The 72,089-nt window shown below is 36.7% G+C and overlaps 2 long non-coding RNA genes across 3 annotated transcripts; one reads left to right on the plus strand and one right to left on the minus strand.

Annotated features, from left to right (window-relative positions):
• Positions 1-13,957: 13,957 nt before the first annotated feature.
• Positions 13,958-26,035, minus strand: LOC119698032. The gene is made up of 4 exons (XR_005256038.1): positions 26,006-26,035; positions 25,794-25,928; positions 24,379-24,690; positions 13,958-15,274 (listed from the first exon to the last, which is right to left on the minus strand). It is a non-coding gene; the product is annotated as an uncharacterized LOC119698032 (long non-coding RNA).
• LOC119698033 lies at positions 25,893-38,172 on the plus strand. 2 transcript variants are annotated; one of them, XR_005256040.1, is made up of 4 exons: positions 25,895-26,027; positions 27,164-27,225; positions 32,262-32,326; positions 37,686-38,172. It is a non-coding gene; the product is annotated as an uncharacterized LOC119698033 (long non-coding RNA). The 2 variants fall into 2 exon arrangements; XR_005256039.1 differs by lacking the exon at positions 27,164-27,225 and having other exon boundaries at positions 25,893-26,027.
• The last annotated feature ends 33,917 nt before the right edge of the window (positions 38,173-72,089 follow it).

The following is a 72,089-nucleotide window of genomic DNA, read 5'->3' on the forward strand; positions in this document are numbered from 1 at the left end:
AAAACCTGGACTTTAACAATTAGAAGGTGCAGCAAGAAGTCAAGGAATAATCCCAAGAGGCTCAGAAAGATCACAAGAAACTTTTTCAGAGCTTCTGTGGCCACAGGCCATAACACAGAATGAGACTGGTTCTTGCTCATTGGTGACTGACAGAACTGATGCAGATTTTGACCACATCAAATAGGAATAATGAAATATATTGCTAGTGCTTCCAGGCTCAGGCCAATCACCCTCCTCATCCTTTGAATATGACCTTATGGAAAAGGTGAATATTCAGGGCAGAGGAGGAGATGAAACTCCCATATAAGCTCTTTGTCTATCCCAGTTTTCTGGATGACTCTAATGAAGATTGTTCTAACACTCCAGGGGAAAGAGCAAGTGTATGAAGCCACACTTATCCAGCAAAATGGAAACAGAGACATTAATCTGTTTTTTTGTGTGGTGATCACAAATGACAGATCTGACCTTTCATGAACTGCAGTTATGGGCAGGTCTGCAGATCCTAAAATTGGATTGGACAGGATGTCTGCTAGAGCTAATAATGCTGCTGGTACTTGTCAGTGGCCATGTCACTACTGCTCTTGTAAACTGTGAGCATAAACTTTGGTCTGGGGAAACTTAGTGACCCTCAGAGAGACAAATTCATAAATCCTTACCAATGTAAGATGTTCAGTGGTGAATTTTGATCTGTTGAGATCCCTTGAGGCAATCCTGTCTGGTTGAGAATGCTGTGATGTGAAGTCTTTGATAGAGATAGGTAGCTGAGGAGTAACTTTACTGAAGAGGGACCTGAGTCTCTGTAGAAAGATCAGTACCTCGAAGAAGTGCTTAGAACAGAGGGCTGTTTCTATATTTGAAAATTCAAGTTTTACCTGTAACAGAAAGAAGCGGGAACTGATGCAATATCAAAAGGTTGAAGTATAGACATCCCATATTGTACATGAAACTGAAGTTATTTCTGCCAAAAGGGAAAAAAAAAGCCAAGCAAACCTTCAAGGAAAGGTGTTGGAGGGAGAAAGAAAAACAAGCAAGTTATTTTGAGAAAATACCTGGAAGGAAATATGGAACTTTGAGATTATTTTCTGGTCAGCAGTAGGTTTCCACTTTTCAATTAGTCCCACTTTTCATTACAAGGCAGTACCTTTCCCTACAATGCTCCAATTCACAGTCCAAAATGTATCTCTCAATGTAGGCTATTTTTCCATTGTTGCAGTCTTTGAAATTGCCTTCAGCTTCCTGTGGGTTATACATGGTGGGTTCCAAACTGCCAGACTGGGTTTGAAGAAGCTCTTAAAAATTCAGTAACTCATAGCTAAAATGGCAGAGGGCCTCTCAGTGGAGCTTGTATGCATTCATCTACTGACAGAACAGTGTCAGTAGTCAATGACTGCTTCTAAGAAACTTGTTCAGTCATTAGAGAAAACAATGAAGGGCAAGTTGTTCAGAGACTAGATTCCTATACATACTTCTAAGAACTATGTAGAACCGTAAACGTAATCATTGATCCCTACTGAAGATGTGGTTTTGCGTTTTTGCAGCTGTCATGTAAAAAAAAAAAAACCAAAAAAACCCACAAACAAACAAAAAAAACCAAAAAAGCATGTCAGGTGTAGTTGTCTCCAATGTTGTCTCCAGTTGTCTCCATTGTCAAGTCTGATTTAGGTTGGAAAATACCTTCAAGAAGTATTAAGTCCAGCCTTTAACCCAGCACTGCCAAGTCCAGCACTAAACCATGTCACTAAGTGACACATCTATATGTCTCACAAATCCCTCCAGGGATGGTGACTCAACTTCCTGGGCAGCCTGTTCTAGTCCTTGAAAACACTTCCTCTGAAGATTCAATCTAAATCTTTCATGACCCAGCTGTAGGCCATTTCCTCTTGTCCTTACATTTACTGCTAGTGAAGAGTAGTCTCATCCAATCCATTAGCAGTTTCTCTACGAGGTTGCTGTGGGAAATGATGTCAGAGTTTTTACTGAAGTCTAGATAGGCAACATCCACAGCCTTTTTCTTCTCCACTGAGTGGGTCACACTGTCATACAAGGAGGTTTGTCAAGCAGGACCTGCCTTCCATGAGGCCATTTTGTCAGGGCCTGACCCCCCTTGTTGTCCTGTACATGCCAGGCAATGGCACTCAAGATGATCTGCACCATGATCTCCACTGGCACTGAGGTCAGTCTGGGGGGCCTGTACTTCCCCAGATCCTCTCTCCAGTCCTTCTTGTAGTTACCACAATGGTTAGCCTCAAGCTAGCTTGGACCTCTCTGGTTATCTAGGACTGTTACAAATGATGAAAAGTGGCTCGATGAGCACTTCTGTCAGCTCTCTGATTCAACAATACAGGACTACCTCACTGCTTCTCCTTCTTTGCCTCTCCCTTCCCTGGTGTCTTTAGCCATCCACTAAAGCTGCACTCAGTTGTGCAAGTCATCCTACAGTTCTGTGAAGGTAACTGTGTCATAGTTCAATTGCTGCACCATGACTTCTAGCTCCTCTTGTTTGTTGCTGCATGAATTGGTGTAGATTACACGATTTATACTTTTTGTTACCATGAGAAAAGAAATAAAAATCAAACACAAGGTATTTATATACCCCAATTAAAAATGTTGCTTGACTTAACTTTCTCAACATTGCTGCTAGTGTTGTGAATATCTCTTCCCCAGGCTGGCATCACTACAGTAGCAAAACCATTATGAGATGCAGTTTTGCCAAAGTAAATTTGTTTTTTCTGGCTTTGCTTATCATGTTTGAAAGCCATATTTTTTGAAAAAACAAACAAGCAAAAACTAGCTATTGGTGGATGCCATGTTTTTTGCTAGAGCTAGAAGAATGTAGATGAACTTTTGAAAGAAATTGTGCAAAAAAAGTGTATGAATGTGTTTTCACTCTGGAACAGAAAGCAATACTCCCATCCATTTTAATCCTGCAAAAGTATAATGCTGCAGGAGAAGAGGTTCAAAAAATTATTTTCCTTGTGTGAGAAAATTTAGGCCTAAACAACTTTCTGATAATAAAGTATTTTGAATTTATATGGGATTTTTATAATACATAATTTAAAATATCTGTTTTCATTAAGCAGTCAGTCCTAATATATGCTCCCCTGAAAGATAAGTATCTTCATTCCCTTGCTCCTTCCTGACCCCTGCTTCTGTGTGGATTCACCTACACCATGCTAATTTTCCCTGCATCCACGCATTTGTTTGGAAAGCTTCTCATTTTTTATCCTTCCTCCTAACCATCCCACCCAAAAGTAAATTTGTATCATTTACAAAGAGACCTACATGCCATACAGCTCAATACAAATGTGACAAGGAGTTGATCTGCTTGCAACAGGTAAGAATGTCCTAATTTTTCTGGCTGTCCTCTGCATTTCCATTAAATGATTAAAGACTGTATTTTAGTCCTAAATTTCTAAATAAGTATCTTATTTATGTTTTCCCATTAGAGATAAAAGTTCCACCTATTTGTCATTAGAAATTTGTCAGCCAGCCAATTTGTGATGGCTGTAGAGAGCTGAAATCAGCAAAATTAAACCCCTTTTATTTGTGTCTTTTTAATACATTTCTACAGGAAGAGAAGTAGCATGCAACTACTTATGACTGCAAGAAGAGAAGTAGCATGCAACTACTACTTAATGCAATTAAGTATTAAGTAGGAGTTTTATCTTTGCAACATTTTTTTTTCCTCATTATCAATTTAGTGGTCAATTTTATGAATTTAAATTTATCTTCCTTGAGTTTATCTGCCACAAGCAAAATGAATGCCCCAGGTATTGTTAATTTTTTTTGGCATGGTCTTGGTGTACACTTTATGGACTAATATGCTAATTTTTATTGTTTTGGATGAAAGAAGAAAGTTTGGCATGTGGCCTCTGTAGTTCAAAGTGAAGTTACTTTAAGAGAAGACAAAAATTTTGTTTCATTTTTATATAAGTCCAGTCATTTTGTAGCATTATGGCTCTAAACGGGGTGAATGCAGAATATGTACCCCTGAGATATCTGGGAAAGAAAGTCTGAATTTTGGATAACTGGTCTACTACTGCTAAAACTCATATTTGAATTGGCACTGGGTAAGAAATACTGTATTTCCTCATGAGTATTTTCAAGATGGGGAGAAATTGCGGACAACAAATTATGACGAAAAGAATTGTCTCCAAAACAAAAATTCTGACTTGTGAAGTAATGTGTGATAGCTTGAGTCAATGACATAATTTAGTTTTGACAATTTCAACCTGTTTCAATTTGATTCTCCAGAAGCATTTCACTGTTTCTACTCTAAGTTATATTTTGAACTGAAAAATAATTTGACCTGAAATAGGACCAGTTTATGAAGAGGAAAACAACATGTCATATTTTAATATATATTTTGCACTAGAAATGTTGCTTGATTGGAATGAGTATTATTCTGTAGTTTTTCAGGTTGGAAAAAACTCAACGAAGAACAGCAATTCCCAATTCCTTGTATTATCCTCTATTCCTTATATTATGAGGGAGCCAAAGGCAGTTGCTAGGAAAAAAGATCTGCCTGCCTAATTTTTAAATGTTGCAACAGATACTTTTGCGTTAAGTTGAGCTATGATGAAGTCTTACTTTTCCTTCTGAGATGATCCTTGCTGTGCCATCTGTAACTGAAGTTAAGAAAATGCAGCAAGTGGAGATAGAGTTCCTTCACTTCTTGGGCACATTACCCTTTCTGTATCATCTAAACGTTGTCATTCTGTGCTGTCTGACAGCACCATCTGGTTCAGAATATAATATCTCAGATCTGGCCATTTCTAGAGCTAGATGTGCTGCCGCCATGTAGAATGTGAGTCACTTTGCCTTTGTATTACATCATCTGAAATTATAATGCTGAGGTAGCATCTTCAGATGATCCAAAACCCCAGACTGTTTAAACAAAAGCAATGAATAATTCACATCAGAAACAGAAAACAAACAAAAGTCAATGGGCAAGTCCTGGTTAGCTGGGAAAGAAGGGGATGCAAAGTGTGCTCTGCTGTCATCGTCAGGGAGTCCAGAATAACCTTTGCCTTGTGAGGAGAACTCTCTGGAGCTCTGCTAGCAGTGGCAGATCATTTAGAGGATCACTGGTTCCATATCACCCTTCCCTAATATGTCACCCAGGAATGAGCTATAGCACACAAAGCTCTCTCCGTACAGGTACTGCCTTCTGGGAGTCATAACCGCTAGATATAAAGCCAGCAGTTTTGTGTAGAATTGCACAGTGTATTTTGGACTGGGGCAACCTTATCCAGCTTCTTAATTAGGAAAAAAAAATACTCATAATAGTGGTTCTTCCATTAACAGGCAGGAAAAGTTTACTCTGGAAGATGAATGGAGAAATTCAGTGGAACACTCAAACAGCTTTGCACCACTTTCTGACAAAAAGCATCAATAAATCTGATTTTATGTGGCGGTAGCAATAAGCTTCTGACTGCTTTGTCTCATTAGAGTTGTGGGAAGAAATTGGAATATGTCTCTAGCCTGGCAAACTAGGCCCTCTACCTGTAAATTATTAAACCTTATGTGTGTCAGGTGTGCTTAGAAGGGAATGAGCTGGGAAACAGAGAGAAATAGAGATTGCATTGTTAGGTGCAGAAGCCAGGAAAGAGATCAGAGGAAGACAATAATTTTTTGTTTTGCTTTAGCTTTATCTGCTTATTAGGAAGCATGGAATAACAAAGCTACCTTTTAGAGGTCATGGTAGCACAGGGAAAAAATGCATTGAGTGCACAGGCAGCTGAGTGAAATGTAGAATGTGTGCTGACTAATATGGGCATTGGTTTCTGAGAAATATACATAGGGAGTCATGCTCAGTCCTAAGATATTATTTTTTTTAATTGTATTGGAAATTTAAAAAAAGATGCACACCAGAAACAGCAAATACAGGGATTTGGATCAAATGATCCAGATTTTTGTGCATAAATACTGGTTCTGCTGATACAGCAGATGCGCAGCATCAATAAGATTTTCCATAGTATTGCTGAATCCTAATGGCTCCACCTACAACACATTTCTTCACAAGTATCATGTGCTACCATGAGTTACAGGGTCTCTAACCCACATCTGATTTTTTGGAGGTACCTCACTGACCTGGCACCTCCATGCATCATGGAACACTGTGAACAACTCTCCCATGGGTTTTATTTGGAATTATTTTAGGCAACCAAAATCTGACTCCAGACTGCACCTTTCATTGTATTTTTTTAAAAATTTGAGCACATGCTTTAGTACACTTTAAGTGAGGAGAAAAATAATAATTAAACAGTTAAGCAAAAATATAAGCAGTTAAATGTTAAAGATCTGAATAACTGCAGTGTCTGAGAAAAAGGAAACAAATGTAGCCATTCGATATAAAATTGAATTGCAAGCACTGGACAGTGAAGGGCCTGGATTGTGACTGTCTCATATTAGAAGTCTGAAAAAGTATGTGCCCTCACATTGTTATTTTAAAAGTACTCCAGAACAAGGGCAGTCATCTACGAAGATATTAGTCTCTATAGCATAATATCAGAGATTTAGCCATTAAGTGCCATTGGGAGCGGTACTGTTACTCCCAGGAAAGGTGTCATTACTGCCCATAGATAAAAGAGTAAAAATCCCAATTTATCTTTTTCATGGTGCTATTCAGCAATCAGTTTCTTTTCTACTTCAAAATCTGGATTAAATGAGGCACAGCTGGAGGACAGAATGAAGCAACTGGCTGCTCTGAAGCTTTTCGGAAGAGGCATGGAAGAGGTAGCTTGGGACTCACACTGCCCCAGAGGATACAGCTAGATGGCCTAGTTTCTGGCAGAAAATGGAGAGTATCTGTATTACATATACATCACCACAATGTGTCAGCTCAAGTTTGAAGCTCTATGGTCTGACCAAGAATTTGTTTGCTACAGTTTCACATCCTTGTTGCTCACTGAAACAATAAAAACCCAACGAACTCTTGCCATTATAAAATTTTCATTGATACAACAAATACAGAAATATTCCTTTAATATACCAGCGTGCAATGATTTACAACAATATGTGAGCATAGAAAAGATGACTGACCAGTGGCAGAGTGAACTCTAGCAGTGTGATTAATTCCAGACATTAAATCCTTATAGCTCTCCTGTATCCTCAAATCAAACCCCCATGTTTTCCACATTGCTCACTAGACACAGAGAATAACATGATCATTTTGGAAGTTCAGTCTCGCCTGCAGGCAAGAACTTGTCCCGTCATAGCAGAAACAAAAGTAGCACAGCAGGACCTTCACTATCAGGAACAGCAACAGAAATCGTCCTCCTGAAACAACAGCTCTTTATGCGTGAGCTTAAAAGTGGATATTTCATTTCTGTGAATGCCATTCTCAACTGTGTGTATACCAACCTAGATATATAATGAGCATAATCATTCCTTGCAAGTAATGAGACATATAGTTCCAGAGAAAATATTCCCAATTTGGAAATGTTTTACGTAGTCACTATGAATAACAGGGAACAAAAAGAGGAAGTTGCATTGATTTTTCCCAAATCAACCTTTTGATTACTTAACTAACACTTCTAAAATGTATAACATGTAAAGGAGTTCCTTGTATGATAGCAGACGCTGCTGCTTAGGCAAGGATCTGGGACTCTTCACCTGTACTATCCTTCCCTGTGCTCCCCACCCCAGCTATTACTTGCAAAGATAAATACTCCAGTCCAAATAAAAATACTATAATTGGCCAGAATGTGAAAGAACATAAAGTCCTATAAAATACATAAACACAGTGATTACATGTCTTAAAACACTTATTTCCTTAATGACAGAACTGTATCTGTCATCAACAACTTCCCCCACACCCTGCCATTTGTCAATAAACTACATTTGCACTGGTGGCATCTGGCTACCAGTGACTGGATGCTTTATAAATATATAGAGAGATGAATTAACTGGATTAAATAGATAGATGTAGGATGTTTGGGCTGAAGAGTCATGAACCCTTACTTAAGGGATTTGTCCTATAAATTCGTCTGAACCAGATTACTTTGTAATAATGGTTTATAGCTGTCCAGGCTCTAAATCAAAGAACTATTGGCTTGCACAAAGGATGAGGCATGAATCATATTGTGTTATAAAGAAACACATAATACCCAGTTGTTCATTTTTTAATTTTCTACATGAGGAAAAATCCTTCGCTCTTTGACTTCAACTCTGCAATGAATTGCAAAATGGCAGAAAGAAATATAAAGATCTTTAGTCTTTGGCATTAAATAGGCTTCAAGGTCTTCTTGATGAACCATTAGTACCTGCAGGCTACATGCTGCCTCAGTGGGATTCTGGTGCACTCATTTGCTATATTACACTCAAGTACAGTAACCCTTACGTAGCTTCAGTGCAGCAGCCACACAGGAGGCAGGGCATGAGCTGATCTGAGCTCAGTTGTATAGGAAAAAGATAATATCAGAGGATTCAGCTCAGAAATCACATTATTATGTATAGCAAAAGCCCATGTGCTGCTTGAAGCAACCACCTTCCTGAATTTAAAACTGGTAACATTCTAAACATGAAGAGTAGGGAAACAACCCACTTGTGGAGCAGTAACGACAAAGCCCAGGCATGAGATCTTTGCATGGAATGCTGTGAACTTGTGGCACTTAAGGACATTGTTTAGAGGTAGACTTGACAATGCTGAGTTAATGGACCCAATGGTCTTAGAGGTCCTTTCCAACCTGAATGGTGCTGTGATTCTCTGGTTCTCTGAATACTTGTTTAACGTTATGGAATATTTGATGTTCATTCCTCCTTCCTCCTTCTTGTGACAAGCATAGATTTTGCAGGTTTTAGGCTTCTGCATTCTATCTTTGGGGGTAGGATGTTGTGAATCTTTGGTGATTCACAATCTGCTGCTGTACACTTGTGTGAGGGTGAGGACAGGCTTGCCCGTGAGGACAGGGATGGCCCATGTCACCATAATGTCATGTCACCAGCATTCTGCTGCTGTGCTCAGTCTCTAGACCTTGTCCAATTGCCAGATTGTATCCATCCCTCTTTTTGCTGTCACGTAGGCAAGTTTTGCCCTCAATTTATGCTCATAATCTGACTCAGATGTTTTGATATTAATTGTATTTTGTACTTACCCAGACAGAAACAATGTTTAAGGAAGTATCTCAATTGTGGAACCCAAAGTTTCCCTTGACCCAGTGCTTTTGCAGCCCTCAGGTAAGGATTTCCCTTAAATGATTCTCTGTAATATAGGCATAACTAGCTGGAACTGCTAGGACATAATGTGTGCATGATGTGCATTTTAGTTTATTATATAGGGTCTACAAGGTTTGCCCCATAAAATTGCTATATTTTTAAATTAATATTTTCAATGGAATGGATCTCTCTCTTTGAAGTAGACTTTATTATTTTTTCCTCCATTATTCTCAGATAAAAAGAATGCTGACTATTTAATAAATGAATTTAATAAATAAATTTTCTTACATCAAATTATTAAGTATTTTTGCTTCTCTTCTTATCATATAGCTAACCTTCATATATGGGATCATAGTTTTTAGAATAAGCTTTTAATTTGTGAATTTGTGTTATTTTCATTGATATATTTTGGACATGCAATCCTTTATTCAATAAAGCCTCTTAAAGAACATTGCAAACAGTTGCTAATTAAGCACCATAATAATCTTAAACCCACAAAATTAGCAATATGCAATTAATAGGATGAGCTGTCACTCATTATTGAAAGCTTAATATGTAGCAAAGCAGCCAAATAAAAGGATATGATGGTGTTAAATTGTTGACACTATTCTGGTAACCTAGGTGATAGAGTTAGGCACAAAACCTGCACTTTACAAGGATGCTGGGGATGACTTCACCAATTGCTTTGTAGACCCACATTTTGTCTAAAAGACAGTAAACTGGCTTCTATTCCCTTTACTCATGTGTTAACTTGGAGTGATATTATGTGAATGTTTTAATGGTGTTGATAAATGTATTTTCCACATGCTTCAAGAACACTCACTTACTGTTGCAATTAGTTGGCCACAATAAATAGACTGGGAGTCATCTTCAAAAATCAGTGAGATGAAATTATCTAACTGAAAAATACTGCTAAAATTTGAAATGGCTGACATAATTGCCATATTTTCAGGGGTATAAATTTCACCCAATTTGCTTAGACTGGTGGAATTTATTGTGCTTTTATTCCTCACCTCGCTTTCCTTTTAATATATGCATAATCAGTCTGGATGTTCAAAACACTGTTGCTCTGGAAGATTAGTCAAAGCATACGGTAGAGTAACGTATTAGATATACATAGGTTAGAAATGTGTTCCTCCTTGAGGGAAAACATTTTCATCAGTTCTTTTGCATTTCTCTTATATTTCTCATTGACTTTAAAAGCTTGAAGAATGTGTCGCATAATACATTACATATTTTCTCTGTTCAGTTATCAAGATTTTGATATGTTACTTACTGCTTTTCTTTTTAAATTTTATTTTAAATATGGCATTAAAATTCACAAATTATATTTCAAAAGGAACATAAATTCCACAGAAAGGACAGATTTACAGAATTTTAAAGCAAATTTCAACAGCTCAGCTGTCATCATACCATCCTTTGCAATGAGTATAAATAACTTCCTTTTAATACATGAAGCACTGGGAGGAGAAAAGAAAAAGATACATGCTTAGCAGGAAAACTCCAGGTGCTCCTAGAGTTATTTGGGACATTTTCCAGTTGAAAATATGGAAATACTGTCACTCAGGCCAGAAAGCTTGTTGCTATGGGGACACAATAACAGAATCATTTGACAACTTGGCAGTTGTTAGAGTTGGCAGGGAGAACTCTGGGAGAGGGGCTGTTGGATGATTTCAGGTGGGTGTGCACTGGGGATGGATGGGTGGCTAGGAGGAAAAAAGACTGAGAAATTCTTTCAATCCTTCAATTTCTCCTTTATGTTGGAGTGGTTTTTTTCATCTGTTTTCCTTTTTTTTTTTTGAATTTTTTGATTTTTTTTGTTTGTTTTTGGTTTTTCTTTTTACAGAGTTCCTACTTAGAAGCTTAAAATCTTTGAAAAAGGAACAAGAGATGACCTATATTCAGACATCATCTAGCTATGCATTCACCCTAGAATGAATATATATTGAAGTGCAACAAAATTATGCAAGAGCTGGCAAAGAGATAAGGCTGCATAAAAAGCCAATATGATTTTGGCTGTTCCCTCTGAGGAGTCATATCATAAACCAAGAAGATTATAGTTCCTCTGTAGTTCAGATGTGATGGTAGTTAGAATATTATAGTAGCTGCAGTACACAGAGAGTCAGAGATTAACTAGGAAGAATTTAAAACCAGGTAGCAGTAATTATCCAAAACTGGAGGCTGGTTTATAAAGATGAAAGAACTAACACTGTTTAAGTTGGCTGAATGTCAGATAAGATGCATGTCACTAGTTCGCTAATATTTCAAGAGTCTGAACATCAAAGCAGTCAAGGAAATATTTAGTTGAATAATAGTATTCTTGGAAGAAATTGGGGTGGAACTGAGGAAAATAAAAACCACACTAGATACAAGGAAAGGAATCCTACTGCCGAGTCTATTACATTAAAGAGTGATCACAGTTTCTGAGAAACAATATTATACACTTGGAAAGTCCCAATTGGCATTGGGCAATGCATGGAAAAATGTACATTAGGCAGAGGTTTTAGTGTTGTATTGCAGCTGAAAAATATATAAATCCTTCTATTTCTTTTACTGGGAGGAAGTGAGAAAAATCTGGTAACTGCTTTGGGGTGCTTTTCTAGATGAAGTTAAAGACAACAAGGATTGAAAAGTCATTCTGTGGCAGTGCATGAAGAATTGGTAATGTGTCATATTTGAGTGATGAGTAAAAATCCTCAGGGTTTCAATGCTGCAAGAGAATCTAGGGAGAGAAACAATGTCCTAATTCAGTCATAGATAAGGAACAGTAAAGTTTACCAAACTGCATTGTGGTCTAACTATATTGAAGATTGTGTAATTATATCATTTAGGGTATTTGGGAATGTTTTTTGTTCTGCAACAGTTTTTCAGGGGAATACTGTCTCCACTGTCTCCACTAGAAGAAAGTGATGAATGTTTTCTATGTTTTACGGCACAATATAAATATCAGATGTGTTCATAGATTTTTATCCTTTCCTACAGGCAAACTGCCTCTGTTTCTCTTTTGTTCTCTTATGATCACGCACCCAGACTGTTCCCTTTCCCTGCGCAAATCAAAATCAATTAAAAATATCCCCACAGGACTCAATTTTCACAGAACCTACATATCCACACCTCTAATGGAAGTCAATGATAGCTGCAGGCATGTGGCATCTCTGAAACTCAGGCTCTATAGAGCTAAGTAAAGAAAAACATATGGATTTTTTAGGTAATATACCATGGGAGAAATCTCTAAATAGGCCCTGAAATAATGAAGCTACATGTTTTATACTATAGTCCGACTCACAATCACTAGGCCATCTCACCACAGGGGAAAAAGAGGATATTGAGAGTTATTGAACATTGCCAATTTTTGCTGTGGATCAGCTTGAAGTTATTTAGCACAGATGTTTCTGTAATTGTGACACACTGGGAAAATCCACATGCTCAATAGCCCTCAAACTTGCACTTCCATCTGTGCAGTATGATGGTCTACAGTTACTGCACACAGCTGCAATATAAAGCACACAGAGTTCTGTCTGGCTTAAGATCTGCTGAAAGATTTTTCTTTGCACCATCTGCACTTTTTATCTACTTGTCTCCCTATGGTTCTCTCTTTAGATGCAGTACAGTTATAAGACAGTAAAATATAAGCCTAGTGAAAATAATAATGTGTAAAGAACTGTATAAAATTTAACAGTGTGGTTAGAAACCTCTCATGATGTGAAAGAATGATAGGAATTTAACAGTAAACTGTGAAATCCATCAGTATTTCTATTTATATTCTTAAGTCAGTTTTGAACTGTATTAGCAACAACTGAAAGAGAGGATTCTTATACTAGAAAAAGAGTGTGATTTAACCCACAGTGGTTAAAATTATGCTTCTGGAAACTGCTTCCTCATCCTAATACCTTCTTAGACTTTGATCACATTCCAAAAAGTACAGGGAAAAAACTCCACCTCTGCTGATTTAACAAACATTTTGGAATCAAAACAGTGTGTACCAATCTAGAAAATTAGAGAGGAAGACTTCCACTACCTTTGAAATTTAAATAGGCTTGAGTGTTAATTATTTATAACTTATTTGTTCAGTTCAAGCTCAGGATACAAAGAAAAAAGAAGGTAATCTTTCAAAATTTAGGCATATACAGCTCAGTGTGGAGAGACAGAGGCTGTTGCTGGTATTATCAAGGCAGGGAGAAAAGCTTTGCTGTCATATTATTTTTTCCCCATGTTGCTGCAGCTGTGAGTCCATTATGTATCCCTGTCTAAGGAGAAAGTGGGGCTGCTACCTAAGCCCTTGAGTTTATAGCCCCAATAGGAGGGTGGACTTGTCATTTAACTTTTTCTTGGCAATGAGCTGCTGCTTTTGTTCTGCAACTCTTTCTTGCAATATCCTGATCCAAGTCACTTCTATAGCTGGTTGCTGCACTGGGAAGCGTAGCAATTCCAACAAGAGGACACTGTAAAATGTTTCCCATCATGCAGCCATGCTAAATAATGCAAAAGAACTTCTGCATTCTCACATTTAACAAGAACTCTTCAGACCTTGAGAGATTAAAGAAAATCATCTCACTTCTAAGCCAGACTGTAATCTCATATGATAGTCTGTGATGCTCATGGAATTCAGTCCTGTAAAAACCTGGAATATTAATGACAGAATTTTGACTCCTGCTAGAAATATCTTGGGATCTGGAACTGTCAGAACCTCTTTTTTATGTCTTCCTTTTTCCCTTCTTGACTTCTGCTCTGGGAGCTCAACTTCATCATGTTCTGAAAGAAATAGCTAACTGTACATGAGTGTTGCAGGACCAGCTTGTTACTGGGATATGTTTTATCCAGGCCTTCAATCAAATTATTTTTGTTTCTTTAGATTTTTAGATAGTAGAGTCACATATAGATGCACAATGTGTAGTCATCCAGCACTACTGCACATCTGTTACTGTATTTATGTAACATTTTCTTTCTCTCAAAAATAGAAAAGAGCTTGTGTTGTAGCACATAATATTAAAACACTGCTTCCCTGGCTGCAAAAGTAAGTTTCTGCCTGGAGTGTGCCAGGACAATCCAATACATAGACATGTTGGGGAATCCCCTGTGACAGGAAAGACTAAATTTTGTATGCTAATTCCAAAATCTCCACAAAATCTATGTTGATGAAGAATGCTATGCCCTCCATTTTCATATCCTTTCCTTTATGTTATTTTCAAGGTTGAATTCATTATGCCAAAATTTCCTTTTCTTCTTTTTTCTTTTTATTTTTCAATTTTTTTTTTCTTTTTTCCTTCTTACTTTGCCTCTTTGGAATGACTTTGGGGAGCCCTTAACAATACATGTCAAAATGTAAGGGCTGCACTGCATTGTGAACTGTTTCTCTGCTGACTCATCTGCCACAGCTAATCAAGACTTTTTGGTCTACATACTGCAGCATTTTAAACCTTTTAGCAGTAAAGCAGTGCTTTTTTGCTCAAAAGCTTTTAAATTATAGCGCATGGTGGGTGGCTGATAAGATTTTTTTTTCTAAAGTGAAAACTCTTTTCTTGTTATTGCTACCTAGTGTCATGTTCCATTTATCAAGTCACAAAGTTTTTGGTGTCCAGTACCTTTTTTTTTTTCTGAACTAGGGAATTGTTTTCCTATTTAGACAGCCCCATATCTTTTCAGTTTGGTCTCAATGGCACCATTGAGACCAAACAGGAAAGATTTCAGGGAATTTTCGGGGTACAACTTTTTCAGTTCATTGTAGCTCCTTGAGTGAGGAGACAAGCAACCACAACTTCCAAGATTTTCTAGTTTTATGCTCTCCCTGCTGAGTTGTCTGTATTGTCCTCTTTTGTCTGGAAGTCTTAGCAAGTACTGTCCAGCTCAGTACCTTCACAGGGGACTCACATGACGAACTAAATGATTTTCCTTACCACTTTGGCAGCTGAGAAAAAAAAAAAAAAACAGGGGGAAAAAACTGTTTGCAAAGGAGCAATATATGCAGCTTGATGAATGGTGCAATCTCTGTATGTTGCTTCTATAGAACATCTCAAACATTGTGTCAGTGCTTTGTGTTCTCAGCAGTCTTCCTTTTAGGCAGCTCCTTCCTCCAGGATGAAAAGATGAATATTGTTTCCTTTGGGATTCACAGAACCTGTATTCACAGTAGAAGTAAGAATTAACTGTATTCAGGACCTATATTGTGTAAGCTGCTCATTTTGCAGTGATTTTTACCACCACATTTCCCATTACTTAATTCTGAAACTTCCTCACCAGTTCACTTTTTCCAGTTGGGGAGTATAACAAAGAGCTGATTTAAGGATTTTATAAAGATATCTGCATTGAGAAGTACAGCACATAGTCACTCAAAACTTTTTTTAGAGGACCTAATATTTACTTCTGATTTTATGCATACAAAAAAAAGCTCCAAAGTGGTTATTTTACAGACATAGATATTTAAATTCCTGTACTATCTAATATATCTCTTTTACTATTATACTTGAATAGAAGCTATACCTTGAATTACTTTTAGTTTGATTGCAAAATGATTATGAAAATCCGAAGACATTTTTGCAATGGTGGGGAAGTGGTGGATGTCCCATCCCTGGATGTGTTCAATGCCTGGTTGGATGGAGCTCTGGACAACTTGGTCTAGTGAAAGGTGTCCCTGTCCATGGCAGGGAGGTGGAACACATTTGTGAACTGTTTCTTTAAGGTCCTTTCCAACCAAAACCATTCTATGATTAATTCTATGAATTTTGGAGTGGGAATAAGTTAGAGATGGCAGGGTACAAATAGACCTTAAGTTCTTATCCAGTGAATTACACAGACTCTTTGCTGCTACTTAACAATGATGTATTTTTCTGATGCAGCTACTATCTTTTCTCTCTCCAAGTTCCTATAATAAGAGTTTGAGAAATTTAAAGCTACTTCTAGTTTTATTTTGGAGGTATTATGTATTTCTGGCTGGTGTCTCTGCTCCACAAAACTATAGTTCTATTTACTTCAGCAGTCAGGAATCATGAAACTCTAGGACGAGAAAAGAACTTCAAGAAATCATCTCATCCTTTTGTTTGTTTAACTGTTATTTAAAGCAAATGCCACTCTTTGGTCTTCTCTACTCTGAATAAAACTACTCATTTCCTTTAGTCTTTACCCATAGGCCATATTTTTAAACCTCTGATCTTTTTTTTTTTTTTTTTTTGCTAGACTCTCTGCATTGATCTATGAGTTTATTGAAGTATACTGCCCAGGACTAGACACAATATTCTGTCTAAGGTCATAGCATTGAATAAAACATTGAACAAAGCAGAGGGATTACTTCACATTTCCTTCCAGTCACAGTCTTTCTTATACATCCTGCTGTACAGATTCTGAGGCATTTGCTTTTTTTCAACAGCATGACACTGTTGACTCATGTTCACTTTGTGACCCTTTACAATCCTTCATTTATTTTTTCATAGAACTGTCTATAGACTATTATTCCTCATCCTGTATTTATATAGTGAATTAATCATGACTAAGTATGGGATCTTGCTTTTACTCCTACTAAATCCTGTAATGTTTTCTGTCCATATCTCTGAATTTTTAAGATCATCTTGAATTCTGTCCTTGTCCTCTAACATTCTTTTGGTCCCTCCCAGGAAATGGTATCTGTTAACTTAATAAGCCTGCTCTCTGTTCCTTTTAGATCATTAATGAAAATATTTAATTGTATCAAACCCAGAGGAGACAGACCATTAGAATGTATCCTGTTAGATATGTATTTCTGATGAAAAACAAATTGAAGACATAATTACACTCTCCTAATATATGCATATAATGGTTGACTGAGAACTGACAATATGGTTTTATTGTATCAGTTAACAGATATTGTAATTTGGGTTTAAAACATGGATAATAATAACTATTCTTCCAAAAATGTACATGCATTTTTGTAGTGAAAATATTAGTTTTCTAATATTTCTTCCTGTCTATATATGCCTTTTAGGGTTGCCACAGATTTCATCCATGACCTTGAAAAGCATGCCATCAAAACTGATGTTGAAATCTATACAATTTTGTGAAACATTTTGGTATCAATTAACTCCTATTAAAAACCAAAAAAAAAGGTGAATTTTGAAAGGTTCCAAGCAGCTCTAATATTTGTTGCTGGGCTTCTGATTAAAAAAAATCCTAGGTTACAGAAAGTGCACTGTTATCCAACAAAATAAGATGAAATTGAAAAGAGGAAAAATGGAATAATTTCAAGGAAATCTTTCTGACAATAACATCAATGTCTGACATTTATATCAATGGTTCTGAGCTCTCACGGGAAGATATGGAAAATTCTTTGTGTTTCTGCCCATGGCAAGGAGGCTGGACAAAACTTCAGGGCCCAGACTTTTTTAGACTTAAGCGGTCAAGTATCCAACAGGGACCAGCTGTGCCATGACAGGCAAATGAGCCCATCTAAGGTCACACAGAGAATTAATGCAGATACTTCACAAGTCTGTAGCTGCTGGAACCAAGGAGCACAAGACCTCCATTAGACACTGAAAAGAAGGGAGTCAATTCTCCTGGGATCAATATAGTTCAGTGCCTGAAATTGTCCACAAGGTTTAGTACATGGTAGATTATGTTCTAATTTTTTTACTGGTTTCCCATTGTTAGGAGTTTAAAGCAATGGTCCTTTTTTGTTTGTTTGAGGTAGTCTAATTTATATAATAGCATGCTTATTATAAACCTTCACACTGAGAGAAAAATCTTCACTATTTAAATTTAAAAAACCATAATTCCTCTTTGAGGAGAAGGAAAGAGTAATGAACACTGTACCAGTGACTGTAGCTTGAAGAATCTTCTTTGAGTATGTGAAAAAATAAAAAACAGAAAAGGCTTTTTTCATAAATGTCTGTTACAGGTTGCTGTCAATTTTTCACTTTATTTGCTGTTTGCAGCCAACAACCCTACTCTTCCAACTCTTTATCTGTTATTTTATATTGAAAGTAGTAAGAACAAGAGAGAGAACAAGCCACAGGTGACAACACACTTAATGTGCTATTAGGAAAAGTATTGCAGAAATGAGGACTATTCAGGACCATACAATGGAAAGTAGTACATTACACATAGGAGGACAAAGCTTTTCTGATTTGAGGAAGTGTGAATTTAGCCTAGCTCCAGATTAACCATGGTCCCAGAGTCACAGATGTGCGTTAGTACTGTGCTGATTTCTAGAGGAAGGTCTTGAAGGGTTAGGGATCTGCAGCTAGAGGCTGGAAAGAAGGTGGTGATCTATGAGAAATATGTGCCACTGACCTATTTTGTAGCCTGCTCACTGCCTAACTGCAGAAATTCTGGCTCTCAGATATATTCATCAGTTTTGGCACAGTTCCTCCTGAAACCTCAGGATTCACCTTTAAGGAGGGAGACTGAGATTTCTGCCAGCTAAAGACATCTATTCTGGGTAAGGTTGAGGCTGCTGACAACCTATAGAGATGGTTTTCTTTGGTGCGTGGGTGTCTATTCCTGTGCTACTTGTCTTTCATCTAATTTTTGTGCTTGAGCTGTCTGTGTCTGAATATCCCCTGTAGTTGTGTAAGGAAAACTCAGCTCTGACTATGATTTTTGTAATTAAACTTGATTTGGATGATGAAGAAAATGAGAATTTAGGTAGAAAACCAAAAGTTTCTAAGGAAAGTTTTTGTCAGGAGCAGTTAGTATATGGGGTCTTTTCTTTGTATTTAGTTTTCCTAACATGCACATTAATAAATTTCCATTGTTTGGAGTAATTAAATGGCAATTTTATTTAATTTTATTTGATGTACATTTTTTTTAAGTTATAAGGGAAATTCACACAAATTGAATCAGAATTTGTCTTCCTTCCTGAACTTTGCCTGCTTTCATGGTAAGCTTGTCAGAAAAAAGACTGTATTTTCCTAAGTATTTACATACAGTATGACAGAGTAGGTCTGATTTCAAGTTGGACCCTAGACAGTACTGTAATGCAAATAATAAGAAAAGATTTTGCCAAGAGACCCTATGTATATATTTATATATCAGGATCTCCCATTTTTATTCTTTCCTTCAGATGTTTAGAGGGTTCTTTACTAGTCATTCAAGTACTAAATATTTAGCATCAATTCATATGAAAGTTGCTTTGATCTTTGTGTAAATAAACAGGCTCTGTTTCTCCCATAGGACTCTTTCTTGAAAATGATTTCTTTCATCAAGTAGTTTGTTGCATCTCTGTGAACATCAGTACTGCTTCCTTCAGAACTTCAAACAAATATTTCCTGCACATTTACAGGAAACATATTAAACACTATAAATGGCAACCTGCCTTGCACCTGATTCAATAGTTAAAGTGAGGTGTGAGCAACTGAGTGACACAGTGGTCTTCTGGCATCATGGTAGGTAAGTGTGATATTTGGGATGTCTTCTATAACAATGTGAAAAGTACACTTACAGACATAAGAATCTTTTCTTTATGCAACCTGAATATTTAGACATTGATGGTACAAACCTTGCAATTATAGTTTGCCTTTGGTTACTGATAAACCTCCTGGAAAGTCCAAAAGAACAGTAACATAAACTTAGATGATAATTCAAGGGCACATCTCTTATAAGTGGGAAGGTAAGCAAAAATAAATGTAACAAACTGGGAAGAGAGGGAGAATAGAAATCCCATCATGATGCAAGTTTACCTTTGCAAAATTTTCAGCAGAGTATTTGTTCAGTCTCCAAAGTAGGTTGTAATCTCAGAGGACTCATCTTTATTTACTTTTTTATCTGCATAAACACGTGGCCAGAATATGGTCTTCAGTATCTTAAATGTGATATATTTACATAGTAGGAAGATATGGATGACTCTATCCCTAGAAGACATAGCTGCAAAATGCGAGTGTTTTCTGCAGAAGAACTAATTTGTTGAGTCTACGACAAAAAAAAGTGGTTTTAATGAGGTAACTCTTTTCCCAAGCCATTTTCCTGGAACTAATTTGTATGATTGTCCTCCTCACCTTGATATCAACTCTTCAAATTTTGACTTGTCAGGAGGATATTTTGAAAGTTTCCAGTAGACCTGCTGCTTTCTTATAGAACAAACCAGCCATCTGTGAAGCCAATTTTCATAGCTTTACTGGCTTTGAGTGCTCTTCTTTGCACTTAGAATGCTCTGAAATTATTTTAATTGAATCAAAGTCATAAAGTATAATGTCTGGGAGACACTGCCATGTAATTGTTTCTCTTTGTAATATTTACACTCTAACTCAGTCATTCTCTCCAGTGTCCTGCTTTGGAATTCCATTTTGACCATGTAATTCATTCACTTCACAATCAGTCAAGGCTCTGCTATATAATTCTAATTTTGTTAAGTGATATGAATATTGAACAGCTGAGGTTTATTATCTTTGAGTGAAGGCACTCTTTATTCTTCCTGTCTTAAGACTCAGTTAATATTCTGAATAAATACACAGCTTCCAAATATGCACACAATTGGCCTTTAGTTAATCTTCAACCAAGAGATTAGGGACTCAAGCCTGTTTGAACCTGTAGATCATTTGAATCTACAAACAATTTTGGTGCTTTCCAGTTTCTCTTCACCAGAAGCAGCTTTTCATTTGTCACTGTCCAAAAGGGGAATTTTTCTATTTACTGGATGAGCCAACACACACAGAGAATATGCATGATTTTACAAAATTTACATACTTAACAAACACAACTTATAAACTTGCACTCTTTCTGTTTCTGTGCTGTGTAGAAAATGCTTATATGTCATGATTACCATTAATTCTTAGTTTGATTTCAGTGTTCAGGTACTTTATATTACTTGGATAATGAATGACTAATGGATTTTTAGAGCCTTAACAAATAGACTAAATTCTCAAAAGACTGGAAAGCCATGGAGACAGGGCCAGTATTGGCTCCTAGTCTTCAGTCTGGGAATAAGAGTTACATAAGGTTGAAGAATTTTTGAAAAGGGTTGTACCAGACGGCTAAATGTGCTATTCCCAGAATACTAAAAGAGAGTAGAGGCTTACATTTTTTGGATAGCCTGTCTTTAAAGCAGACATATGCATTCATCATTATTTGAATAACCAGTAAACTGAGGTAGAAGTGAGGTATAAGCAGCACTGCTGGAGGAGTACAGTGGGGGTATTACAGCTGAGCAATAAATGAGATGTTGCACTATGCAAACACACTGTTGAAAATCTGAAGAGTTGTTAGCACATGTGTAAGAGATTTAATTGCCCCAAATGCTGTTAAGATCAAAGAAGGACTTTGCCCACTGCAGCAAACAGTGCAAAGAAACAACTGCTGATCTGCTCCCTCTGCCTACCCCCTCCCTGAAAATGCCTCCTGGATTCCGTAAATTTGGATGTGAGTTAAGCACCTTGGCTTGACATAAGATAAAGGTGGTACTATTTTCCAATTATCTTGGGTTTTAGGACAATTAGACAAGACTGGAGGAGAAGAATGTACCCACAAGGAAAGGCAGCTCCGCAGCTGTGCTGAAAATTAGCCCACTGACTGAAGATTTGAGGCCCAACTCAAAAGAGGAAGATTGAGCATGGGACTGATTAGCATTGGAAGGAGGGATTCATTTAAATGATAGGATAAGAGAACTGTTAGCTGGTGAGCAGTGATACCTTTGTTTGCTAAAATGTATAAATCGTGAGTTTTGAGTGACCTTGGGATCCCTGCCACTGAGAAGACCAGAAGAGGACCAACAGGATGCCATCTGGACCAAAGGGTGGTGGATTTTTTTCTCTTAATCTTACTCTCTGACACTCTATTTCTTTCCCTGCTCTCTTTTTTCTATTTGTTTCTGTCTCTCTCTCTACCTCACGTTAATTGTTAAATAAAATCCATACTATTGATTTCAGCATATAGTCTTGTTTGCCCCTTAATTCAGGCAAAAGCATCTTTCTAATAATTGTAAAATCGAATTTTAACAGTGTGTTAAAAAGACCCTTTCCCTAGAACAATTAGAATAAATAAAATAGAATTTATAAATGTTGTCTCACTGAAACACTTGGAAATGTAGACTATTATGTCTCTTAACAGTCTTGTGATTCATAAAATCTTGAGTTTTATCAGGAGCAGGACATAGCTCTAGAAGAGATCATGGATTGATCCAGGAAAATAATCCCAGTCTTCCTACAACAGCATATTTTAGGGCCTTGATATCATCCTGTAGTCTGTCTCCTGAGTTTTGGTGATAGCAAAAGTAAACATGACCTCACTTTCTGGAGTTGTGGAAAATGTAATAATGAAAGCACATATCTATTAACTTGTCAGTTCACAATCTCTCGTTTTAGAAACAATCGTGTTAGGAAGTTGACATACTGATATATTTGACATTAGGTTGAATGTTTGGAGTTATTTCATTTTCCCTCTGATGATTACTTTTTAAAAGCTGTGTTTGCTATTTGCTCATGTTGAAGTCTGTGACTGAAAATGTGTGTCACTGATGGTATAACATGTAATCAAAGGCATTGTCATGGTTTGGATTATGCCTGGGAGAGTTCCAGGGAGAGTTTTGCAAGTACTATCACTATACTGTGCAATATCATTCATCAAGAAAACATTGTTTATACACTTATTAAATACAAATATGATATGACTATAAAGTTTCATGAATTTTTGTCTTGTATTTTTTAATGTCCACTGTTTTCTTTCTTCTTCTACAGTATTGTCCCAGCTGCTTCTGCTGACCTCTGAGTATGAAAACAGTTTCAGGCAGGTCAGCAAAACGCAGAAATGGTTTATTTTTCAGAAGGACAGAGGGGTTGGGTTTATTGGTTGAAAGTCTTCAACTGAAGGACTAGTCTCTTTAATTTTTCAAACTCTTCTTTGCAAAAAACCTGTTTGTTACACAGTAAATCTCCAGTTAACATGGTTTCTGAGGCTACTTAACCCACAGCAATTACACTGATGGGCCAATGCTATCCCTGGATAACTCTATTAGGAGCAGTTGGATTACACTGTTTTTGGATTACATTGTAGTGGTTTAATATATAGCAGGGGAAATAATTCCTCAGTATACTTCTGAAAAGTTGCAACTTTCTCAACACACTGGATTCAGCGAGTCTGAAATGGCAACAGTTTCAAAAATACATGGTGGTAGATGGAAAGAACCCCCCCCTTTTCAGCCTCCTACGTCCCTGCTGGTCCCTCCTTCTCCTAGTGACTTCTCAGTGCCCTCCTTCCTCCTTCTCCTCTGCTGCTGTCAGCACTAAGAAGTAAATGGGTCAAGCCAGTAGGTCACTGACAGAGCAGAATGCACCTCACCATGTGTTGCCATGAGCCCTACAGGATTAGGTGCTTAAGTTTCTCAAAGCCTATTTTATAGGCCCTATTAAAAATATGCTCTTGATAAGACAGTGGAAAGAGGGATCCAGAAACAATGTGCATATTTTAAAGATGAAGATGGTTTTCAGCTAGTAGATGTAAAGAAAATATTAGCAAAATTTCTGATGGCAGATCTTATGAAAGGACTTTCAAACACAGTGTTCCTTTGTTCCTTCTCTTTAAAGAGGAAAAAAAGACCCTCCAAAGTCCAGCCACTCACAGCTCAGGGTATTCGTACTAAATGGGGAAGAGATCAAACCTTTCACATGCTATTTGGTATCAGCCCCATCATGTTATGTAACATGACTGTCTTGTCACAACATAATGCACTGGGGAGGAATGACAAAAGGCGTTTTTCACAGCTACATTTGAAGAAGCCACAGCACTTCAAACACAGGCAACTTAATATATTTTCTTGTTAAAGAACTTGCTCTAAGGACAGATTGAAAATGTGCTCTTTTCCCAAGTGCATCTGTAGAAATACACACTTTTTTCAAACATAGCTGCATTGTATGTATGGGCATCATAATACATTATGTCTTTACACAGGAAAGAATGGCTGGCTGTAGGTACATATGTCTTTTAGTTTCTACGGGTTCATGTAACAATCAGGATGGTATGTGCAACATACAGAGTTGCACATGCCTAATAACTATGGATTAACTTTTGGGATTACTTTGAGTATAGTGATCCCTAGTGCAATAACTGGTTTAATAGTTCTAGCACAAACATTGAAGTTTCAGTAAATTATATTTTAATTTCAGTCATCACCAAAGTGAGAGCATTTGTGCCAGTGACAACTTGATCTGTCCCACAGTTCTTGTCATAATGGTGGCAACTTTTCTTCTTGATCCATCAGCAGCCCCCTTCTGACTGTTCTTTTCTGAGCCACTTTGCGCTCCCTTTTTTCTCACCTGTTTTACCCACCTGTTCCCTATGCTGTTCTCAGCAGTCACTCTGGATGACTTTCATCAGGTTTAAAGGCTTCAGTAACAGCTTTTGGGTTAATTCCATGCAGTCCATATCACAGAAATCAGATGCGAGCATTAGCAATGGAGGTTGACTTGAATCTCCATCAAGATTACAACACTTGAACTTGGTTACATCTAGTGCTGACGTGAGGTTACCAAAGAGATCCTGTTCCTTGGCAGCTGCATGGTCTTGTCACCTTTCACTTATCTTCCCAGCAGTGTTGTGTCCTTTGTCACGCTGAACTGCCATTTCTGGAAATGTCACCTCCTCAAGCAGAACAATTATGGATATAATGTATCAGTGCCAAGAATGAGTGATTCAGTAATTCACTGGTGCTTGAAAATGTCAGTTCTAGAAATACTCATGCTTTCCTTAAGCTCGATTGTGGCTCAGGCATGTTAGTCCAAAAAGAAGGGACTTGAAAAGTGAGAGAAATACAGAAAATTCTCTATCCTTGATTTCTATAGGTATCTAAGCCTGAAAAATACAAAATCCTAGAATACTTGCAGAACATTTCACTTTTGCTTTTGAACTTGAAGAGTGAAAGTGAGCTAAGCTTGAATTTTTAGCTTTTTTATCACAAAGGTCATTTGATTGCAGGCAGGTTCCTTATGAGACTGAAGCTCATTGCTATTGAAGTAAGTGATTCCAATAATGTTATATCAAATCTGCTTGTTTATTTTACATTTCAATTTCTTTAGATTCAATGTTAATTTTCTTTCCTTGAAACATATTAAAATCCTTTTGCATTAAGAAATTAAATTTTAGAGGGAAGATATAGTTGGTGGTCCATATTTTCGCTTTCAATATGACTGGTAAAAAAATGTAGTGATAAAAAATGCCTCTGTATTTTCTTTCTAACTAGAGGGGAGGGAAGGGAAAGAAAAGTCAATACTTGGCTGGAATCGTGAGCAGCTTGTTGGCTGAGTAAATCAGTCAGGAGCCCTGCAGCTGGTCAGCTTCACCTCACCGATAAATGTCACAACTCACTGCTGTCAATATGAATTACCAGAAAAGGTTTCCTAGGAACTAAGGATGAGGGAGCTCTTTTCCTTTGAATGAATTATGTGGGCCAAAATAATAATGATAGATGATTAGAATAGGTTACTCTGACTAGGAAATTATTTAAATGCACCCCCAAAAGCAAGACAAACCGTGGAATATATTGCAGGCCAGGTCAGAGAATGCAGAAAATTTGTGACTTTAGCTGTGGCTTGAGAGGTTAGAATGTTTTAAATTGCAAAGCAGGTTTGCTTTAGTTTTCAGTGCTAGGAAAGGTATGTGAGAAAGCATGAGCTTTCTATACAAAATTAAGGAAGGCAAGCAGTGCTTAAAGTTATTCCAGAAAGATTTCTTCCCAAGTCACTCACAAGGTGCTTTGTGCAGCTCTGGCAGACTTCCTCGTGGGAGGGCGTATGGGCAGCTCCCCTAGAATAGCCTGGTCCCACCACCTGCACTCCAGAGAAGGAGGCACCCACCGAATGCAGACATTTTTTGTTGTCCTTCTGAAATGAAAGGGGGATTGTGAAAACAGACAATGATCCCAAATTAGTTTCAGTCACAGAGAACAAGGAGCACCCACCAATCTCTGAGCCGGCTGGGCGGTAAGCGCTTCTGACATTTGTTACCAGAAATAACAGCATGTGGGTAGCTGCCTCAAAACAGAATAACGCAGATTTTAATCTCTTCTTCTACACCTTGTCCTCATGTATTGTGTGTTATGCTGCAACCAGTTGTAGCCATTGGACCTGACAGTATGTTGACATGGCAACATGTTATTTGGGACAAAACAATAAAATGGTAACAAATGAAAAATGTTATTTTTATGTATCTACAAAGCATATGTCCAGCATATACTACCAGCTGTTACTATGCTGGTCAAAAAATTGAATTCTCTTTTCACAGAAAATATGGACATAGAAACTAAAAAAGATGTTACCATCACAGATAAATAAGAAAACCCATAAAAAACCAAAAAAAACCTTCTTGCAAAGAGAAAAACTTTCTGAAAACTGAAATGGGACATTTATTTTTATTAAAATCCTTAATTTAGCAATGATGAATTATTTTCATTTCAATAGTATCTGTTATTTTTATTCAGTGAGACAGAAAAAAGAACAGAACACAGTAAAAAAATATTAAAAAGGTCCTAATATGAGTATTTTTTTTGTTCTGAACAGAACCTGAAAAAACTCATAACTAAACATAATGTTCACTCACTTTGGATGTTTTATTTTTAACACAGTTTAAGAAATGCTACTGTATTATTAAGGATACAAAAACCAGTAAGAATCAGATGCATGATTTGTAAATGAGCACTGTCAAATGCCTCAATGCAGATATGTAAAAATGAAACATTACAACATCATTGCAAATTTTCTGAAAAGAATCCTTGGTGGCATCAAGAATATTTCTTTGGGAAGCATTTGATTTTGAGTGCCTTAAACAACAGAAAATTGTCCTATCAAGTTTTTCAAGCAACTCTCTATATCCTTATGTAAAATATGGTAATGCACTTAACATTTGATGCAGCACACCTACTGAAGCCACACATTTCCCTACAATATTCAAACCAAAATCCAAGTCAGAAAGCATATTTCCACTTCATTAAAATAACGCTTTTTGACTTTATTCAAATGAATCAAAGAAATAATGAAGTTTTAGGCTTTCTTCCCAATTGCTTTGAGCACCAAAGTGGACAAGTACATTATTTTGATTATAGTAAAATTGCATTTCTCAGTGGAAATAAATGTTCCAGCACTGCATGGAAGAAGATGGCAAAGGATGCAAAAATAATGACTGGTAAGGCAATTTGCTTGACACTACATCAGGTTCTGGTACACTTAGGCCATTTCCTTAATTATCTGTTAAAACTATCTGAATACCACCTTTGATATCACATGGAAATAAGCAAGATAAATTATAGACTAGAAATGAGCACAGCTTTTGCTTGGTGTCCTGCAGCTTTTCTCTGCCCACAATATTGCTACCAATTCACTGCTTTCATCTATGATTTCTAGGAATTTAACTGTCCAGTCAGAGGCATAGAACCAATTGCTTGAGGCGGCCCCCCTGAGCTCCTGGATTATGGCACATGGGTGTTTCTGCAGAGAAACACGGACACTGACATTACCCAGCAGGTGTCAGGTTCTTTGTGGTCCTGCAATAGAGCATGCTGATATACCAGAGATGCTGAAGAACAACAGTCAGAGCTCATACCTGCTCAACAGAACCAATGTGCATGCTCCTTAGGATGTCAAAACCTTTATCTTCACCTATTTATGCAGACAGAAATGCAAAAGAACTCTGTCTGCACTGGCCCATTAGGTGGTAGCAGCTATTCAGCACCTCCTTTTCAATTAAATTTGCATCTACCCATATCTGATAATGCAAAGTATTTAGGAAGGGATTGGCAAAACTAGAGTAAGCAAGTATTATGCTTCTGTTGTGCTGCAAGGTAACTAGAGCATACCTGTTAAGCTTACTCAGTATTTTGACATGTCTATAAATCACACTACAGAACTCTTAGGCTGGACAAGCTGTACAGCTGAGTAGATAACACCAGATACTCATTATTGGAGAGCTGTAATTGAAATACAGTACTTTACTCAGTTTCATTTAGCTTTTTTTTTGAAACTAGGAATATCTAATCTTAGTAGGAGACCAGGAATATGTAGTATTTTGCAGCTTTGGTTAGCACTTGATGTGATGCTACACCAAGAAAAAGTAGGAATAATCCATAGCTGAAAGAAATGTTTTCATTTACATGCTTCATTTTTCTTCCTTCAGCTTCTTTTTGCCTTCATTCTGCTCTTTCTCCAAAAAAACCTCTTATTCCTGCATGTGCATTGGTACAATAACTGTCTTGAGAAATTCTTACTCCAGTAATTAACTCGTTGGGAAATTAGTTTCATGGGAGTCAAGGACACTTCCCGGCATTCTAGATGGCAAGGATACTTTTCCATGTCAGATATGTCTACAAGCCATGCGCAGGACAGGCATGCATGTCCTGACACTGTAAACCATCTCTGTGGAACCACACCAAAAAACACCTATGGGAAAAGTGTTTATGAACTCAGAATGTACACTGACATGCTTTAGTGGTCAGAAGAGGAATTTGTAAGGACAGGTATTACTGATATTCCATTCTATATTTCCTTTTTTTTTTTAAAGTAAGGTACATTCACTTAGTTATGTAATAATAATGGAAGTTGGTTCAGGATCCATCCCTTGTCTTTACTTTTTTGTTCTACTCTTGGGAAATGCATTCTCCAAAGATCTTTTCCCTGTATTCTGGACAGGAGAGGAGAGGAGAGGAGAGGAGAGGAGAGGAGAGGAGAGGAGAGGAGAGGAGAGGAGAGGAGAGGAGAGGAGAGGAGAGGAGAGGAGAGGAGAGGAGAGGAGAGGAGAGGAGAGGAGAGGAGAGGAGAGGAGAGGAGAGGAGAGGAGAGGAGAGGAGAGGAGAGGAGAGGAGAGGAATGCTTTTAGCTCCTTCCAATAATCTCATTACTAAAGACAATTGTATAGAAGAAAAAGTTAAAGGCAGAAGAATCCGCTTCCGAAACATGAACACACTTGAAAACACATTATCATATTATCATTACTCTTATTAGGTGTGTGTGAGTGATAATAACTGATTTGATGGATGTGATCCATATTTCTGTTTGTAAATTGCTTGTGGCTGGTAAAACTCCTTAGTGTACGTTCTGGTTTCCTCTAGTATAGAGCTATTTTTTTTCTTCATAGCTGGTACACTGCTGTGCTTTGGATTCAGTATGAGAATAATATTTATAACAGACTGATGTTTTTGCAGTTGCTAACCCTAAGTCCAGGACTTTTCAGTTTCCCAGGCTCAGCTAGGGAAGAACTGTATAAGAAGCTTTGAGGGACCATGGCCAGGACAACTGACCCGAACTGGCAAATAGGATATTCCATACCACAGAATGTTGTGGCCAGTATACAACCTGGGCCAGCTTTGTTGGGAGATGTCAATTTCTACTGGGGGACAGGCTGGCCATTGATCAGCAAGCAGTGACCAATTATATTGTGTATCAATTTTATTTTCTTGGGTTTAATTACTGTCTCTAACTCCTTTTCTTTACTATTATTATTATTATTATTATTATTATTATTATTATTATTATTATTATTATTGGTATTATTAGTACTATTATTAATATAATTGTTATATTTTGCTTTTTTTCAATTTTTAGACATTTTATTTCAGACCACGGATCGATTCTTCTCCCTACAGGAGGATGGTGAGCAAGTGGCTCCAAGGTGCTTAGCTACTGGAAAGAATTAAAAGACAACAATTTTCCAAAATATTGTAAATGTCTTAAGGATTTAAGTCAATGTTTTCAAATAAGTCCAAATTAATATCTTGCAAACACTTAAGTGGATTGTGTAAACTACAATGTGTGGATTACAATGTTGATTGTAGGAAGTCCAGTTTCAGAAACACTTGCAATACATTTTGGTTATCACTCATACTTTACAATTAAATCCCATTTTTTGTGGGAAAATATTTGTTCTAATTAGATGAGATTCAAATTGCCTACAAACTGAATATTTTTTTTAAAGTACCCCTTTACCTCTCTTCATGCACCCATATAGAATAAAAAGTAAAGAGGAAGAAAAGTGTAAAAACATAAAACTTTCTTAATGAGACATAACCACAAAGATAAATGATGGCAATATGACTTTCTGGCTCAATGGAAATAACTGTGTGCTTATTGCAGAGTTTTTCTCATTTTTGATTAGAGGATTATAAAATGGCTATCACCAAGGCAGAATTCAGATTTAATGGGCTAACATTGAATTAGATATGCAATTTCAGACAAGAAAGAAAGACTCTTCTCCCTCTCTGAGCCTGGCTAGTGTCATTAAGACTGTGGAGAATGAAGAAACATAGCAGAGACAGACAGGAGCCAAGCAGTAAATTGACCCACTCATCTCCCTTCTGGAACTCTCCCAAAGAGCTTTTATTTTATGTGACAAACACTTCCATTGCTCACTTGAAGGTCAAGTGACTGATGATGTCTCACCAGTTTCCAGCTCCACAATACTTAAGAATTTCCATGTTACATTATCTGTTCCTTTTCCCTCCACATTATCACTCTTTTAGAAGTGGCCAGCAGAAAACTATGGCTACAAATAACAGTCTATAAAAGTCCATAGATACTCCATTCTTACAAATTTCAATCTCACACCGCAGACAATAAATCAATGACTCACCCTTATGTAGAATCATTTATCAGCAATGTCAAAGTTCCTTGGCAACATTATCCACCTTTAAAGAGGAGTCTGAACCCTTAGGGACACTCCTGGGAGATTGCAAGGACAACATTCATGGAATTGATGTTACATGAAATAAAAAGCAAACTTCAATTTTCACCTTCTAACGTTCCTCTTTCAGAGTGACATGCACCTCTCTCAGAACAGAAAGGGAACAACCGTCACGTATTTTCAGTAGAAAAAAAATATTTCCTTATGTTTGTCTTTACAGGAAAGCCAAGTAGCAGCCAGAACGATCACAACTTTTGAGAGTCCTTGAGAAATGCAAAAAGATATTTCTGTGTAAATTACCAAGATAATGCCTGGACCCAAAGACTAGAAGTCACAAACTCTAATCTTTGGACAGTAGTTATATCCTATTTGCTAGTTATCCTCTCCTATCACATATTTTGTCTAATATAAAGAAGTATCAAGGTCTGATAAAAAGGAAGTGTAGTTTTCATCTAGCTGCTCTAAAGACGTGGGTAAAACCTCTGAGTATATTGTCAGAACAATGAGAAATACACAGATAAAGTGTGGCAACTTTCTTCCAGGGACCACTGTAAAAACAGATTACCAACCACAGAGGAAGAGGGATGGTTTGCTGAAAGCCATACAAGAATCACAGCACTCATTCGAGGATAAAGCAATGGGACTGTACTGCCTTCCACATTGCATTACCACTATGTTCACCAAAACATACAGATGTTCTAAGTAGTAAAGATACAAATTTATGAGAACTACAACTGCATTAACACAGTAAGAGATCCCTAGACTCATAAATACTAAATACCAATCATTGCTCTGCACATGTGCAAAATGAGAAGATGCTTAAATAAATACCTCCTGTTAGTTATCTCTGACACTTCCAAATGAATAGCCATTTATTTACTGTAGAATGGAAAATATGAATGTCACAAAAAACAATCCCGGATTCATGCTTCATAAATTTCACTTATTCATTATAACTTATTAAACTTTCATAGAATATTATCACTATGGCACTATGAAGGCTAGGTTAGATTTGAATAATGAGTAAAAATATATGCTCCTTACAACTACCTTTGATCCTCACAGTAAGTGGTCCATTAACATCAAGCCAAGCTGACAGTGCTTCTGATTTTGCCACATGAAAATACAGAAGTTGGTGATGATTCCCAAGTGACACAGCAGAAGAAATCAGAGAGGAGGAATACAAGGAGTACCTATTTGCGTGTTTGTCCGTGCTCCTTTTTTTCAGCAGCCGTTCCTTCACAAATCATGCACCTCTAGAAGAGGAGCCTGATAAAGAACACCTCCCTCAACCTTGTAATCTTAAAGATCTGCATACTGAGCAGACAACACTGGAGATATGTTTGGCTGCTACAGAACAGGTTCCCCTTCCTCTCCACCTCCCACCAACACTGCAATAGGTTAGCTGATGCTGCCATCTCCTAATCTTATTTAGCCTCTCACCTGCCTGCTTGCTATTCTGAGTTACAGGGTTAAACATATAACCTGGGTGTGTTTGCTGTATGCAGTTTTAGAAAGCTGGCCTGAATTTCTTGTAATTCTTCCTTCAGCAGGAAACACACTTGGCCTTCCAGACAAGTCAGAAGAAATCAGTGAAGGATCAATCTACGCCAAGGTATTTTGAGATGCTGCTAATACAAAGGAACTCACTAGCATTCTAATAACTCTTTAAATATTCCAGAAAATAGAGTGTGGCTGTCTCAGAGAAAAACATGAATTTTTCCTTTTTAAAAATTTTTAGGGATATGGTTGCAGAATAACCTGTCAGATATGCATGGAGAAATTTCTGCTAAGAGAAACATGATGCAGTTTCTAGCTGCAGAGAAAGACTCCATTTCAGCTGACACAGTGTATCTTCTGCCAATGAATCATAAGGGTCCTGGGCTTAGAAACAACTGCAGCAAAATGCAGTCTACACATACTGTCCAGTGAATGAAGATGGAGGAATCTATACCTGCCCTTGTATCAATCCTGCCTTTGATTGATCTGCATCTCAAAGTTGCCACTTCATGAATTTCACAATTAGGGTTTTAACTTGTTCTTTGAATGTGCATTTAAGTTTCTTGCTGATGTTGCTGTAGAGGTCATTCCTCTAGTTTTCACTTGTGAAAAAAGCCTTTTGTCCTTGATTCAGATAAGGTTGTTAGGGGTCAAGGAAACATTTCTGGGAGTAGAAACCAGCCTCATGGAAGTTAAAAGTGAATACACTTTCTGAAAGAATTGAGTTTGTATTTAAAGTATCATGGCAAGAAGAGTTTTCAGGGTCCTTTTCCTCCTTTTTTCAAAATTTCCTTTTCCAGATGGTACATCAAAACTATTACACTTAGGCGATCATCATTCTTCTCTCTTGACTGATATTTTTCAGGACCATTTGTGCAAAGGCCTCACTATGGGACTTCCTGTATGAGAACATAAAATTGCCCCACTGATGATTTCTTTGTGCTTGTTTTACTGGAAAAATTATCTGCTTTGGGAGAGAGGCACACATCCTGAATATGATTGTGATTGAAATTTTCTAGACATTTTAATGAATGAGATATTAGACTCCATTGCTTCGTCCACTTTGTCACACCTCTGCTACAGTTTTTTTCCAGAAAAAAAAAAAAAAAAAAAAAGGGAATTCTGGACTTCTGTCCTGCTTCTCCTCCCATTCATCTGAGTTTCAAATCATAGTTTGTATATTAACTGCTCAGACCATGGTTTCTTGGGACAAGCTTCTTGAGACTGATTTACTTTTAGGATTACTTTTTGTTTAACATGAAGAGACAGGATTCGTCCTGTTCTGTAGAATCATCAGTCTGGAAACTTCCACTATACATTACTGGAACTAGGAACTGGAGTTATACTTTGAATTCAAAGTAATCCATTTGTGTTTGATTTTTCAAAGTGAAGGTATTGTCATACCTCAGTTAACAGGCTGACAAAAGACAGAGGAAGAAATAAGGAAACACTCTTGTTTGTTTATTTATGCATCCACCCACACACACAAACCTATCACAGTAACAGAGGAGGAAGAAGTGAACAAGGTATTTTGGTGACACTTTGGCTCCCCCTTCTAATTGACACAATTTTCAGTACCATATCACTTCCCTGCAGTATAGAAAATAAACTCCATTACAATCTCCTGGAACAATGAAGACGTAAACCAAGTCACAGCCTGAAACAAATATTTCTTCAGGAAATATGTGTAAATAATTGGTTTTTTCAGTTGACTAGCAAATAAAAAATTCTTCTAATTTTCATAAAACTGGTAAAACTTGCTTTGAGACACATAAATGTTTTATTCTAATTTTGGACAAAATACTTATTTTTAAATGGTTGATACAAACCCACGTTTTTATTTGAAAATCAAAAAAGCATTTGAATTTTGAGGCATCAAGATTTAGAGAGTTCACTAGATTTAAAGTGTCTCTGATATATTCAGTCTCTAGTTTTGCCACAATTTCTCCAACAAAACTAGCATTACCATTGACCTAGGAAATTTTGTTTAATGTTGGCTAGAAAGCAAATTTAGTAGCAACCATAAAAATCATCATGATTGGAAGGAGCAGTCCCAATACAGACACCTCTGTAATCAGCCTACAGGTAGAGTACCAACCTCAAACTGCTCTCTGTAGAGGTTGACAATCCAGCTGTCTGGTAGTTCACTCATCTAGATCATAATGTCCTGCATTAGATACTGTGTCTAATGCCGTCCTAAATCCAAAGTAGCCAATATCTGCTGCCTTACACTAATTCACAGATCTAGTAATTTATTCATACAAGACAGTTATCAGGTTGGTCAGGTGTGGTTCTTCTGCTTTAATTACTGCTAGATATTCTCAATCACCTTCCTCTACTTAATGAATCCAGAAGTGGCTTCCAAGAGGTCTTGTTAGATGTTTTCTCCAGGGCCTGAGGTGATGTTGACTGGTTAGGGCAGGATGTCCTTTGATTACATTTTGGGCCTTTTTATGGATATGGGGAGAACATCTCCTTTTCTTTGGCCATTGGGACATTCCTTGATCTCAACAATCTTTCAAAAATAGTTGAGATCATACTCATGATGTGGGTAACCAGACCTCTCAGAATCCTCAGAGTGCCCCATAGGGATTTACCCAAGGGGCATCCAAATCAGTTCTGTTCTGTATTGTTGGAAGCTTTTCTATTCCTTTTCCTGGAGGAAATTTCATTAACAAAATCCAGGGCATGAAATACCAACTCGTTTAGTTCCAGCAGACACAGAGGTGTCTGCTGGAACTAAATGAGTTGCCCCATTCAACATCAAGTCTATGATGAATGAAAACTCCCAACAAAGTCCATTTAATGAAGGAATATAGTACTGTTCATAGGTAAATAGTAAAACCAGCAAGAAGAGAGACCCCAGATGCTCCCTCTGCAATTTCATTTTTATTTTTTAAATAATCAGGATAAAAGATAGAAACATTTCTTTAACTACTAATGACAGGACACATTTATTCAAATATATTATCCTCAAATTTATCTCATTCCAGACCTTTAGAAATCTTTTTACTAGCTAACAGAGGTGACTCTTTGGGCTTTTTATGTCTTTATCTGTCTAGTTATAGCAGTCACAATTTCTGTGATGTCTAGACTGAACTCAATTCACTAACCCTTCCTGAATATGCTGACAAAAAAGTGGATAAGAGAAAAGTCAAGAGATTGAGGAATGTTCACAAAATCCACCATAATTCCCTATTTCTACATGAAAACTGAAAAATGAGTGAGAGTAACTGCAGATTTTCTAAGTGAAACATATTCCTCTGTGACTTCAGAAGGACTTTCTAAAATTCAGGTAGTATCCTGACACTATTTTTTAAAAGGGGAAAAGGAGTGTTGGGCCAAAGGCCCTTTATTCATTATACCAAACTTAACACTCAGAGTCATGAGATTTTCAGACTCTTCTCATATTAAAATTGAGATAGAAACTGTGATAATCACAAAGGCTACAGTTATTGTTTTTCCCTGGTTGCCGTGTGTGAAGCTTAATGGTGTGCCAAGAGACTTCCTAGTTTTCATTTGAAATATGCACAACTTTCTGGTCTCCAGAGTTAAGAAAAAACTTCCTGAAAACAAATGAGCCAGGCAGTTTACAGAGGGAGAGATGGAAAAGAATGGATGAGCCACTCACCTTTATTTAACCTAATGATTTTTAGGCGAATGATAAAACTTCTTTTAGGCTGATTCATGAATTTTGAAAGCTTGAAGTTAGCACTACTGACACTGACGTAAGTGTATATAGCTGACTTTCCTGAGACAAATGGAAAGCTACCATTTTAAGCCTCCTGAAATTTCAATTAGGCATCCCTGGTAGAGTAATTCCTCCATATTTCAGTATCTAAACCTTTTTTAAAATGTATCTTCAAGTATTCTAATTGTAGCGTTATTTGCACACAGTAGCTCTTAAAATCTTTCCATGTAGTTAATAAGGTCTCCTGTAAAATGGCTGTTTTTACACTTTGTGTCAAGTGGTGTTGGAGCTACATGCCTCAGGGTGTAACTTTTGAGAGTTTTGTAGCTCTGCCTGGTTTATGTACATTTTGCACCTTTCACACATTCTGAGGCAATAATGCCATAAAGGTCATAAAGACACTCTGCAACAGATTTTAGACTCAGCCTTTACATTCTTTATTTTAAAGTATTTAGAATCTTTTAAAGTAATATGCATATGCATATTTAAGCAAGCCATAACTACAAAATGGGCTGAGATTTATTGTCTAACCCTTTCCATCATCCAGGATAACCTGCCACCGTTCCTATGAATTTTTTTCTCTTCCCACTATGAGGAAAAGCAATCCGTTTTTTTGCTGGAAGTATTATTCCACGTTGAAAATTTACTGGATGCGAAATTCACAAAAGGATTCACTAAAAAATATAGATATCATGAGTAAGATCTATTAATACAGAGGAGTGGAACAATAAAAAAGGAACAATCCCACCCTCATACATTACTCATTTTTTCTGCATAGTTAGGAGCAAATAATCTCTCAAGGACATACAGCAAAACTAAACATAGGGTAAGCCTCCTTTGGAAGTTCTAGTACTGAGCAGCTTATGGAGTTTTTAGTATTAAAAAGCTATGAATCCTTCTCCTAAAAAAATATTTCTTCTTCACTATTTAATATTCACTATGGGCCTTTTAATAAAAGCAGAAAACACTCAAAAATCCCAGAGGTAAGCCAAACAACCCTGCTGACCATCCTAATTAGGTCTTTATAAAACTGGATTTCATTGCCTTGATTTTCTTCATTTACTGGTTATGAAGCTATGGTGCTTATTTTTTAAGGATTGCTTTGGGAATTACATTTAAATATATTGCTTTTACAGAAGGTTACTCATTATCTTCTTTTTTTGGTAGTGCTTTTGATTTGCCTGATCGTGTTCTGCATTTGAAGAGGATAGACTATTAGTCATGAGAGACAAGCAATGCAGTAAATTTGTTGTGTGCTACTTGATCTGGAATCTAGAGAGTAGTGATCCCGTTAAGCACATGGTTGATCAAGGGCGCCACTTTAAATAAGATTATAAGGCTAAAGTCTTCTTGATCATGAGAGAAATAGAAAAACTAAACTTGCTTGCTCTCACAGGCTAGAGCTTTGTGTTAGTTTAATCCCAAGCAGAAGCTGGGCAAGTTCAGAAGTTTAACTTGGAAGTTAGCTCTTAAATGATATCTGTTGTCCACAGGTTTTAAAACCTCAGGCTAAGTTGTAATGCACTCTGATAGAAGACCAGGACTTTTCCTAGTTCCTAGGGAGTATCTGCATCAGCATATACTACATCAGCTTTTCTAAAGCTTTGGAACATGAAGATGAAAGTGTTAGTTTTTTTAGGGTTTTGTTTGTTTGTTTGTTTGTTTGTTTGTTTGTTTGTTGTGTTTTTTTCTGTATCCATATCTGGCACGTTTTCTTTACTCCTGGAAGATTGGCAGACTGATATCTTACCTGGCTAATGGACAGCCTTCTCTCCTCCCACAGGCATTCTCATGTCTCAAGAAAAGAAAAAATAACATATTTAACATTCATCCACCACCATAAACCAAATGGATAACTGAGCAAGAGCAGACTTGATTTTTTCCGGTGAAACCCTACACAAGCCTCATCTCTGATCCCTAAGTCATCAGAAGGATACAGGGATGACTTGAAGGACACAATTGTTAGTCTACTTTCAGCACCTGCTCTGGTGCTGAGCTGGGGAGCTGGAGCCTGAAGCCAAGGATAAGACGTTACTATGGCCACTGGACTTGTTTTCCTCTACTTCCCAGCCTCACAATGAGTGTGGCAATGATACTCCATGCCATAAGAAGGAGCTGCAGATGAAGCTGCTCTGACCTTTAGTTGGTACTCTGGCTAACCTGGAAATTAGGAATTACAAAGGTTGCTCTTGGTTACATTCGTGCCCCCCACTTCTGTACTGTCTGTGTGCTTAGAAAAATCTCTGACTACAAACATGATATTCAAGAGAATGGACTCCAGAATAAGTATGTTATTAGATTGTCGTATTTGCAAAAGGAAAAAAAATCATACTTTTTTTGCTGTGCCAAATATTTATTGGGGGGGGGGGGGGTTGCTGTTGCTGTTAGGGTGATGTTTTGTGTTTTTTTCAGTATACATAATTTTGAATACCACTCAAACATCATTTTTCATTTTCTCATTTTACTGTAATGATAAATGTTACGGGAAAGCCACAAAGCAAAGCAAAAAGAAACAAAAACAACATGACATGCCGTTATACATGGAGTTTCATCTCTGGCCAGATGAGATTGATGGACCTGGCTGTGGCTCATGTATTACTCTCCCTTGCTAACCAGAAATGAAACATTGTGTGTCTCAACTTATACTTTATTGTTTTTAATTTGGCAGCTATCTTTGGATAGGACAGAATCAATGCCATTCTATCAGACTCTACCTTTTATTTTATAAATATTGAACCCTGACTCGTCTTTGATGAAACATTTCACATTAAATACTTAGTCAACAGATGTGAACAGGTTTTCTGGGCCTAAAGAAAAAATTATGCACAGAGAGTATTTAAAGACTATAGGTAGACCTTAAATCCTTACTGAGACAGAAATACTGCTATTCTAGAAATTTGAATAATAGAGAAAAACTATAAATGCTAATGTAAAAATCATCTTTCTTGAATATCTACAAATAAGAGTTGGCTAGTCAACTTCAGCAAACTTGTATTCCTAAATCCCATGGCTTTCTGCTAGTTCTGCTAGGTCCATGGTGAAGTCTTGAAAATGCACAGTCATATGGAAGCTTAAATACACAAATTTGCATAGGGCAAACATTTATACAGAGAGAAATTGTTATCCTTGCAAGTTTGAGAATAAGATAATCATTAAGGTTGGAAAAGATTCAACAGACCTTCCAAGATAATGTCTGTGATTGGTGACAACTGTCACCAAATCTCTGGTTTGTGCCTAGGACTTGGCTGAAAAAGAAAGGTGTCTTCTATGAATATAATATGGTGAGAACAGTTGAAGAGAAAAAATAGGACAGTAGAAATGAAGGGAGGAAGAATATGAATAGGACCTTAAAGGAACTTGTAAAAGTGGACTTTTTTTCCTTGTGAGAAGCAGCAATGCCAACGGGAAGAACAATTAAATGGAGGCTAGTGCTGAGTGCCAAATAAGTAATTTCTAAGGGCATTTCTTTTTTTTCACTGAGCATAAGAGAAAGATTTAAATGATACAACCCTTGGGCTCATGAGCTTGGAAAACCCTGTTAATTTTTCTGTAAAGACTGTCTTGCTTTGCCAAATAGATTTCACCAAGTTTTCACAGCTCTTTCTAAAGCACTCTAGACAACAGGAAAACATTAATAGGCAAAAATAATAGATATAAATCATAAATTTAACCAAAGCAAGAGTAGCAGGAATTACAAATAAACTGAAGGCCTGATGGGGGAATTCTTATGCAAATAAGTAATAGAGTTTCTGTTTCCCTGTTTGCATCATTAATTTGTAATAAAACATGAATTAGGAACAGTTTTCTAATAGTGCTTTCCCCTCTGTTTTGCAATATGAGACTTTTTACAGAATGTAATCTGTCAAGTGCTTTCCTTTCAAAGATCCTCTGCTTCTGGCTTGCATTTGAAGTGAGAGTTATTTGTGAAGAACTGCTGTGCAGTCTAGATTCAAACTGTTATTTTTGTGTACAGTGATTTTTCTCCCTGCTGTCCTGTTCCATTTAACAAGGCAGTGCCTTGTCTTTTAGATTTACAAAACAAAGGTGTGATGAGAGCAGACAAGTTCAACATACCAGAAGAGCCCACAGGTGAAGGAACAGAGGTCGGTAGTATCAGAAATGAGACTTTATTACTCTGACAGCCCAAAGAAAATTTGCAGTTGTTTTGCTGTTGAAGTGTAGGCAGTAGACCAGAGAAGGAAACTCCAATTGCATTGTACAAAGGAAGGACACAAACCCAATGGCTGAAACTTTCTGTCATTGTGCAGTGACTGAGCTCCTAGACTGAGGTCAGCAAGAGCCTCTCAGACTTTTTTTTTTCCCACTCCCCAGTCAAACAACACTATGAGTGCTCTGATAAGCTCACTAAAAGTGGCATTCACATTGTTCAAGGTGAAACTACCAACGTCATCATTATTTTCTCTTTTCTGCCTTCCTTCTTATGTTTCTACATCATTAATCCTCTTCCCAAATGTTTCAAAAGCAGATTGGGGCATGTCACATCAGGCATTCTGTGGTGCATGGTGTGCCTGAGCAAAATTCAGCATTCTCTTCTTCATTGTGACTGGCATTTTATCTCAAGATTCCTATTGTGAGCATCCTTTCTGGCCCTCTAAAAGTAATCAGAAAGGTTTGTCCACTCCCATTAGACCTGCATCAAGGGAAATAACAGCATTAGAGGTCAATTATGGTGGGAAAGAGGAATGGAATCAAAAAGTGCTGGTTTCATTAGTGTCTTCTTGTAAAAAGAGAAAAGCTACTAGCTAAAATTGTTAATACAGAAATAGACAAGAAATGATGCCATGCATCAAACGGTCTTGCTTACAACTATGTAAGAACAATGCTGCTAATAAAATAAACCTGGAAAAAACAGTTTTATGGGTTATTCAGATAAAAAGGCCAGATTCACCGAAGCTTAAAAAAAGAAGACAGAGTAAAAGGCTCTTTTTTAAGAAAAGGAGATTGAGAATGATGCCTTACTTGTCTTTGCAAGACAGCGGAGCAATGACTTGATATGGAAAGAGTTTCATCTGGAACAAAATTTTTCAGAAAAGCAAAGGCTTTTAATTGTACTGTAGAGTCTATCTAGTGAAGAGCAGGCAAGTTTAAGAGACTGTGTCCTCACTAAAATGTAACTTATAGGAAGAAAAATTATGAAAGGGATTTAAAGAGATGTAAAAAAATAAATTGGTCTCTATTCAGGCTACTATTCTCAAAACTGAAGGCTCATAATTCTTACTTCCTTCAAATTAATTACCATGCAGATTAATTTAAATTGTGCTGCTTAGCTATTAGCAACAATGTGATGAACCCCTATGTGCCACAAAGGCACCAGTGGGGCTCTCTTTGGTCCTGCCTCAAGCTTTTCCCTGTGCAATGCTATCAGTTATTGAGAGCTATAATTATTTGCACCCATCAACACTTGAAGTTCATCTTGGTCTCTGCTCTGGGTAGGTTGCAAAGAGTTAAATTTTCTGAAGAAAAACATTGAGATTATTAAAACATTTTCTAACAGAGATTATTCAAAAAAATGAGACCTACTGTAAAATATAAGGATTAATTTATTAATCAGAGCTTTCTGAACTCTCACATTAAGCAGCTTTGTTATGCTAATTCCCTTATAAATGAATAATGGACTTATTCTCCCATTATTGCCTATCATTTTAAAAGACCCATTTAGAAAATGAAGATGTCCTTTTCACTTGAAAATTATTATGTATTTTATAGCACAAGTTTTTTAAATTGAATATTTGCTCCCTATACCCTTCTGTTCCCCCCTGCCCTATGTGTACTTCTCAGTCAATGTTCAAATCAAACACAGCCATAACCATTTGTCACAGGGATTCATAGTGTGTGGAAAGAAAGAAGAATGGAGATAATAGGCTTTGAGAACAGAGGCCCACATCTACAAAGCTATTTACCTCTGACAAATTTAGATGTAGCCTTAGTTCCTAGACATTTTAAATAAAATTCTGTTGTGAATAATGACATGAAAGAAGAAAGCCAAGATGGTGCAACTGTAGAAAGCCAGAAAGTTAAGTCACAACATAGGATTTATGTTGAAAAGAAAAAATATCAATAGTAGAAGAGCTTCATTTTACTGAACATTTTCCACATGTCTTGGAGAGTTCATCTGCTCTTGACTGCGTATATATGCACTGTCAGTCAAGTTCAAACCTATGAAGCAATTAAATTTACATTGTGAGGTCTCTTACAATGGAGTCTAGTGCTTTCTGGGGGAAGGTCTTGGCTAGATTGCTGCCTTTATATGTGTTTTCACTTGTGCACTATGCAGGAATTGGAGGGAGAGGAGGGAGGAAACAGAGTGAAAGGGATTTGAACACACTGCAAGCAGCTGGCAAGTAGACAACGTGACAGTATTGTGTCCTAAGCACACAAGACATATTCCTTTTGGGTCAATCACCATCCTTGGCTAAGGAATACAAAGTCCCTTGGTCCCAGGATGTGGCTAATAACTTCTGGAAGAAAAAACCTTGGCACTTGTCGTTTGCTACATCCCCAAGCAGCCTAGCCCATTCATCTTTTCCTCCCACCCTTATGGAAAAATCACAACTTCAGGCCAAAATGGCCTGAGCTTCTAAAGATTCTATGGCACCACCTGTGGCAAAGGCAGAACAGATTTTTATTCAGGTTGCCTGTAATGCAAGTACCAGTAATTGCATCTCCTCTGGAATTTACAACTCAGAAAAGTATTATCAGTTACATGTGGCCAAAATGACAGTCAGCCACAAAGCTCCATGGATGAAATCAGGAGATTTGACTTCCTTAGGCTGATTTTGGAACACAAAGGAGTCTGTCAGAATGGGCATCAGATAGATACTCCCTATCTCCAAAATATAAATAACATTTGTTTTTTCTCCCCATTCACAGTCAGGGCTGTAAACGCTTATGAAGCAGAGGTACTTCTTATGATCATAGAATTGCTTGTGTTGGAAAGGACGTTAAAGATCATCTTGTTCCAATCCCCCTGCCATGGGCAGAGACACCTTCCACTAGACCCATCCAACCTGGTCTCGAAGAATTGTTCTGGACAACCTGTTCCAGAGCTTTACCACTCTCACAATTAAGAATTTCTTCCTAATATCCATTCTAAACCTAATTTCTTCCAGTTTGTGGCCATTCCCCCTTGTACTGTAACTAAATGCTCTTGTAAATAGCTTCTGTCCATCTTCCTTGAGGAGTCTATTCAGGTACTGGAAGGATGAAATTAGGTCATCCCAAAGCCTTTTCTTCCCTAGGGTGAACCATCCAAATCCTTCCAGGCTTTCTTCTTGGGAGACGTGCTGCATCCCTCTAATCACTTTGTTTTTCTTCCTCTGCACTTGCTCAACAGGTCAATGGCATTCTTATGCTGGGGACCCCAGTGCTGGAAGCAGCTCTGCAGCTTGGGTCTCACCAGAGAGGAGTAAAGGGGCAGAATCCCCTCCCTCACCCGATCCACCTTGGTTTTGATGCAGCCCAAGACACATTTGGCTTTCTGGGCTGCAGGAGCACATTGCCAGGTCATGCTCAACTTCTCATCCACCAACCCTCCCAAGTTCTTCTCAGCTGGGCTGCTCTCAGTCCCTTCATCCCCCAGGCCGTGTTGATACTGGGGGTTGCCCCAACAGGTGCAGGACCTTGCATTGTCTTACCAAACCTCATGAGATTCCCCTCTGCCCACTTCTGGAGCTTATACAGGTCCTTTAGCATGGCATCCTGTCTTGTCAGGTGTGTCAACAGGACCACTCAGCTTGGTGTCATCTGCAAACTTGCTGAGGGTGACCCTTTCATCTATGTCATTAATGAAGATATTGACTAATACTGGTCACTGTATGGACCCCTGAGGGACGCACTTGTGGCTGATGTCCTTCAGGGCTCTGAGCCATTGACCACTGCACTGTGCATGTGACTGTTCAACAAATTCCTTATCAATCTAACAGTCCACCCACCAAATCCATCTCTCTTCAGTTTAGAAATAAGGATGTTGTGGAGGACTGAGTCAGAGATTGTACAGAAGTCCAGATAAATGTCATTTGCAGCTTGCTCCTTATCCTATGATGTAGATGCTCCACTATGGAACATCACAGGGTTGGTCAGGCAGGACTTGCCCTTAATGATGTGGAGGCTTGAAAAAAAGCCTATTACAAGGTGTCTTCAAAACAACACTGGTGTTCTGATTTTTTTGTACCCGTGAACTCTTATAATTGCACAGTCATTCAACTTTGGCTTGATTGCGGAAGAAATGTGAACAGTTCATTCTCAGTTGGATGTTGCCAAGGCAAGTGAAAACACCAAGCAAGTAGAGATAGTTCAGACAAGAGTACTCACTGGACCTTATTTTATCTCATGGGCTGTGATCCATACTGTTGTACAGCTCAGTGGTTAAATCTTGGAGAGAATTAGAGTTGGAAGAACACAGCTCTCTTCCAAACTCTGATGTTGCTTAGGCACATTTCTCTGTGCTTCACCTACGAACTGGATAATGACTGAGTTCATAGGCATTTGAGAGGAGCTGTAATTCTTAGCTTAGTCTTCTGGGTGAATACAGAACCAAAAAAAATCTCTTTTAAACCCAAATGGAAGCTCTCATACAAATTTAATTCAAAATGACAGGGTCCGCCTGATGTCAGGAAAGGATAGGTTTTTGGAAAATATGTATAGCTCCTTACTTGGGTGTGGAAGAGACTAACAGACTCTCTGAGAGCAGTTCACTTTGTTTCCATTGGATGTCAAATTAAGATGGGATTCAGACGACCAAACATATACTATAATAGATTCCTCATAAGGCAGACACAGAAAGCAATAGATACCTCCAGAAAGTTGGGAGAGAGGAAGAAGCATGGAGTTCAGAGAATTACTTTACAATCAGAAGTAGATGGCATGGCCATTTTCCTTTATTTTCACTGATGCTAGTAGTCACTTAGAACTCCTCTGCCAGAACCCACAAAACATGCATAATTGAATTCTCTTCAGGTGGGGAAAAGAGGGAAAAATGTCTTTCAAAATTATCCTGTAGCTGCCTTTTAGGTTGTTCCATTTTATAGCCAATCCTTCAGCTGTCAATTTTCTTTCTTCTTGCCCAGAAATACTTACATGTACTTTTTTCCTTGACCCTGTGAGTACCCATTGTTAGAAGATTTGTTCACTCTTCCTACAATATTCCAAGACTGGAAATTTCCTTGCAATCAGCTCTGCTGTCTGCTGAGAAGGCTGTGGGAGAGACACCACTAGCAATTTGTCCACTTGTGAAACCTTCATAAAATGAAACAGTGGAAAAAACTTGGCCACTCTAAAAGAGCAAAAAGTTTCTATTAGAATTATTTGAAATTCGGGAAATTGACCCTGTATTTTTAACTCATGGAACTTTTTAAATGCTGGATGTCATCTGCTTGGGGACTTGCAAAAGGAAGAGAACCAAGCATTTGAGTCTTATCAATGAGGTATGAAACCACATGTTTATCAGGCAATTATCTGAAAATTACCCTAGGCTTCTGGTATTCTTGTGCCCTTTCCTAATGTCCTTTTTTATTTTAGCACTGCTGGTGTCTGCTTTCCTCCATGGAAGTTAAAAATATTCATGTATTTTCCTGCCTGCTGTGCTTCTGAATTTTAAATAAATAAATAAATCTCAATTATTTTATAAGCAGGTGTTCTTGCATATAAGTGTCAAATAAAGTACCTATTGATTCACATTTTTATAATGGAAAGAAAGAAAAAAATTGAAAAATAACATAGCAAGAAAATGCTATGGTATTTGTGGTTTGTAAAGGGGGGATTTGAATTTGTGAATTTTGTGAGTTCTGAAGGACAGTAGAGAGAGGTATTATTTTCAAAACCCCAATATGGCTGCTGTGTCTTTTAAGCTCCCACCATGTGCTTCTAAAGACACAAATAATACTTAAGGATCACCTGCAGAGCTGATGTTGTGCTTTAAATTACTGAGGACTTTAAAGTGTTTGATGGACGCACTCGATCCCAGTAGTCAAACCAGCAGGAGCTGATAGAGCCTCCAAAGGAGGCAAAGGCCTGAATCACAGCTGGGCCCAGAACTCCTCCAGGAAACCCACAGTTGAGCAGGGTGACCCAGTGAGCGTTTGCATATGAACTTGGACACAGATCATGCTATTAACACGTGAACGGTGGCTGTTTTTTCCAAGATTTGTTTGTCAAGGAAAAAAAAGTTGTCAGCCCAAGGAATCTCATGCATACCTCTCCCATTGTATACAACTTGACATGGCAATGCTTTTATCCCATAAATATAACGGCTTAAGTGAGCTTTTTTTAGTATCTCTTGGCTAGATGATGTGGCTGTATGTCAATGGTCTCCAGTTGAGCTGGGATTCCTCCCAGGTTTGCTCCTTGTGGCAGATGTACCTTTCTACTAACGTCAGATCTTTGGATGAGTCCGATTTGAATTCTCTCCAAATTGCAGCTGGACTGCATGCTCTTACCTGGGATGCCTATCAAGGTTTGAGATTCCTTACCCGAGACTCCGATCCATCCTTGCCCAAGGTAGAGAGGCCCTCAAGAACAACACTTGCTAAGAGCATGATAAATGAATGGTAATTAAATTAATGTAGCTAAGACTTTTAGACATAAACCATTGACCAAGTCAGTCTAAGATTGGATCTAGACACACCTGGGCTCCATGAGAAGTCCAAAAATCAAGGAAGTTGCCTCTAAACCTTATGAGTCAATGGAAGCGTCTCTCTTATCCTTTAGAATCTTCAGTCTCTCTGTGTATTTTTTAAAATACATTCTAATTTGATTTTGCTTTGAGTGTTTCATCCAAGTAATAGAGTAAACCTTGCCAAACTTTGTTACAGTGCATTTCTGTATATTAAACGGTATTATTTCTAGAAATCCAATGATATTAAAATAATTTTTGCTAATAGTTTTGATGGTGGTTATTTAAGCAACCTTAAATTGTTCATTTGTGACATAAAGGAAACAACAGTGAAGCCAACATGAGTGAACTGAAACAGAGTTCAAGAGAAGCTGAAAGAGCTTGTAGGTTCTTGGATAGACAATGTAGCCAGTAAGCCTCACATTCTCCTGTTCTCCTGAATGTTAAAACAAAAATACTATATTATGAAGCTAAAGTTTCTTTTTCTTTTGGTGGTAAATTTTAGTTTGCATCTACAATTTTCAGGCAAGATTTATCCTAAAGCCTTTTGGCTGTGATTTAGAGCCATTTTTTTTCTTTTTGTTCTTTTTATTCCTTTCCCAGCTTTCAGAAAGGATTTCTAATTTTGTTGGGTTTTTTGTCTTTATTTATCTATTTTTTTAGTATTTAGTCATTATTTTCTTTTGCTTCCCCTCCACACATTTAAGATGAATATATTTAAGGACTCTTCAGTAATGCAGAAAGACAGTCCACTGTGACAAATTGTGTTTCATTTCAGACTATTATATTCTATTATATTTTCCAGCTAAAAATATGAACCTTTCATATCTCTGTTTTTGCATTTCACTATGTGGCATTTCCTCCTGCTGGACACAGGGCACTGCCAGCATCTCAGGGCACCCCTTTTTGGCTCAAACTACAAGAAGGTTGTTTTGGTTGGCAAAAAAAGAAGAAGGAAAACCAAACTTCATTTCTGGATCTACTTAGGAGGCCAGAAACACATATTTAGTAAACAGATTTAAAAAAAATGGTTTATAACAAATAGATCTGTAAGTACTGACTGCCACATGAAGCTCAAAACTATGTATTTTTTAAACTGCTGGAGTTATTATGAATATTAGAGATGGATGACCTGTAGTTTTCTCTGTGCTTTTCTTCACAGTTCATCTCAGTTGGATTTCTCTTCTTGTGATGAAATCATAGTATTTTACAATGACAAGCCAGTGTAATTATCATGTTATGAAAACAGACGGTAGAAAGAAGAGAAATGGGCAAAGAGAGAAAAATACTCTGTGTACTTGACTGCTGTCAAAAATTAACTGTTAGTTCTCTTTTTTACCAGGAAAATAAAATTAAAATGATGTTGTACAAGACTTTCCCAGTATGTGAATGGTCTTCCTTAAATAAATGTGCTCATTTGAACTGCTGTTGTAAATCAGAAATACTATTATGCTTTTATTTACTGGCTGCTGAGAAACATTAAATTAAGATAAATTCTTATTCTGTTGCATCCACTGTATATTTTGTTTATCAACAAATAATGGCACACAATCTTTTTGTATGAAGGCTTCATTCTATTCAGGATACTAAAGCACACAGAGTTTTAATGTATAGCAACCTTGTAATAATTTGCAGCTACAGAAAAAATGTCTGACTACCTTGAAAACAGAGAGTAAATATAAATTATCATGTTCATTTATCATTTATAATATTTTGTAGAAGGGAATATTTTAGAAAAACTGAGAGATTGGGGGAAAAAAGGGAAATCAATTTCTAGCAATTGTAATTATCCTCCAAGTAACTTGCTTGTTTTAACTGTTTGTGCATTGCATGCAATCTGTCTTTCACCTTTTCCTTTACTACCAAATATTATTTTCAACACCAAGGGCAGATCTAGCCATCTCGATTTACATATATTTGAAATATTCAGTAAACTCTGTTCATACTTCCTTCCTTCCTAGGTGCAGATAAGCAAGTAAGAGGGATCTTTGGGTCTATCTTGGCAGCACACAGTTGAAGAGAAATCAGATGGCTTGTGAAAACTTTCTGATTTTCTCAAATTTTCAGCTAAATTAATAGTACTTTGGAACCATTAGTCTCAAAGGAAACCGTTGGATATGACAGCTTAATTTGGACATCTGGATTAAATATTAGCACATGCATAAGACCAGGATGAAATTTCTTTACTTGTAAAAGAGCCAAGATTTCACCTGGATGCTCATGCTTTGTGGAGGAAAACTGTTGTGGCAATGTTTTTCCTGCTATCCGTCTAACTAATGTGGTACGGGTCAAGTTTTGTATTTTGAATGTAGCAAATGTGAGGACAGGAAGTTTCTTATAAAAAATCAGTCAAGGAAGGAGCAGATTTACAAACAAAAAGAACAGGCACAATTTAAGATCTGTGCCCTTTTCTGAATCTATTTTCAACTTCGAGCTCCTCTATTTTTTTCTATTTTTTTCTTAAAGTTGTTTAGACATTTTCTCATGGGAATTGCCATTAATTAGATATCCCAGTGTCAATTTTTGTCAAATCAAATGAGAAAAAAAAATGTACATTATCATAAAAAAAAGTGATTACACCCCATGCACTCCCTGGTTATTCCTTTGTAATTGGTCAATTGAACAAATGGCCATAGCAGTTGATGAAATTAAAAATAATGACACTCTGAACATATATTGTAATTTTTTATCTTCAATGTGTTATACAAATTAGCTAACTAGTACAACAATCTTTCTAATTCCATTTTTCTTCCTAAAGTACATGCTGATGAAAGGTAGTGTCAACACACAGCTGACTTGCACCAGGCATATGGTCTGTATTGGTGTCAACTAAGATGAGTAGAAATTGATACAAAGATGTAGTGTAAAGTTAGCTGATTAAAAATGAAGTGTGTTATTTTTTGTTTGGTTTGGTTGTGTGCTTTTTTTTTTCCTTTCCTTCTTTTCTTTTTTTTTTATTTTTATTTTTTTTTTTTTGTTCAATATATCTTATAAAAACCTCTGGGGAAACAATGATGAAGCAAGGGCATTCATGTAGTTTATGGAATGGAGCGTTCAGGCTTTATGTTGGTGTTTAGAACAGAAATCACTGTTTTCAATAATTTTTGAAAACTCACCTATTTTTGCCTATATCTCTTATACAAACTTTGTCGGTTCTAACTAGGGACTAAATGCTGGTAAGAAGCAGGGTGTTGATTTTTCCTTTCACTTGGCAACACGGTTGTGGTTTAACTCTATCTGGGAGCTAAACTCCACCCAGCTGCTCACTTGGTCTTCTTGGTGAGATGGAAGAGAGGATAAGAAGGGTAAAAGTGAGAAAACTCATGGGTTGAGGCAAATGCAGCTTAATAAGGAAAGCAAAGCCATCCAAGGAAAAAATAAAACAAAAGGAATTCATTCACCACTTCCCATGATTAGAAAAGTGTTTAGCCATCACCAGGAAAGAAAGGGTCCATCATCTATAACCATGCCTTAGGAAGACAAACACCATCAGTCTAAGAGTCCACCCTTTTCTCTTTCTTTCTCCAGCTCTATATGCTGGACATGATGTCATATGGTACGGAATGTCCCATAGGTCAGTTGGTCTCAGCTCTCCTGGTTGTGTCTCCTCCCAGCTCCTTATGCACTCCCAGGCTGCTCACCGGTGAGATGGGGCGAGGACCAGAAAAGGCCTTTACTCTGTGCAAGCCCTGCTGAGCAATAAGGAAAACATCTCTGTGTTATCAACACTTTGGTCACAAATCCAAAGCATAGCCCCATATCTATGGGGCTACTATGAAGAAAATTACCCCAGCATAAGCCAGTACAAACTGAGAGTTTTGCTTCCTTGTGTGCTCCGTCATGCTCCCTTCAAGCTACTGGAAGGCAAAAGATCACTGTAGTGATCAGAATTGCTGTATTATCAATAACATGGCCAAGATAGACTTGTTCTCACATAAAACCCCTTTTGATGTCAATTAAATGTAGTTTGGATCTTAACTGACTGATGCATGCAGAACGGCAGCTATCAACCTAATGCAACTACAAGAGCACCAGAAAATTTAAGGATCAAATTCACCAATAGGTTCTCACTGTTTTGCATTGATACAGCAATAAGAAAGAAGGATGAGGCTGGCTTTGTAACCACCTAGTTAAAACAATTTTATTCACTGAGTCTGAGACCAGACAGGCTTGCTGTGATCATCAAGTTTGACCTTCTGTACTACATATGCCTTTGAATTTTTGAAGTGACTCCCATATCAAACCTGTTAGAGTTGCTGCTGCACATTTACTAAAGCCGCACATACAGGTCAGACTGACCCAGATAACTGTGTGAGGTACGTGAATAGTAATTTAACTCATTCTGTTCCAATTGTATTTGCCTTGCATGCAGCTGTGCACTGCTAGCAACTGAAGAGTCTAAGTTATGACTTTCATGTTTGGTGCTAGTTTGAAACAGTGCTGTCAAAACTAGAAGATGTTTTATATATTGGAAGCATGTATCACTTTTTAACTTTCTATCTGAATGAAAGACAGTATTTCTATCTGAGTGAAAGACAGGAGGTTTAGATTAGATACTAAGAAAACATTGTTTACTGTGTGGGCACTGGAACAGGTTGCCTAGAAAAGCTGTGGCTGCCCCACCCCTGGAAACATTCAAGGCCAGGATGGATGGAGCTCCGATCAGCTTGGTCTAATGAAGAGTGTCCCTGTCCATGGCAGGGGGTTTGGAACAGGATGATCTTCAAGATCCCTTATAACCCAGGGCATTATGTGATTCTGTGATAGTATAATATCATGCAAAAGGCATTCATGTTAGTAGTACTTTCTTATTGGTGGAGAAACGATGGCATCAGAGGATTCAGCCTCTGACTTTCGGATTTGCTGAAAGTCCTGATTCTAAACTCCTGCTATCAGTGCAGCACTCCAAGGTGGCTAAACACATGAAAATTCTGCTCCTGAAGTGGCATAGCTGTATAAGATTGTGTCAGCTATTTCCAGTCCTTTTTAGGGGGCAGCCTTGTTAGCATGATCGCAGTCACATGCTAACAGACATGTCTCGGGAAATTTGGGACAGAAGCTGTTTTCCAGCCTGCAGTGATTTACATATGCAAGGTTGCATTTTCCACTGGAAAGGAATGGAAATTTTACCAATTGATCTCCTGTTTCATTTTCAAGCCCTCATATTTGTCAAAATCAAAACTTCTAGGCACATTCAGGATGTGAATCAGTCAAAACTGTCTCTCTCTCTCCCTGGAGCTTTGAATACAAGTGTGATACTTTGTTTCCTATTTTAACCATTTTCATGTTCTACTGATATTCTGTAAGGGAAATAACAGTGTCTAAGTAATGATGACATGATGAAAAAAACCCAATAAAATACAATGTTCCCAGATGATGTTTTATTACACCATTAAGTGTACTAGAATTGCAGGTAGTAATGTAAGATGAAATCCATTGAAAACTGAACCAACAGAATCCACCAGAAACACTTGCTTTTCGTTTTTCTCTTTTCACTAAAATCTGTACAAGTCTTGTGAGTCTTCATTAATCATCAATTTTTGTAATTTATGTGATGTTTTTCTTCTCTTTGCAATTTCGGCGACCAAATTTACCATAAAAAACTTCAGTAACAGTGTAACATCTGTTCTGAATTTTGCACATTCTTACCAGTTCTTTAGCTGGTGTGCAGACAACAGAGAGATGGAAGGGAGTACTCTAGTCTTGCTTACAAATGAAATAAATATTTCTGAGTAAGGCATTTTGGCTCATATGTTTCTGACAGTTATATAGGCATATAAATTAAGCAAAGTCTACCATAACATTTCCATTTCTCTAATCCATTTGGTTAACACTCCTTCTTTTATAGGTTTTGTTAACTGACCACCACTGAAATTTATGTCTACTAATTGCAACATCATTGTTCTTTAAGCTTAGCTTCTTAGATATCTTTAGGGATTTGGGTAAGGAATCTTATCTTTCTGAGATTTGATTTGATTTCTTTCCAATAGGAAGTTCATAAAAGTACTGAAAAAATCCCCATTAATGCCAGTGGAAAAGGCAGTCAGATCTGGCTGTGGGGACTCTTACTGAATTGTTTACTAATGCCTGTAAAATGCATGGCACTATAGTCCTCCCTTCCATGAGCACCTGGCACTTTTGAAAGTGGCTTTCCTGTAATGAAAATTAATCTTCAAGGTGTCGTAATATTGAAATTGTGCATATTGAAAAGGAAAAAAAAATGCCATGTGTATACTGCTTGGTTGAGAAATAACTAATAAATACATTTGATACATGTATACATTGTTCATGTATAATGTCATTAAACAGTATCCAGAAATAATTCTGCTATTAAAATACAAGCAGAAAGAAAGTTAGATGAAAGTATAGCAAGCTGTCTTTCCTCTTTAACCACATTCCTTGTAAAAGATGCAGGTGTTCATCGTCTGAAAACAGGAAAAAAAAGGACATTTTTGAGAGTGTGTACTGTATCTGCAATGAATTTATGCAACGTACACGTGCACATCTGTTATACATTAAAGCATTTTTATCACCTACTTTGAGGAATGTAAGATAAAAGATCTAGAGCTAAAAGGAGAAATGGGCTTACATGAAAAAAGCAGTGAAGGTCTTCTGTTTTCAGGGGGGGTGATAATTAGTTCTGAAGCTTCTGAAAAGGTAGGGTGATTTTAGGAAGGTGAATGCAGTGGTTAGCTTCTGTTGACTGCACCAACTTCAAACATCTGCAGTTGAAATGACTTGATTCTCAAATTGGAGACCTTCTCTTGTAGACAGTTTAAGAATCAGCAGGCAGGAAGGATTTGATTACTTCATTATAGAAATCTATGAAAGGTAATATTTTATTTTCCAGGAGTCCTCCCACCTTCCCCTAATATTTGTTGGTTTTAGTTTTTGACGTTTAGTATTGTTCTCATCATTACTTGAAAAGGCACACTGTAGACTTTCAAAAATATCAAAGCAAGAACAAATTCTACTCCTTCTGAGGAACAAATTTTATTGCCACATATGCATAGCTAATATCAGAAATCATACTTTGATTTAAAAGTTAAACTATGATTAGAATTACAACAACACTTGCTCACAAACTAGAGCTTCTGTGAAAGCCTATTATATTTGATGGGAATATTTTCTTAAATTCAGCTGAATTTTTATCAGATCTAGGGAGTTAAAAGGAAATTTCACCAGATTTTAATATTCCGTTATTTCTGGACCTCCTACAACCTGCTTCAATAGAGAAAAGGGTAATTTTTATTTCAGGTCAAGAATTACTCCTACTCAGGTATTCATTGGTCATTTACTTTAATCCACAAAAATATATTTATTCTAAGTAAATAACCCTAAACCACCTAGTAGAAACATACAGAGAAAAAACACTCCACAACTTAAAATGTTTTTCTGAGTGGTTTAAACAAATGAGGACAGCACAACAAACATTTCTTTGACCTGCACTGTGAATGTATCCAGGTGAAGCCTGCAAGGAACTGTAATAGAATATTCCTTGTAGCTTTCAAGTAGAAAGAGCTCTTTTCTGACCCCAGTTTTTTTTATATTTTCTCATTATGTAGATTGACTGGTTTGATAGGCTGAGGTGACTGATGATAGCTAAGTCTCAAGGTGGCAGTGAATCTGATTGTCTGTGCATTGGTAGAGAAATGAATACTCAAAGCAATTGTCAGCTACATTATTGGCGTTACTCAGGAGAAAAATCAAATAAAACTTTAAAGGAGCTAATAATTTTGAGAATGGTCATTGAATGACAATATTGGCAAAACTGGAATGATGAAGAGACAAAAATCAAATAAGACACAAAAAAAGAGAAAAGCATAAAAAAAGAGATTAATATTGTCTTTCTTGTCATTATCTTTTTGACTGTTTAATTCTGTGAAGAGATAAAATTAAATGATCTCTGTGACACTGGAAAAAACATTGTAGGCATCAACTACTGACTGAGGTCACAGAAAATAAAATGGATCTGCTTTCACAAGGAGCTTCATTATTTTAAGAAAGCTGTTGCATCTGTACTGTATTTCATAAAGTCTTGAGTGGCAAATTCCAGTTTGTTACAAGACTGACAACATGTGTGAAGCAATCCTGATTCAGATATCTAAGCCCTAAAGATAAGATATGAGATACCCTGGTATTCAGTGATTATCATTGTGTATAAGACAGAGAAGAGTCCTGTGGGTTAGTATTGATCCCAAACGACATGTCCATACAATATGCTATAGATTTTTGTAGGATTACTGACTTAGCTTCAATACATTGCTCTGAAAACTGCAATGATTTAGGAGTAAGTAAGCCTCAGCTGTAGGAGCAGTATGGATGTGTGTGTAAGGTAATCACACCCTCTCCCAGTTTAATTTGCCACTGAATTTGAATCAACACCAGCCCTTTAGATACAGACCCTATCTCAATCCTTTTGATAGATTAGCCCACAGAGAGACAAATAATCTGTAATTCATAACCCTGTCAAGTTCTTTAATGTTTTTGGAAGGCCAACTGTAAAATCATAATGGGATACTCAATATTGAAAGGTTAGTTAAAGAATTTTATAGTGTTGGAAAAAGCACAGAAAGCAATAACAAATGTCTGAAATAAAAGCTGGTTTAATTGGTTTCCTAAGATGTTCTGAAAATGCAAGCAAGGCACTATGCTCCTAAAGTGCTTCTACCCAGCAACAGACCCGCACTCTCTATTTAGTAAGTTAATGAAATTCATGCTAAATATCTTGCAATATTCCAGAAGAAGAGCTTTGGTTTAAGAGGGGAAAGAACTATTGTATCAAATGTTGAAAGCCTGTGTTGTTTTAAGGTTAATCTATTTGATGGAGCAGAATTTTTGCTTATGAAAATTGCTAGAACCATTGACACAACTTCTAACTAGGGAATAATGTTTACCAGCAGAATGTGGAATTTAATGGTAATAAATGCAGTGAATTACTGTGCACTAGAATATCTCCCAAGTCTTGTATCTTTCATCACACACCTTTTTGTGCTCAGTAATCCCTAAACTTACATAATACAGAGAAAATGGCATTCAAAGTGATCTTTATGAATGTTTTTTGTGTTTCATAGCTTGAAGATAAGAGCTTCTGTCTGCTGCGGAAAGTCTCTGTCAACAGAATCTGCTTGATCAAAGCATCCTTTGTCAGTTATTAGTAGAAAGAGTGAAAATCCACTAAATTGTGATTCACTGTTATCTGTAGCATTTTCAGCTTGCAGCTTTTGCAATTTTCATGCTTCCCAAATTGTAACAATAGTTTAACATTTCAAATATGTTTTCGTCATGCAGCTAGGAGAATATCAGGGGATGTATTTGTTTCTTTTCTTTGGAAAATAATTGAGGGTTTATTTTTTTCCTTTCCCCTCCTGCAATGTATTTCCACTACTTCTTGTTCAGTTCATAATTTTTGACTTCTGGAGCATGCCTATATGAACTACTAGCCATCATAACTGAAAAAGCCTTTGCTTAGCCTTTCTGGTAAACTAAGTTACCATCACATGCAAGACACTAGCCAAAGAAAGGTAAGAAAAACCTGAAATTAAATCACTCTTTCATTGTAAAAGCAATTGGTTCCTGTAGATCAAACTGAAATACACTAAGATAAGATAGAATTCAAACTTTCACTTGCCCACATCCTCCCATAAAAGGTGACTTTCCATCATTGTCTCTCTTAACTCTTATTTTCTTTCTTTACTTTAAAAATCCTAATATATTGTATTCCCCCCTTACTCTTTCCAATATTTTTAAACAATTGAATCACTTGCATGACTGACTTCCTCCACTACGCCTCATTAAGTAATTGAGTTAAATTGATTCAAAATAAAGTAACACTATTTCACAATGATTGGTTTGAATCAACATTTGCCTTTTTTCCATTGCCTCTTCATCCCAAGCTTTTTCTCTCTAATGTTCCCAGAGTTCTTTTCTTAAGTTAAGCAAGCAGTGAGCATAAGCATTGTTCAGATATATCTGCAAAGAATAGTGTGTCAGAGCTCTTGTGCTTCTATACAAAGATTAGAGCCATTCTTAAAATTCTAATTACTTTGACACTACTAAAGAAAAGAATTAACAACCTTTTTCTTTTTTTTTTTTTCAAATTGTCTAGGAATATTTTCAGAGAAAAAAAGAGATTGAATTAAAATACTGTGAAAAATATGCAGGAGCTCAAAAATATTCATCATAGAGTAAATGAGTCTTCTCAAAAGGTACATACCAGATTAAAAAAAAAAACAAAACCCTAGAACCAATACAGAACAAAAGAAAGACCCAAATTAATTTTTAGGAGATATTTAAAAACACTGGGGGGAAATTATTCTTTTTTCCATTGAAAAGCTGGAAAAGTAGAAACTAAAGTAAAATAAATTTTTGATGGCATGTCATAAGAAGTGTGTTGACACAAATCATTCAATCAAATCTTTCTGTAATGTCATTCTTTGTGTTTATGGTTCACTAATTCACAAAAAAAGTGATAACACTTTAACATTGTCAGCTTTAAAATTAAAGTAATAACAGAGTCACAGAATAAGTGGAGTTGAAAGGAACCCATGGAATTAGAAGGATCACTGAGTCCAACTTGTATCCTGAACAGCATCATAAACAGTCCAAATATCTGAAAATATAAACATAGACTGCTGTAAAAAAATTCCAGATGAATGTCTGAACATCTGTGCTTTATTAACATATCAGTTACATTGTCCCTGACATAAAATTGCAGCAGATTATACTCTTCAGGAAAAAAATACCAAGCCTGAAACCTATGTAACACTTTCAATAGCTATTGGCAGCAGCAGGTTACTTAAATAATGAGAAAAGTGTATTTCTAAAATGTGAGTGATAGCAATCAGAATTTTTAAAAATCTATTTGCTTCATATAGCAATCAAAGAAAAAAAATGAAGAAAATCTGTTTTTCTTTTCTCTTTGCCCTGAACTTATCCAAGTATCATTAGAAAAACAAAAATGCTCCATTGATTAGGTTGCTCAACCAGATTAATGTTCAAGTACTTTTTCCTGGAGAAAAGATTTAGTCTTTTACATGGTAATATAGCTAATGACCCATGCCTAGTCATGCTATTGCTGGAAGATTGCTATTTATAATTTCTTATAAACACAACATACATTTTAAAGAATATTATCAAGGGTGAGAATGCCACTGATGCTAATCCTTTATTATTCCGAAACTATCCCAGTCACCAAGGCTACAGAATATTACATTATGCAAAAGCAGAACATGAAAGAAATACATAATCATTGTCTATATTGTTGTTTTGCTCTCTGCAGTGGGTTGACCCTGACTGGATGCCAGGCACCCACCAAAGCCACTCTATCACTCCCTTCCAGACAGGGGTGAGAATATATAACAAAGGTTCATGAGCTGATATAAGGTCCAGGAGAGATCATTCACCAAATACCATATTTGGCAAAATGGATTGGATTGAGGATATTAATTGGATATATTGCTAGCAAAATAAGAGCAGTATAATGAGGAGCAAAATCTTTAAAAACTTTTAAAACCTTCCCCCCACCCTTCCTTCCATCCCAGATCTACCTTGTGCCACGCCCCACAAGTGCAGAGAGACAGCAGATGGGATATTGGCAGTTCATCTACACTGTTACTTATGCTGATCAGGGAGAAAAATCTTTCCCCTTCTTCAGCGTGGGGTCCCTCCCATGGGACATGGTCCTCAACAAAGTTCTCCAGTGTGACTCCATCCCAAGGGCAACAGCTGTCCACAAGCTACGTGGGTCTCTCTTTCACAGTGTGCAGTCCTTCAAGGACAGGCTGCTCCAGTGTGGGTCCTCCTCAGGGTCACAAGTTCTACCAAGAAAACTGCTACAGTGTGGGCTCCTGTCTCCACATCTCTGAAGGTTTCTGCAGGAGCCTGTTCCGGCACAGGCCTCCCAAAGGGTCACAGTCTCCTCTCCAGCATCCACCTGCTTGAGCATAGGTCTCCTCCATGAGCTGCAGGTGGATCTCTGCATCCCCCTGGGCATCCATGGGCTTCAGGGGCACAGCTGCCTCATCATGGGCTGCACCATAGGCTGCAGGAGAATCTCAATTCTGGTACCTGGAGAACCTCTTTACCATCCTTCTCCACTGACCTCGGTGTATGCAAAGGTGTTCTCATCCTGCTCTTCTCTGTCAGCAATTACAACTGTGCAATAATGTGTCTGGTTTGTTTTTCTCGTTAAATATGCTATCAGAGAGGCATCACAACCATTTCTGATTGGCCCAGCCTTGGCCATCAGTGGGTCCATCCTGGAATCAGCTGGCATTGTCTCTGCCGGACACGGAGGAAGCTCCTGGAAGCTTCTCACAGAAGCCACCCCTGTAGTCCCACTTCTATCAAAACCTGACCGTGCAAACCCAATACACTTTTCCCTATTTCCATTTTTCTCATAGTTTTCGATGATCACACATATGTAATACTAAAGTTCTTACAGGCCAAAAAGATACTTTTATGAATGTAATATATATGTAGATTGAAATAAAGGAACATCTATATTTGTTATCTGCTAAATTAAAAGAGTATCCACCAGTACTTAGTTCACCGCAGCAATTTTTCCATGAGCTGGCAAAAAAAGTATAGAATTTATTCTAGAATATACATGCCAATTTAAAAGATTTGGAATGTGTCACTAAAGTTAAAGGTTTTGGAGGAATTTTATGATAATTAACATATGAGTAAAAATAATAATTGAATAATTGTGTATGGCTTCCATTTGTATTTACTCCAAAGAGAAACCAGCTTCATTTATTCATACAACTGAAGAATATGAGCATGAACAAATATTTATTTTCATAATCATATAACATAACTTTCAGTCTTTTGTGTCCCTGACAGTCTGGGAGATGCAGTGTGATTATAAGAATTGACTACCTACCACTGAAGATCAAGAAATCACAATGTCTATTCTCCACAGAACAGGAAGACTGTAGATTAGGAATATCTGGAAGGTAGTAAAAAATAAAGCCAAGAAAAGGCCTTTGAAAAGAGGTTCAATAAAAGAGTTGCTAGTTTCAAATAAATGAAGCCTTCATTTTCATTTATATACATATATATATCTGGTGAGGGATGTTCCACAACCTCTTTGGTCAGCTGTCCACAGCCTTTGTTTTTGTCATAATTAGGATGCTTTACCTAATATGAGCTCAGTTCTGATTTGTCTTACTGAAGACAATTTTCCTTAACCATCCTAAGTGAATAACGTTCCTTTTATGATTACAAAACTGGCTGAATGGAAATAATGAGCATGGGGCTTGGATTTGATTCAAGGACAGATTTAGAAACATGGAAGCAGGACTTGTCTTAGGTGCTAAATATCATAAAAATGCATGCCAGATCAATCTTCATTTATACGCTTTCTTATTACTCTAAGAACTTTATTTTTAAACATGATCTGATAAAACTGAAGATATTAACTCTTTAATAACAGTTCATGAAACATAATCCAAGCACAGTGTGTGAAGAAGCCATAAACTGACATATGTGATGTACAATAAATTCTGTGTCTCCTTCACAAAGAGAAATGTAGTCTCTTTGGATGAAGGAATGAGAGTTTTCTTCCCAGCTTTGGTCTTTATTAATCAATACTTGAACCAGACAAGAGATTCTATCCTAGAAAGTTAGAGGATACTTATATGAGGAATTCTTGTCTCCCACCAGAAGAATATTCTGCTTCAGACTCTCAAGGCATAGAGCTTTGCAATGTTCTGCTGTACAGATTCCATCAAACACAGTGGTCTCATAGAAATTAGGAAAAATCTTCAGTCTTTGATTCACTTCATTAATTTCTTCCTTGTCTAGAACTATATGGATATATCAAACAATTATTTTGCCATTCTTTCATTTATAGAGAGAATAGCCAATATTTTTCTTTTATAGTCTCGCTCTGAAAAACTCAATCCTTCTGTGATGACTTATGAACACTCATTCAACTCAAGCTATGCAATCAGAATGGGGAGAACTTTTCTCTGACAATAAATCCATGAGCAAAATCAAAACCAGACAGATAATATGAAGCTTTTTCAGTTCAAATATTTAAATGTGGAAAAGTGAGAGTTTTACTCCAAACAGCACATAGCTACCAAAAAAAGATTTAATCAGAAACAAAAAAAAATAGCATTCACTTCAAAGCTTTCTGTTTGTTGAAATTGTTGGTACAAAAAATGGTTGTATCATGTGAAAAAGAGCATTTACTCTTAAAGTCTCATGTCAAGAAAAACAAGAAAAATGTTACCTGTATTACCTTGGAACACATTATTATTGTTTTTTCAACTTCTATCAAATATACTACTTTTCCCTTTGGACTGGCCACTGAATAACCTTATCTGATGCACTAGATGCATGAATTTCTCCATAAACATGTTAGTGTTTATATTTGCATGAGAAAAATATCTTCACGATGAAACCATTTTATATGTATTATTTATAACAAAATATTTAGTTTTGTCAGACTTGCAACTAAATTCACTAAATTATACTCATTGGTGGGTGCATTTCTGCAATTTGCATATTTTCAATTGGACCTATTGTATCTGTGAGAAGATAGTTTGATAATTTGCCTAAGGATCACTTATGGTGAAGTAAATATAGATATTTGTGTCCTTTGTTTAATTAATATTCAGAATAAAATATTTCAAAATGTCTGGACTGTTTTCAGTCATACTTTTACAGAAGTAATATAAGTCAAAGTATGTTTAAGTGCAAAATTTTCATCTGAATTCTCTACTGAGCATAGAAACAAAACTTTTCTGATATGAAATGTTAGTGAACTGAAATTAAAGGAAAAAGATAGAAGTTTCCAAGATCTCTCTGCTCATGGTCAGACCCCAAAGCAGGAGCTCAGTCATCAGTACCACCAATTTGTAATGGTCTCTCCCTGGTGATAGCTACAGAAGTAATCCAGGAAACTATCTGGACAATGATGGATGTCTTCCACCTGCCTGCAGTGACTTATCCATCCACATCTGTATTTATATTCCAGGAACTGAGGTCTTCAACCAGTCTTTATCCCATGACAATGCACATCTTTATTGGATATTTTCTGTTCCATGAACCAAAAATGTTATAATTAATGGCTCTTCTAGTCTCTAGGTATCTTACCAGAGAATTAAAAATCAAACTTCTGGAAAAGCAAACTTATAGTTATTCTCAGTGCCAAAGAAGTGGGAAATATAGTCACCTCGGAGCTAGTTCTCCCAAAATCAATATCACCTTCTGACTCTTTAAAGTCACCACAAAACAAGACTGGCCATCAATCAGAAGCTGTTGCAGAAAAATGAGATAAGATATGCCTGAAGAAGTTTATATTTGCTTGAGCTTGGAGGAGCTGGGCAGCAGTAGAGCATAATCCACATGATTTCTTGAAGAGTTTCATAGCTTCAGAATTTTTGTCCAGGATAGAGAAACACTTTTAGAACCACCTCTTATGTGTGTCTCTGCCTGGCAACAAAATGTGCTGGCCTCAGCCAGGGTTTCTTGGCACTGTTGCAACAGCATCCCTGATGTTAATAAGGTTCTGTGATACCTCCAGTGCCATGAGTCATCTTCTCCTCTCCCATCTGTTCTGAGCGAGAGTGCCACCAGTGTCAGATGGTAACATCACCAAGTAAGTGCTAAGCAAACATGCTGTTGCCAGAAAGGCACTCTTTGTCTGACTTCAGCACATAAAATGGCTGTATTAATAAGTCAGTGAAGGGCAGCTAATTGATTGGAGAAAGCATTGCTAGACATAATTTATGGGAAAACATAAAGACCATACATTTTGAGCCTGTGGAGAATTGTTATCAACCTCATACAAGTGAGCTTGTCTTCAGTTCTCAGTCACTACTTTTTGGCCTAAAGCCTTATATATAGGCAGAGGTGCAATTAATTTGTGCCCCAATTGCCCTCTCTTGGGATTGCTCAGGAGGTACAAACATAGGGTCTGAAACTAAATCCCATTTGACATTGCTACCTTAAAACTGGTAGCCTGAGGATTTTGCTAGCTGTCCTTAAAATCTTTCCAGGCTGACATATCTAACCAGAGGCAGCTTAATTCTCCAAATCAATATACAAGGTGAAAAAAAGTCAGCTGGTGTTTGACAACAAGATAATACAAATTGTATGACTTCTTTGAGCCTGCTCAATTATTATGAAGGCCAGGGATTATTTAACACACTTAAGAGCTGTTAATTTTCATAGCAGTAGCTTGCAGACAGCCTAAATTAAAACAGACTGCTGCTGTGCTGTTACTTCAGATAATCTCTCAGTTAGGTGCTCTGAATTTCCAGACAAGTTCATTAAACACAGACAGACAGAGCTGCAGAATTTACACGTGCAAAATATTGCCAAACAGATGTCAGAGTTTGCTGTGCTGGGCCATGCCAATACTGCATTCTTCTCCTATTTGCATATCACCTCATGTTATCTGGTATTATGCTAATTGATGCTATACATAGTGTGTGGCCACATGCTCTCTGAGTTTAAAATAGTGTTATGACATTTTATCTTGAAATGTGGAATAATTTATAGAGAAGCAGTCAGTTTCACGTATTTTGCATTGAATGCAAAAATGATTGACTTAAGATGAAGCAGCCATTCAGAACTGCTGATGCTGTGCACACCAGGGACTGACCCAAAACCTGAGTCAGTTCTAAACAGCTTTAGTTATCTTGTTAGGAAATTATTTCCTATTCTCTCCCTGATCAGCTCACAATCATAAAGTGAAATTAGCTGAAAAATCAAGTGAGGTTGCATACCAATAGCATGTTAATAATTTTGAGAAATGTTTATTCTGCTTTTGATTAGAACATAGGAAGATTTTCTTGCTGTAAAATATCCTCAGTGTGGTGTTGACTGAGCAATAAGATAAAATCATCATGGAAAAAGGGGTTAGGTTTCCAGTGAAATGTTCGTAGTATTTGCAAGGAATATCTGAAGCATTATAAAAAAAAAAAAGGAATGGTAAGGAGAAGAAGGAAGATATTAAGAGAAAAGCATTATTTCTGACATAATTTTGTGATTCACAGTTTCTACTGCTGATGGCAGTGGGTTAGGAAGATTCCTTGAAAATAGTTGAAATGACTAGCTATTAACTTGTACACTATGTAGAGAATATTTACTCTAACATTATTTTTCTGAGTTTCGTAAAGTTTATTGTTTTTATTAGTCATCAATAATCAGCCATAAACCTAAATACACTTTTTTATGCACACAGGAAAATTTCCAGAGAAAGATTGATTGTCCTGATCTTGCTGATTGAAAAGCACATGAGCAAATATAACATTGAAATAACCACAGGAAATATTTGCTAAGGACAAGAATTGATTGAAGGCATAAGCAAAGGTTTTTCAAATGTCTATCATAAATATAGATCCTCAAAACTGGAGTAAAACAAAAGAATACAGGATAGGAAAAATTGTATACTGAATTACTTGTCGACTAGTTTTGGAAATGAATTTTAATTATAAGGTTTTAGGGTAAAACAGTTACGTCAAGCTGCATATTTACAGGTCACATTGATATTTTTTTCAACTAATTTGTAACAAAACTAATTCTTTTGTATGTATGCATACCTATAGAAATAAAGATATATAAATATAAATATATAAATGTATTTATGTATATATATATATATTTATTCAGACATAAATCCATCTATCTATCTGTCTGTCTATCTATCTATCTATCTATCTAATCTATCTATCTATCTTTCTATCTACCTATTCACATCTATTTGTCATTTTGGAAAAGCAACCTTTGGATTTCTACAGACTTGAGAAAGTTGTTATCATAACTGAATTCTGCAACTTTGATCCACACAAAACTTAGTCCGCAGTGTTTTAGTCTCAAACAAAATTTGTTAAATAGAAAAAAAATTCAAATTTAAAAAGTAGTGCAAAATCCCACAAAATTATAACATTAGGAGCTTATTTCCCTAGAAATGACATACAAATAACTGTTTTTCCATGTTAGAAGGCAGTGAGTAATTTTGAAAATAAAATGTTTTGAACAAATAAAATTTTAAATTAGGTGTTCCATGGTTTTGTTTTTACTTGTTTTATTTTATTTTTATTTCCCCCAACCTAGCCACTCAATTTACCAGAAGTTTAAATTATTTTATTGAAATTTCCTTGCCACCTTTCTTATATGAAAACCTGATGGATAAAAAAAATGTAAGATGATCTTCTGAGTAACTTGTGATTAATTATTTTAATATGGAATTAATTGCTTTACCCACAGATATTCAGTGTCCTTTTTTGTAACTCGACTATTACTTCACCATTACATGGAAAATTACTTTTTCAAAAGCACCTATTAAAAAAACAAAACCAAAACAAATGTAACATGCTAGCTATACAAAACAAGTAAAACTTTGAAAATACCTGCTTTTGAAATTGAGATTTGAATGTTCCTTTAAACATTGGCAGGCCTTGATTAGGAAGCAGCATCAGTAGTATTAAAGAAGTATAACATAAAGAGGAAATAGTGTCACTTTTAAATAGAAAGTCAAAATTCAGGTGTTGATGGACAAGAACAGCATTCAATCAGTGCAATGAGTTTAACTTAGGTGATAGTGATGCCTGACCAGACAGAGCATAAGGCTCTCATAACACAGAGAATTTGAAAAAAAACCAAACACTGGGCGAGGAGGACTATATTTTGCAGATAGGGTCATGATTTTGGTTTCTCTTGCAGCATGTGTGTCTATATAGTTGTTTCTGACTTCTACAAATAATTTATTCTGTGTTTCTTTCTTTTCTTCTTTCTTCCCTCTGACAGCTCACTTTGACCATTTCCTGGTAGACTTTAAAACAGCCTCTTTGCTATAATTAGCAATGATCTGTGCCTACTTTCCTTAAAATATTGACATAGCAGTGATTTATACTTTCCTTTTTTAATGTGGTAAAGACAGAAATCTGGAGTTGTAAACATATTTTTTTTTCAAGACTTGGCATCAGAACATCCATAAAATCTCAATCAGAACAGTGCCTGGGCACCTTGTTTGGTTAACCCTGAATGAATCTGTTCACTGAACTGATAGGAGTGCTTCTTGATTAGGGGGAAATTTGTCAGCTACATTGTGGAAAAATTGATTGGATTCAGGTTAAGCACTCTGCCTCTGCGAAAGCAGAATGAGGTCTTTTGGGAAAAATAATAATTTATTTTTAAAAAAATTATTTTTAAACATTAAATTCTGTCTGAGATCCTGGATGAGCTTTATACCTGATATGTGTTCTGAGTCCATGACACACTCAGCTGAGGAAAAGCCTGTGGGTGAAATACTGTGTTCAGTGATAACAGAAACCTCTTAGACACTGTAATGTGCTCTAAAGCCATCAAGGCATTGACAGTCAAAGCACTTTTAGTGCACTTTCTGTAATCTTTGTACAACACTGAGCACATCGCTGACCTCCTTGTCAATCTGGGTAACATTTTGAAAAGGACAGAATTTAAGAACTAGATTTGGTATATAATTTTCCATAAATTTTTTTTTTCCTTTTACAGGGAAAAAAAAAAAGAATTGGAAGCAAGAAGTATATCAAACAATTTTTAGTAAATACACATCAAAATAAATCAAGGTCTTCTTTTCTAAGGAGGTATTTTTGAATCCTACCTGGAAAACAAGTGTGCGCCATACTGAGAACAGATTTCATGTTTGTAGCTTACGGGCTTCTAAGCTTTCTCTCCACATAGATTCTTCTTCTTGTAGTTTCTGTACTTCAGAAGAAGGTCTCAGAAATTTTTATTCCTGATAGTGTATATTGCCTTGAGTTCTGGGACCATCCCAGGAAATGCCCTCTTCAAGAATGAATGAGGATACTCTCAGTGAGTCTGAGAATATGGGTATTGATTACATTTTCTGCCACTAAATATTTTAATTGCCTTCAAATCAAAATTTGACTGTAAGTCCTTTTTCTGGGCAATGTAGAATACTTTAAAGTTTTTACAACTTGGAATTTTGAAAGAGAGTGACAAGTATTACCTTTATGTCCTTAGCTTTCAAACTGTGCATTAACCAAGTTAACTAAATGTTTCTCTTTTTCCTCTTTTCATTAACATACCTTTACTTAAAGTCCACAATATGTTCTGTAGATTCCTCCAGAAAAAAAAAAAAATTGGAGATCAGAAAAATTTCAGAAACCTCACTTTTGGAACTCTGATATCTGTCATGAAACTTTTGAGTTTCTGGTGATCAATGATGAGAAATATTTCCATAAATAGTGTGCTTCCTGAAGGTAGAAGAGATTTTCCTGGTACCTCTAGAAAGTTTTGTCTGTAAGGAATCAACAGAACTGATCTGACATGGTTTCTCTGATCTAGCACTTGAAAACCTCCAATTATAGTGCTGAGCTTTTGCTCATTTTGAAGTATAATTCTTGAAAGGTCCTAATAATCCTATGCTTTCCTTGTTCTTCAAAAGTGAAGGAAACACAGATTCTACTTAAAAGAAGAAGGTGAAATTACAGTGTGTATTGTCCCTTTGAAGATAAACCTTCCACCTTCCAACATCATGTCGCGAATTCTTCCAAATCAATGTTTGAGCCACTTTTTTTTTTTTCAGGCTTTGGCAGCATTTAAAGCAAAGCATCCAGCTCAGGATCACTCTGGATAAAACAAATTTTATGATCCTCGCAAGAGGAGATCTGGCATGCCTGCCTGTGTATGATATTCAACACTTGTGTGGATATCCAGGGCTCTAGCTCTTCTTATTTTTTTGTATGAAGAGCTTTTAGTAGAAGCCAGGATTATCACCTCTTATTTGCATGTGGCGAAGAAATTACAATTTTATTTCTTTATTTCTATTTATTTTTTTGAAGGCCCCTTTGTCACTTCAAGATTCTGACAGCCACATGGCGTCATACTTCAGAAAACAGCACATCATAAAAATAATAGACCTTTTATAATCAGTGAGAAAAGCAGGTAATGAAGTTGTTCCACTGGTAAAATGCCAGTGTCACTCACAGTTTCCAAGTCTTGGCTGTAGTATGTGCAGTTTAAATTTTTGAGCCCTCTCTTCTTGAGAAATAATTTGTGCTTAATACAGTGATTCATAGATTCTACTAATGCAAATAGATTTTCTAGACTTTTTAAAAACTACTGGACATTAAATTTATTTAAAAGCTTTATTTACAACTTTTTTTTGTACTTTTAATAATTTTCTTATTTTATTTTATTTTTTTTTGCTCATTTAAAATTCATGCAGAATCCAAGGGCTATTTTTCCTTGGAATTTCAATGCTTTCTAATATCTTAGGACTATGTAGGTTCCAATTTGGGTAACACCACCCTGGAAGAAGGCACTCCCTCACAGTGATAATGAAAGTGATATCAACCTATGCTAAAATAGTACACATATAAATGGAAGCTTTTTACTGTTCAAAGGAGGGAACTTTACTAGGTTTTATTCCTTGCTGAATTTTTAGTTTTTAAATTCATTCTTCCTTCCTCCCCTAAAACAGCATGAATACGTTTGCCTTTAGGGCATGCTTGAAGGATTCTGAAGTGGACTACTGTAAAAGTGGAATTTGCTTAAAAACCAAATCTTGTGGTGAGATTATCATTCCACCCATAAAAAAAAAAAAAAACCAAAAAAGCTGGGATTTAATTGATTCTTGCTTTATGCAGTAGGAACTGATAACTTTGAATTATGTCTAATTGACAAAATCACGCAACACTTAAGCTTGGTGGTTTGTTTTGGTTTTTTTTTTACAATTTTAATCAGTCTGTTAGTCAACTGTCAGGCACAGTTGTAATAAATTAATGCAAATACATATCTTCTCTGTTTTTCACCTAAATATTAGGACAACATTAAAATTAATTACACGGAAACCTCACATCCATTGAGGATGTCATTGTTAAATGACATCAGAAATACTCCTAGAAATGCTTCTTAATTGTCCCTCAACAGAAGAGATTTACATAATTTCAATTACAGATGGCATCTGATGTTTTTAGAGTACATGGTCAAAGCATGTTTTTTCAACTTGCGTATAAATAGATGATGATTTTTCATCACATCTCTATATACAACAAAACTGAGATAAAATGAGTGTAAGTGCAGGGAGAAGATATTTTTGACTGCCCTCTTAAAGACTTCTGGTAGAGGGAAGCAAGAAGTTAGGTTTAGTGCAGCTTTGAGGACCATTTTTATAAGCTTCAATGTTGCTGTCTGATTGTAGAATTAAGTTTCAATGTCTGTGTGGAAAGATGTTCCCTATTCTTCTAGTCTAATCCACACAGAATGCTCGGCATAAAATTGTTGTATGCTGAGTCTTTCGGCCAAGTTGCTGGTGTGAAGCATTCCTATCCTGGGACTCATTTAGGATTGTCTCTTCACCATCCTGAGATGCCATGACTACTGTGCAATTTCTCCTTTGTCTGACTTGCTGCTGGTTGCCATTGTTATTGGTGTAATTTGATATTATTTAAGAAAAATAATAATATGGAAAATGAAAATATCTCACCCAGAAAAGAAAAATATCTGTGCCAGCTTTTCCAAGGACTTCAGGTGTCGCACATCCGTGAGCTATGTAGACATTTTTTACTCCTGGAAAACATTCGAATGGTGGGAACCGTAGAATCATAGAATGATTTGGATTGGAAGGGACCTTAAAGATCAACTAGTTCCAACTCCCTACCATGGCAGGAATGTCATTTACTCCATCAGGTTGCTTAGTTCCCATCCAGTCTGACCTTGAACATTTCCAGGGATGAGGCATCCACAACTTTTCTGGGCAACAAATTATTATTATAATTTATTCTGCAATGTCCTTTTATTCCATATTTTTACATTGCAAAGTCTGGACATTTCTGTTGCATCATGATAATTGTTCACCTTTGCAGTGTGATTTTGCTTCTCTTTGTTTGTTCACTCTGGTACATATAAACAGAGCTGAAATGGCTTCTTTCATGTGCTAATATGAAACGATTTGCCTGACCGTTAGCATAGGAGACTGAATTTTGACTTCTTGGACTAGTCAAGGAAAGCACACAACAACATACAACAAGGCAAAAGCTAATTAATCAAAAAGTTTACATGAAATCACATAATAAAAGTCTTCTTTTATTAAAAAAAATCTACAGAGTTTAAAAAATAAAAGTGTTAATACATTTGGATGGAGGATTAAAACTAAAACCAGTGTGTGCTTACTCACCATATTCATATTTATTTCTACATGTACTTCTAGTTCTGGCCTATGACACACTTATTTAAATTATGGACATAAACTTCCCAACAATTTCTGAATAGACTAATTGTATCTCTACAACGCTTCACTGAAATATTATGGCTTGAAAAGGCTGCCTCAATAGAAGAAACTTCTGGACTGGGCATCTTGCAGCCATAGCTGCAAGTCCCACACTCCACTCTATGTTGTCAGAAGGAATCATATAAATGTGTAGAAACAGTAATTGAAAATATCTTAATTTTTTTCACTGGGGTATTTGCTAGAGGTTTTTTATTTTTTCAGGCTTTCCAAAACAGGTGTTATATGTACAGATTTACTATAGTCAGAATAATGATATAGGTTAATCCTGTGCCATAACACGAGCCCATCAAAATTTTGTAAAAACTTAATTGAGAGAATCTTTGTCAGAAAAATGGTGGAATGATCGTTCTATAAATAATATAAAAATGTAAATAGCAAAAGAAAATCTTAAAATTGAAAGGTTTTAAAACATTATTATGAAATATTATTTGTATTTTTTTTTGTGTTTTGGGTTGTTTTGGGTTTTTTTGTTTGTTTGATGGGTTGGGATTTTTTTAAAAAAGACTAGTTTTCATTAGATCCTCAGTAAAAATACAAGGGCAGATTTTCATCTCACTACCTTGGATTTCAAAATAGCAACTTTCAGGATTATTCACCTACATTTCTTTTTTTCTACTTTAGGTGTTGTACCACTGTCAAATCTTGACATGGAAGAAAAAAATAAGTTTGCAGTTCTAAATGAAAACAAGACCATAGAAGCAAAATCAACTTAAAATGCAGTGACCTGTGCTTTCGATGTGTTTGGCATTTTATTGTGAACTTTTCACTTGGGCCCAGAAAAAACAATGATTATTTTTCTGATCCCAGATTGAATTTACAGCTCTGGCAGCCAGAAAATAATCTTTGAACTTGTAAATCATTCACATTTGATCCGGAAGTCACTGAGACAGAACAAATACAGAACCTCACAATGTAATTCATTCAGGGTTACTTTTTGGCACATAATATCTGGCTTGAAAGAGGACGTGCAAACAAATGAAAGTTCATTGAAGCATATAAAGACCAGTTTTCCAAGTGAAAACCAGCATCATCTTTGTATTGGTCCTTTGGCCATTCCCAGCTTTATTATGCCTTCAAGGACATTTTGTCCTCACTAGTGTAGCAACATGCTTTGCACTCAATGCAGTTATCAATACACAAAAATCTATGAAGAAACTTGCATTTAAAGGAGACAAATTTACCTGGAATCAATATATTTCATTCTTTTTGTCAATTAGTCTTATTCAACTTTGTTTATAATATTTTAGGGCTAGCAATGCAATCTTTGAAAGACACCAGAACAGCAAATAAAGGGAGAAGATGGGAGTAGAGAAATGAAAAAGAAACCATGCTATATAACAGCTTGCTTCACGCTCATTATTGCTATTCTGTCAAAAAATGTGCAGAGCCCTCTGTCAGTGCATATACCCTTTCCTCTTTGTTCTTTTTAATGATTTCTCAGAGAAGTTACATCTAAGTTCCTTATGTGCATCCTTCACTGATTGTGAATCAGAAGATATGTGAGGATCCATTCATTTACATCATAATTCTGATGTCAACCTTTCCTGTTACCACAGAAACACAGCCCATGACCATGCTTTGTATTAAAAAGGAAATATATGATACCATCAATGATGACAGCTCCCATGATTTAATCCTTGATTTTTGCCATAAAATCTGACCTTTACTTGATCTTACTGCTTTACTTGCACATTTGATTTTAAGACTGCTGATAGCTTGGCTTCATTTGCTTTCTCAGTCTGCTCTAATACAAATTTATAAGGGTTGGAGTTTCCCAAATGCACCAGTTCTCTGTGGCTTTTGTCTGTTAAATAGAATTTCGCATTTTTTACCTACCTAGAAAAACAGTGTCTCTAATGTCTCTAATGCTCATCATAAATTATCTTGTCTTTCATATCTGAAATACAATCTCTCTGGAATATTTCCTTTATAAGCTATTGTTCTTTTGTCTGCCTGGGTAGCAGTTTCTACATGTCAGACAAAGCACACACAGATCAAGTCCATTCTTAGCTGTCAGGGATGGCTATAGGTCACAGCCATTTGATAGTCACTCCTGATGGTTTTCATTTAAGTTCTCCTCATACTGAGAAATCTGATAAGTGAGTTGTATTTGCTGTTTTACCTGCATTCCAACTTTTAGAGTTCAGGGAACCTGGAAATTGTCAGTAAAGATCTGAACCCATATATCACTCAGTGTTTGAAGGTTAGCAACATAAATCTCTCAATAAAAGAACAAAGGTCTGCAAGCATGTTCACATTCCCTTAGCTTTCAGAGATAAGGAAGCCATTTTCAAAATAGC

Source organism: Motacilla alba, chromosome 2, assembly GCF_015832195.1.
Source record: "Motacilla alba alba isolate MOTALB_02 chromosome 2, Motacilla_alba_V1.0_pri, whole genome shotgun sequence".
Taxonomy (NCBI): Eukaryota; Metazoa; Chordata; class Aves; order Passeriformes; family Motacillidae; genus Motacilla; species Motacilla alba.